Source organism: Salvelinus namaycush, chromosome 1, assembly GCF_016432855.1.
Source record: "Salvelinus namaycush isolate Seneca chromosome 1, SaNama_1.0, whole genome shotgun sequence".
NCBI classification, from domain to species: Eukaryota; Metazoa; Chordata; class Actinopteri; order Salmoniformes; family Salmonidae; genus Salvelinus; species Salvelinus namaycush.
Window position 1 is genome coordinate 15,209,484 of NC_052307.1, and position 54,717 is coordinate 15,264,200.

General features: G+C 41.3%; 4 protein-coding genes across 4 annotated transcripts; all 4 read right to left on the minus strand.

The window, feature by feature from the left end:
- Nucleotides 1–10,655: 10,655 nt before the first annotated feature.
- ccdc180 (coiled-coil domain containing 180) lies at nucleotides 10,656–20,695 on the minus strand. The gene is made up of 33 exons (XM_038997093.1): nucleotides 20,636–20,695; nucleotides 20,370–20,539; nucleotides 20,062–20,150; nucleotides 19,823–19,932; nucleotides 19,493–19,621; nucleotides 19,289–19,399; nucleotides 19,110–19,205; nucleotides 18,855–19,018; nucleotides 18,554–18,673; nucleotides 18,354–18,433; nucleotides 17,769–17,857; nucleotides 17,490–17,663; nucleotides 17,250–17,365; nucleotides 16,988–17,120; nucleotides 16,342–16,526; nucleotides 16,070–16,245; nucleotides 15,785–15,965; nucleotides 15,524–15,670; nucleotides 15,280–15,424; nucleotides 15,045–15,161; nucleotides 14,819–14,914; nucleotides 14,578–14,664; nucleotides 14,195–14,384; nucleotides 13,909–13,973; nucleotides 13,389–13,675; nucleotides 13,221–13,290; nucleotides 12,920–13,064; nucleotides 12,671–12,831; nucleotides 12,132–12,269; nucleotides 11,914–12,025; nucleotides 11,724–11,829; nucleotides 11,441–11,582; nucleotides 10,656–11,305 (listed from the first exon to the last, which is right to left on the minus strand). Exons 1-33 carry the CDS (start codon nucleotides 20,693–20,695, stop codon nucleotides 11,171–11,173), a joined length of 4,326 nt encoding a protein of 1,441 aa, XP_038853021.1. The 3' UTR covers nucleotides 10,656–11,170.
- Nucleotides 20,696–23,809: 3,114 nt separating this feature from the next.
- On the minus strand, nucleotides 23,810–29,616 carry card9 (caspase recruitment domain family, member 9). The gene is made up of 11 exons (XM_039001308.1): nucleotides 29,407–29,616; nucleotides 29,012–29,149; nucleotides 28,503–28,828; nucleotides 28,111–28,290; nucleotides 27,368–27,520; nucleotides 26,906–27,031; nucleotides 26,422–26,610; nucleotides 25,902–25,947; nucleotides 25,609–25,718; nucleotides 25,226–25,299; nucleotides 23,810–24,007 (listed from the first exon to the last, which is right to left on the minus strand). Exons 1-11 carry the CDS (start codon nucleotides 29,603–29,605, stop codon nucleotides 23,905–23,907), a joined length of 1,644 nt encoding a protein of 547 aa, XP_038857236.1. The 5' UTR covers nucleotides 29,606–29,616; the 3' UTR covers nucleotides 23,810–23,904.
- A 1,263-nt stretch (nucleotides 29,617–30,879) lies between these two features.
- LOC120050511 (snRNA-activating protein complex subunit 4-like) lies at nucleotides 30,880–32,717 on the minus strand. The gene is made up of 2 exons (XM_038997105.1): nucleotides 31,203–32,717; nucleotides 30,880–31,098 (listed from the first exon to the last, which is right to left on the minus strand). The coding sequence occupies exons 1-2, from the start codon at nucleotides 32,715–32,717 to the stop codon at nucleotides 31,003–31,005; spliced, it is 1,611 nt and encodes a 536-aa protein (XP_038853033.1). The 3' UTR covers nucleotides 30,880–31,002.
- Nucleotides 32,718–35,464: 2,747 nt separating this feature from the next.
- LOC120050522 (snRNA-activating protein complex subunit 4-like) lies at nucleotides 35,465–48,793 on the minus strand. Its single transcript, XM_038997114.1, has 17 exons — nucleotides 48,776–48,793; nucleotides 48,509–48,649; nucleotides 48,244–48,369; nucleotides 48,077–48,155; nucleotides 47,898–47,979; nucleotides 47,606–47,707; nucleotides 47,292–47,364; nucleotides 47,028–47,192; nucleotides 46,595–46,745; nucleotides 46,111–46,217; nucleotides 45,865–45,959; nucleotides 41,560–41,649; nucleotides 41,366–41,456; nucleotides 40,819–41,274; nucleotides 40,294–40,383; nucleotides 38,381–38,561; nucleotides 35,465–35,475 (listed from the first exon to the last, which is right to left on the minus strand). The coding sequence occupies exons 1-17, from the start codon at nucleotides 48,791–48,793 to the stop codon at nucleotides 35,465–35,467; spliced, it is 2,058 nt and encodes a 685-aa protein (XP_038853042.1).
- Between the last annotated feature and the right edge of the window lie 5,924 nt (nucleotides 48,794–54,717).

Sequence of the window (54,717 nt, forward strand, 5' to 3'; positions counted from 1 at the left end):
GAATACTTATGCTACCAATAACAAGTCAAGTAACTGTATTTTATTTAGAGACATTGAGAGGAAAATAAGTCAAATTATGTCAACATTTCTGTTGGCCAAAGTAATATGAGGTAGAGATTTTAATACAGTATTACATGATAATCTAGATCGATGGCCTCCTAAGGATAGCAACTAGGAATATATGTTTAAGGTTAGGTGTTTTAAATATTTGGAGACATAAGAACTTATATAAGAAGATGTTTACATGGAGTACCAAATATGTATCTATTCAATACCGTATTGATTTCTGGCTGATATCTGAAGATATGGCTGACAAGATTGATACAGTCGCAATTTAACCATCGATTTTAACAGACCACAAAGGGATTTCAATAAAGATAAATATGCATGGTTTGTCAACAAAAAAAAGTTAGTCAAGTTTACTGAAAATGTAATAAGACTTTACTAGAGAATGAAGGATTTAAGAAGGAAGTAGCAGGAATTATTGATAAATATTGGAACCGTGCTTGAGATATGAATACGTTTGGAAGTTACTGGGAACTAATGAAATTTGATATAAGGCTTTTGGCTATTTCAGTGGGGAAAGAAGTTGCTTGTGCCAAAAGAATATAACATCATAAATGGAATAATGGATTATACAAAAAAATCTGATCTAACTAATCAGGAATTACTGAAGGTATCATCCCTGCAAATGCAGTTAGACTGTATCTACGAGGAACAGGGCCGGGGAGCGTTTGTAAGATCAAGGCAAAAATGTATGGAAGAATGCGAGAAAAATACAAAATATTTATTTAATTAAGAAAAAAAGGCCCGCGAAAGGAATTCTGTATGTAAATTAATGATCAATAATACTTCCAATGAAAATCCTAAAGAAATCTCTCAGCATGTTGCCCAGTTTTATCAGAATCTGTATACATCAGCCCAGTCAACTTCCAATATGGATGCTTTCTTAGACAATGTAGAAAACATTGCTAAGAAGATAGATAATGATTTCAGGGATTTTTGTGATGATGAGTTATCTGAAATGGAAATAAAAGATCGTATTAAAAGCCTAAGGCACTGCATCGCAATGCTTGAGGTGTCACTAGAGACCTGGGTCGAACCCAAGCTGTGTCACAGCTTGCCGTGACCAGGAGACCCATGAGGCAGCGCACAATTGGCCCAGCGTCGTCCGGGTTAGGGGAGGGTTTGGCCGGCTGGGATTTCCTTGTCCCATCGCGCTCTAGCAACTCCTTATGGTGGGCTGGGCGCCTGCAAGCTGACTTCAGTCACCAGCTGGTCGGTGTTTCCTCCGACACATTGGTGCGGCTGGCTTCCGGGTTAAGCGAGTAGTGTGTCAAGAAGCAGTGCAGCTTGGCAGGGTCGTGTTTCGGAGGATGCATGGCTCTCGACCTTCGCATCTCCCGAGTCCGTAGGGGAGTTGCAGCGATGGGACAAGACTGTAACTACCAATTGGATATCACAAAATTGGGGAGAAAAAGGGGTAAAAAGTACCCACAAAAAATAAAGCCTTAAGGACAACAGATTCCCTGGAAATTATGGTTTAACAAGTGAGTTCTATAAAACATTCAATGATCGATTGATTCCTTTCATTCTTGCTATGTTCCAAGAATCAGTAGAAAAATGGGAGTTACCGCCTTCTTTAAATCAAGGTGCAATTACTTTGATTCCCAAACCTAATAAGGATAGTCTTTATATGGACAACTGGAGGCCCATTAGGCTGTTGAATAATGATGGAAAGTTATTTGCCATTGTATTTGCTAAAAGCTTGAAACAAGGCTTACATCATATAATTGATGAAGAACAATCTGGTTTTATGCATGGTCGACACATTAGTCATAACATCAGGTTGATCTTAGATATGATTGACTATAATGACCTCATCCATGATGATAGTTTTCTTATGTTTGTTGATATTTCTAAAGCTTTTGACACTGTAGAACATGAGTTTATGTTCAAAGCAATAACTTTTTGGGGTCTGGTGATTTAAAAAAAAAAAAGCAGTCACAACTTTATATAGTGGTTGTACTAGCTCTGTGAAATTAGCTCACGGGACAACCCAAAGATTTGATTTTGGCCATGGCATTATGCAGGGCTGCCCAATTAGTCAATTTTTATTGGCTACTCAAATTATGGCTCTTCATATCAAGAAAGGTAGTTGTCAAGATATTTCAGCACTTGGCAAGGAATTTAAATGATGTCATCTGGCTGATGATACCACCATATTTTTGAGAGACAGGAATAAGGTTTCTAAAGCAGTTTCCTGTATTGAAGACTTTTCCATAGCTTCAGGTTTGAAAATTAATAAATCAGTCTTATTTCCACTCAAGGACTGTGTTTTACAGGAAGTATATGGTATCCCAATTAAAGATAAGGTGACTTATCTTGAAATTGTTATATGTAAGGATGAAAAACAAAGGAGTAAATTAAACTTTAACCTCATTATTGAGAAAACAAAGAAGAAATTGAACCTCTGGTTACTGAGAGATATTTCATTATATGGTTGGGTTTCATGTCCAAAGTTGAGGGGTTATCCAGATCGTTTATGTCTCGTTATCACTTGATTTACCCCTTTAAATTGTAACAGACTCAGATAACATTCTTTATCATTTTATTGGCGGAACAAGCCTCACTATCTATGGAAAGATAGTCTCAGTAATACCCCAAAACATGGAGGTTTTGAGGTTTTAGATTTCAATACTCTAAATAAAACTTGTAAAATAAATTGGATTCTGAAGTATATTAATAAGAACCAGAACACTATTTGCAATGTCTTCCCTAAGTATTTATTTGACTTTGTTGGTGGTTCAGAATTTCTGCTAAAGTGTAATTTTAATGTTGATAAAATCCCAGTAAAATCTGCCAAATTCCATTAGCAGGCGCTTTTAGCTTGGAAGTTAGTTTATAAACATAATTTCCCCCCCCACAGATACTCAGTAAAATCTTTCAAATTGTTGCATATTGCGTTTTAATATTTTTGTTCAGTATATAATAACCTTGGACCAGAGTTTACCCATGATGTCGTGCAACGATTTACGTTACTAGATCGTAATATTTGTCAAAGTATGATATTTTGAAATCCTAACACGGAACCCAAACCGGCTGCGCGCGTGCGCTATCGTGTATTTTCCCTGTGAGTCTGTGAGTCTTTCTGGATAAGTCACTAAGAGCTTTGCACTCCAGGATTCTACAATACTTTCACATTATTATTATTTTATTCTTTAAGCTCTGTCAAGTTGGTTGTTGATCATTGCTAGACAGCCATTTTCAAGTCTTGCCATAGATTTTCAAGCCAATTTAAGTCGAAAGAGTAACTAGGCCACTCAGGGACATTCAATGTTGTCTTGGTAAGCAACTCCAGTGTATATTTGGCCTTATGTTTTAGGTTATTGTCCTGCTGAAAGGGGATTTTGGAAAGCTCTTGGAAAGCAGACTGAACCAGGTTTTCCTCTAGGATTTTGCCTGTGCTTAGCTCAATTCCGTTTATTTTATCCTAAAAGACTCCCTAGTCCTTGCCGATGACAAGCATACCAATGACATGATGCAGCCACCACCATGCTTGAAAATATGAAGAGTGGTACTCAGTGATGTGTTGTGTTGTGTTGGATTGGCCACAAACATTACATAACGCTATGCTTGTCATCGGCAAGGACTAGGGAGTCTTTTAGGATAAAATAAACGGAATTGAGCTAAGCAGTTAGTGGGAGTGATGGGCTCAACAGCAGTCTCACAACTCAATCGCTGGTTGAAACGGTTTTCTGCCCCTCCCAAAAGATAGCATTTGTAGATAATTGGCCCTCTTTCTGGGACTCACCCACAATCAGGACCAAGCCTGGCCTGTTGAGGAGTGACAGACTCCATCCTAGCTGGAGGGGTGTTCTCATCTTATCTACGAACATAGAAAGGGCTCTAACTCCCCTAGCTCCACACTGAGATCGGGTGCTGGCCAGGCAGCAGGCTGTTAGCCAGCCTGCCAGCTTAGTGGAGTCTGCCACTAGCACAGTCAGTGTAGTCAGCTCAGCTATCCCCATTGAGACCATGTCTGTGCCTCGACCTAGGTTGGGCAAAACTAAACATGGCGGTGTTCGCCTTAGCAATCTCACTGGAATAAAGAACTCCTCCATTCCTGCCATTATTGAAAGAGATTGTGATACCTCACATCTCAAAATAGGGCTACTTAATGTTAGATCCCACACTTCCAAGGCAGTTATAGTCAATTAACTAATCACTGATCATAATCTTGATGTGATTGGCCTGATGAATTTACTGTGTTAAATGAGGCCTCACCCCCTGGTTACACTAGTGACCATATCCCTTCGTATCCCACAAAGGCGGAGGTGTTGCTAACATTTATGATAGCAAATTTCAATTTACCAAAAAATATATATGTTTTCGTCTTTTGAGCTTCTCATGAAATCTATGCAGCCTACTCAATCATTTTATAGCTACTGTTTACAGGCCTCCTGGGCCATATACAGCGTTCCTCACTAAATTCCCTGAATTCCTATCGAACCTTGTTGTCATGGCAGATAATATTCACATTTTTGGTGACTTTATTATTCACATGGAAAAGTCCACAGACCCACTCCACAAAAGGCTTTCGGAGCCATCATCGACTCAGTGGGTTTTGTCCAACATGTCTCCGGACCTACTCACTGCCACAGTCATACTCTGGACCTAGTTTTGTCCCGTGGAATAAATGTTGTGGATCTTAATGTTTTTCCTCATAATCCTGGACTATCGGACCACCATTTTATTACGTTTGCAATCGCAACAAATAATCTGCTCAGACCCCAACCAAGGATCATCAAAAGTCGTGCTATAAATTTTCGGACAACCCAAAGCTTCCTAGATGCCCTTCCAGACTCCCTCCGCCTACCCAACGACGTCAGAGTACAAACATCAGTTAACCACCTAACTGAGGAACTCAATTTAACCTTGCGCAACACCCTAGATGCAGTCGCACCCCTAAAAACAAAAACATTTGTCATAAGAAACTAGCTCCCTGGTATACAGAAAATACCAGAGCTCTGAAGCAAGCTTCCAGAAAATTGGAAAAGTTGGAAAAATTGGAAATTTAGGAAAATAAGAACAATCCCAAATTTATTTTTGATACTGTCGCAAAGCTAACTAAAAAGCAGCATTCCCCAAGAGAGGGATGGCTTTCACTTCAGCAGTGATAAATTCATAAACTTCTTTGAGGAAAAGATCATGATCATTAGAAAGCAAATTACGGACTCCTCTTTAAATCTGCGTATTCCTCCAAAGCTCAGTTGTCCTGAGTCTGCACAACTCTGCCAGGACCTAGGATCAAGGGAGACACTCAAGTGTTTTAGTACTATATCTCTTGACACAATGATGAAAATAATCATGGCCTCTAAACCTTTAAGCTGCATAGTGGACCCTATTCCAACTAAGTGACTGAAAGTGCTGCTTCCTGTGCTTGGCCCTCCTATGTTGAACATAATAAACGTCTCTCTATCCACCAGATGTGTACCAAACTCACTAAAAGTGGCAGTAATAAAGCTTCTCTTGAAAAAGCCAAACCTTGAGCCAGAAAATATAAAAAACTATCGGCCTATATCGAATCTCCCATTCCTCTCAAAAAAAAAAAAAAAAGCTGTTGCGCAGCAACTCACTGCCTTCCTGAAGACAAACAATGTATACGAAACGCTTCAGTCTGGTTTTAGACCCCATCATAGCACTGAGACTGCACTTGTGAAGGTGGTAAATGACCTTTTAATGGCGTCAGACCGAGGCTCTGCATCTGTCCTCGTGCTCCTAGACCTTAGTGCTGCTTTTGATACCATCGATCACCACATTCTTTTGGAGAGGTTGGAAACCCAAATTGGTCTACACGAACAAGTTATGGCCTGGTTTAGATCTTATCTGTCAGAAAGATATTAGTTTGTGGATGGTTTGTCCTCTGACAAATCAACTGTAAATTTCAGTTTTCCTCAAGGTTCCGTTTTAGGACCACTATTGTTTTCACTATATATTTTACCTCTTGGTGATGTCATTCGGAAACATAATGTTAACTTTCACTGCTATGCGGATGACACACAGCTGTACATTTCGATGAAACATGGTGAAGCCCCAAAATTGCCCTCGCTGGAAGCCTGTGTTTCAGACATAAGGAAGTGGATGGCTGCAAATGTTCTACTTTTAAACTCGGACAAACAGAGATGCTTGTTCTAGGTCCCAAGAAACAAAGAGATCTTCTGTTGAATCTGACAATTCATGTTGATGGTTGTACAGTCGTCTCAAATAAAACTGTGAAGGACCTCGGCGTTACTCTGGACCCTGATCTCTCTTTTGACGAACATATCAAGACTGTTTCAAGGACAGCTTTTTTCCATCTACGTAACATTGCAAAAATCAGAAACTTTCTGTCCAAAAATGATGCAGAAAAATGTATCCTTGCTTTTGTCACTTCTAGGTTAGACTACTGCAATGCTCTACTTTCCAGCTACTCAGATAAAGCACTAAATAAACTTCAGTTAGTGCTAAACACGGCTGCTAGAATCTTGACTAGAACCAAAAAATTTGATCATATTACTCCAGTGCTAGCCTCTCTACACTGGCTTCCTGTTAAGGCAAGGGCTGATTTCAAGGTTTTACTGCTAACTTACAAAGCATTACATGGGCTTGCTCCTACCTATCTTTCCGATTTGGTCCTGCCGTACATACCTACACATACGCTACAAGACGCAGGCCTCCTAACTGTCCCTAGAATTTCTAAGCAAACAGCTGGAGGAAGGGCTTTCTCCTATAGAGCTCCATTTTTATGGAATGTCTGCCTACCCATGTGAGAGACGCAGACTCGGTCTCAACCTTTAAGTCTTTATTGAAGACTCATCTCTTCAGTAGGTCCTATGATTGAGTGTAGTCTGGCCCAGGAGTGTGAAGGTGAACGGAAAGGCACTGGAGCAACGAACCGCCCTTGCTGTCTCTGCCTGGCCAGTTCCCCTCTCTCCACTGGCATTCTCTGCCTCTAACCCTATTACAGGGGCTTAGTCACTGGCTTACTGGTGCTCTTCCATGCCGTCCCTAGGAGGGGTGCGTCACTTGAGTGGGTTGAGTCACTGATGTGATCTTCCTGTCTGGGTTGGCGCCCCCCCTTGGGTTGTGCCATGGCAGAGATCTTTGTGGGCTATACTCGGCCTTGTCTCAGGATGGTAAGTTGGTGGTTGAAGATATCCCTCTAGTGGTGTGGGGGCTGTGCTTTGGCAAAGTGGGTGGGGTTATATCATGCCTGTTTGGTCCTGTCCGGGGGTATCATCGGATGGTGCCACAGTGTCTCCCGACCCCTCCTGTCTCAGCCTCCAGTATTTATGCTGCAGTAGTTTATGTGTCGTGGGTCTAGGGTCAGTCTGTTATATCTGGAGTATTCTCCTGTCTTATCCGGTGTCCTGTGTGAATTTAAGTATGCTCTCTCTAATTCTCTCTTTCTTTCTCTCGGAGGACCTGAGCCCTAGGACCATGCCTCAGGACTACCTGGCCTGATGACTCCTTGCTGTCCACCTGGCCGTGTTACTGCTCCAGTTTCAACTGTTCTGCCTGCAGCTATGGAACCCTGACCTGTTCATTGGACGTGCTACCTGTCCCAGACCTGCTGTTTTCAACTCTCTAGAGACAGCAGGGGCGGTAGAGATACTCTGAATGATCGGCTATGAATAGCCAACTGACATTTACTCCTGAGGTGCTGACCTGTTGCACCCTCGACATCCACTGTGATTATTATTTGACTCTGCTGGTCATCTATGAACATTTGGGCCATGTTCTGTTATAATCTCCACCCGGCACAGACAGAAGAGGACTGGCCACCCCTCATAGCCTGGTTCCTCTCTAGGTTTCTTCCTAGGGAGTTTTTCCTAGCCACCGTGCTTCTTTGAGATATCAGCTGATGTAAGAAGGGCTTTATAAATAAATGTGATTTGATTTGACAGACAGTGACACATTCAATACCGCCTTGCACACTCTTGCGTGCATTTATCTGATCTAGGGTGTAATCATTAGTCCAAACAGTTGCAAAATGTAGTTTCTATTGGACAATTTCAGATTGGTCTATCCCGGTTTTGTTTGCTTCCGTTTAAGAAACGTTTTTCAACATGAATACACCCCTGATCAGGTCCTGACTGTTCTGCCGCCCTAGGCGAGACAAAACAATAGCTGACCCCCGCAAAACTAGAATAGTCCCAGCTAACTAACTGTACGCTTTAACTTCAATGAAAACGTTCTGTTACGCTCGTCGTTTTATTTAAATGAACACCGAAAAACAACAAAATACAAAACGACCGTAAAGTTCTGCAGGCTACACAGCAACTATACAAAATCAAGATCCCACAAACTAAGGTGGGAAAAAGGCTGCCTAAGTATGATCCCCAATCAGAGACAACGATAGACAGCTGCCTCTGATTGGGAACCATACCAGGCCAAACAAAGAAATAGGAAAACTAGATTGCCCATCCTAGTCACACCCTGACCTAACCAAAATAGAGAATTAAAAAGATCTCTAAGGTCAGGGCGTGACACTTTCTGACAAAATTAGACACGTATAATATTGATGGGGTCAAATTGGGGTCATGATAGGGGCTGCACCAAATGTTTGATGTATTATAATAAATGATCATGTTATGTTGTATTAATAGAAGGGGAGGGGTTATAAGACCCCTCCCCCACTACATTTATAGGGTCCTAGACTACAGATTAACAATACATATATATTCATTATAAGGTTTTAAAATTGTTCCAGTCTTTTCTAAGTCTCTGCCTCTTATAAAGAAATGATCTGAGAAGTGTGTGAATTATTGCATGGGTTCTGTGAGAAAGCACTTCAAAGATAAACATAGAGCCCTGCAGGGGAGTAAAAGAGATAAGAGGCTAGTCAGACATACCTCTATAAATCAACTTGGGGGAGTGGACATTTACTGCTAAGGCTTTAGAAAACACTCTAACTATTGTATCTCTCTTGCAAGTTTGTATAGCTGTGTATGCATGGGCTTGGTCGAATGAATAGCAGGTGATGACGTATGCAGTAACATCACTAGGGCTGGACTTCGGGCTTAATTAAATAACTTGGGACTTTTCCTATGGGGCAGAACTCATGAGAGACATCAGTTGTATATGTGATGTTTGATCTTTGACTTCTGTCTACAGCTGTATTTTGATTAAAATTGTTAGGATTTATAAGTGCACATTTTGCGTGTTCCTTATTTGTTAAGTAAATTAAACGGAGCACAGAAAAACGGAACCAACAATATCTGGCAATGATCTCACTGCTTCCACCGGGCATTCCACTGTTTTCAAAACTCTATCAACTTCTTCCGTGGCAACGACACCGTTTCTTCCCCACCATTGTCATCAGAAGACTCCACAATGTCTGGTTCAATTAAAATGGTTTTGCCTAAATCAGGAATTTCCTATTTGTCCGATTCATTTTCATTTTCAGAGTCTGACAATTATCCAGAAAGTAGTCCATCACAACTCTTTCCAACTGAGCTTTGTCGATAGCACTATATCACATCCGGCCGTGATTGGGAGTCCCATAGGGCGGCGCACAATTGGCCCAGCGTCGTCCGTGTTTGGCCGGCATTGTAAATAAGAATTTGTTCTTAACTGACTTGCCTAGTTAAATAAAGGTAAAATAAATCAATAAAAATTCTGGTGACATGATGCTTGACTGCCGTTTTACAAATTAAAATATTCTCGCTTTTACCCATAATAATCTCATAATGTACAGTAGCCTACCTGCACTGTATCTGTGAGCTGTTGGCTAGAGTGCACGTGCCAAGACCAGCGTAGGCACATTTGCTATTTAACACAACAGTTTTTGTGACAAAACTATCCGTAAAGTTGAAAATGCGATGGAAACACATTGAACTTTAGATTTTTATTCGGTATGTGAAAACTTAAGCGAAAAAGTAAATTTTTGTGTCCACTGTCATCATGCAATGACTTATCTGCAACAAGTCAGTTTGGTGGAAACATACCACTGGTAGGAATGCGTATATTTACTTTATGCAGATTCTTATTGTTCTCCTTTTTCATGATATCCAATTGGTAGCGTCCTCCGAAAACCTGCGATGGTGCACTGCTTCTTGACACACTGCTCGCTTAACATAGAAGCCAGCCGCACCAATGTGTTGGAAGAAACACTGTACAACTGGAGACTGTGTTTTAACCAGGACAACTCTGGGCCAATTGTGCGCCGCAGGTCTCTCGGTCGCGGCCAAGAATCGAACCCGGATCTGTAGTGACGTCTCAAGCACTGCGATGCAGTTCCTTAGACCGCTGATGTTTTGGCCTTCCATGGTGACATCACCATGCGGTAAATTAGATAATAGACCAGGGGTAGGTAACCATGGTATGGAGTGTGCAAGCACTTCATGTTTTTTATTTAACTGACCTGGAAGACCAGGTGTGTTGAATTTAGTCAATCACTGAACTGATCAATTAGCTCAGTTGGTCTGGTGTGGTGCCTAGTTAGATCAAAATCCTGTATGGCACATACCCCTGGAATAGACCAATAAGAAGAGTTCCAAACCTCTCTGCCAACAACATCTAATTTTCTATTTCTTTTTGACCATTTTAATTGAAAACAATCTCAGCAAGGTACTTTAAATTGTTACCCAGAAATTATTTGATGATGGCATAAGAAATGGCTACATTGGACGTTTTAACCATTTCTTCATGTAGAATCATGAAGACCACAACACTTGAAATAAAAAATAATGTATAACAACAACAAAGTTGCATTCATTGTAAAGAGTTAGTCCGGGATTCTATCCATAGCACAGCGCACTGGACAGTCGAAAATGCAGTTTTTAAGGTAATTTCAGATTGATCTGACATATACAGCATTTACCGAACATTGCCTTTAAAAGCCATAGACTACAATCTGCGATCTGATTAAATCCCGGCCAGAATTAACAAAAATCTACGCTCTGTGTATTGAATATTGTGTTTTATAGCCAATCATGATGAATATAACGTTTTATAAAATATTAGTCACACATACACAATTTTGCCGAAGCAGTTCAATCCCTTAGTGGCAGAAAGAGAAAGAAAAATGCAAACCATGAATTTATTTGTCACTGGAAATCTCATTTGAATCTAGTCTAGTCCTGCTGTAGAAAACGGTGAGCTCTGGTACGGGGTTGCTAGGTGCTCACTCAGCGTTGAGCTGGGTCAGAGTGTTCAGTAAGCCTCTCCAGTGTTCCTCCCAGCACTGCACCTCCGTCCTCTGGACCTGGCTCTCCTGCACGGCCCGGGCCAGCTCCTCCCTGTACCGCTGCTCATAGCACTGTGGGCCCCAAACCAAACACACACATTACAACATCCTATTTAATTGAACATTCTAATATGTCATATTATGTATTATAGCTAGCCTCTGTGTGTGTCTGCTTACATGTCTGAGGTTAATGCCTTGGCCTCCTACCTGGTACATAGATTCACGGGCCTCCACTGCTCTCAGGTGGCCTAAGGTGGTCTTTGCAGTGGTGATGGAGGCTGTTTTCTTGCATGGTTGCTCCACTGGATCATCAGTACTGTATCCAAAGTAAGAGATTCCTGGCCACGTTCTACCACATAAAATGTCATATATGGTTACGTTTCCAGGACTGTATTAATCATATTTATTTAAAGAGGTGCACAATATGAAAATATTACTACAGTCTTTACTGTACCATCATATTGTGCTTTTCACTGCCAGACTGGTTTACCTGCTGCCTCGCTGTATTAGATGTGCACTTTGCTTCTCCTCTAGCGGAATACCAGCTTGTTTTCGGCGAATTAGAGTGGTGACATTTTCACTCTTCATTTCAGCTTCTACAATTCCAGATCAGATCAAACATAAGGCTGTTATTTTGACTTTTAAATCAGCAAGGCTTGCGAGGATGGATGGAGACTTACGGCCAACTTGGACCTCATCTACGGTCAGGAGGTTGTCCATCTGGAACAGCAGGTTCTCTGTCAGAGAGGTGAGTGCTCTCACAAACTCCTCCCCATGTTTCCTCACACATGCCTGAAATCCACAAAATGATGTGCATCCATGAGACTCACAGCCACCAAATTGCCAACTCCCTACTGCTGATAAGGTGAAAACAGATGTGGATATGGTCAGTGCTTACTTGTAGCTCTTGCAGAGTGTTCGTGATGGCATTGGTCAGCTCTCTTTGTCTCTCCTCTTCAGCACGATTCAAGGCCTCCAGCTCTTTCTCACAAGCAGGATGGCTCAGACGCACACTCAGCTTGCCACTGTGCTTTTTCTGAAAGGACAAGTTACAGACATGAATGCTTTTCCACACCAGGAGATTCACTAGTACGTCTGATCCCCCCCCACCCCCGTTGGAATATATTTTATAATGCATCTTTCCTCCCTTGAGATAATTACAGATTTTTGAGTGAATAGATTTAAAGGTGGCTCTATTCAATCCGCGCTGAAGGTCCGCTTTATAGCGCGATTGATAGTTAAAGACAATGTTCCCGCGGTCACAGAGACTGTATTCACTGTAAATACTGCATATGTAGGCTCAATCGGAAATTGCCTTTAAATTTTAACGCGGACCTTTGGCGATACGGATTGAATCCAGCCCATGGCTTTCACCAATCTTCCTTTGTCAGATCAGAGATTTCCTCAAGGAAAGACATTTAAACAAGGCGACAGTACCTTTCTCCCCTCGCTCTCATGCAGAGTGATGCCTAGCTGTTGACGGATGTTGTCCGTGTCCTGGCTCAGGCTCCCCAGGTGTTGTTCTCCCAGGTTAGAGATGAGCACCCCTGGCACCTTGGAAAGACCCTCCTCAATGTCTTTCAGCTGCTGTCGGAATTCTGTCCAAAGTCAGGGAACACGTGACAGGATGGAGAGGAAGGGGGAGAAAATGTGCCTCAACTGTACCCAATTGATGGAAATGCTAACCTTGCAGACAATTGTTGTGGTAGTCCTGAGTTTGGCTCTGGTAGACGAGCAGCCTTTTGTTAATCTCCTCAGCACATTGTTCAAACGTCTCCTGGAGGTACTGAGGCCTTGTGACAGGCCGGCGTTCCTTCTTCTTATAGAACTCCTGATCGCCACACACAATTAAATTAGTGTTACTGGCAATTAACATTGGGAAGATTGTGATAATTGGGAATATTAGACTTTACTACAAATAACATAGGATCAAATGACACATGGCAATATTGGGTTTAACTGCAGATTATAACGAATGAGCTGTTACCTCAGCAACCAGGAGAAGAATATCATTGGTCTTCCAAAGAATGCTGGTTATCAAAGTTTTGAAGGCAGTTCTGAAAGAATGACAGGTGTGAGAGAATTTAAATCAGTTTTGATCTGCAAAGCATTGATCTCAGTAAGGCATGCTGCTGTGCTATTAAGGACTACTCACACGCCATGTGTCTCTGGTTTGAGACCAAACACCTGGAATCTCTTGTCAAAGCGAGTGGGTTTAGAAAACCTCTTCACACTATAAAATAAATAGATGAGAGTGCTTAGGTCTCCATGTAAACTGACCAGGAAAACTAAGCTATACAGTAACTCTACTGTTGCTACAAGTGATTTCTGCATGATTGTGCTCCAGTGATAACGACACAGAAAAGGTTCCCTCTGACCTTTGTGCACTGACAGATTCGGCAGAATCCCCTGACCTCTGCCCAATAGGAGACGACAACCTGACTACAAAGAGTACAGAGGGACAAAACATTACATCTTACTGGAATCAGCATGACTTTTGCATTTGTTCTTGGCTAGCCTTGGAGCCAGACAGACCACATAGTACGTTAGTATAGCTAAGTACAAACAGCAATATTGCTCAGAGTCTGGGCACCAGGCTAGTTCTTATTGGCTAGATTTAATTCCATCCTTCCTCTGAAGTGGGTGACATCATTGTAAGCCAACATGGCTGGTACCTGTGACTGCTGCTGAGACCCTCTCTGTCGACTCTGAATTGGCTTCCTGGGTGACTTTAGGCTTGCTTAGCCTGAGGAATCATCAGAGAATGTCAGTACTCCTTTTCACTGCATTTCTCATGTAAAAGATCAGTCATTAAATTGGCCTATTTGGACCTAATACATCTCGTCTTTGACCAGGGAGTTCTGACAGCCGCTTTCCTAACTGGATACTGTCTGTATGAACATGATTCTCTATGGCCTTATAAACAGAGTTACCGATTGTATTATTAGAGGCTGTGTGAGCTTCTCTCTGACCTCAGCAGTCCCCTGATGACCCCCACGGCCACATCATCCATGAAGGACACCCCCATGCGGCTGGGCTGGAGCAGACCGTCTATGGCAGGGCTTGCTGACTTGCGGGACTTGGGGCGTGCTGCTACACCGAAGGCCCCCTGGAGAGGGCATTCAGGCATCAGTACTGCCATGGAAGGGTTCTGCACACAAAACACACGGCATTAAACCCTAGCTGGACCTCAGTCATGGTCAATGCAACAATAAAAACTATGGATCAACAACAACATAGTAAAATCCGCTACAGTCTATTTCTCATATAACAATGTGTTTTTGGGTAAGCTGTCTTTATGTATGTTTATAGAGAAGTCTTTATACCCATTGCAACACACTTACCAAAAAGCATTCAAGATAATGGCATCGTGCCCTCAATTCCTCTATTATAGACCACGTAAAAGTGAAAACATCATCTGTCGTCACTGTCTACAAGAGGAAAAATGAATGAACATATATTAGGACAATTTGTACAAATATGCTGTTATTGATGCGAAAAAATAATGTGCTATGCTCTGTCTAGTAGTCTTTTACAAGAGAAAAATATAAATCAATCAGCACATATTTGGATTGAGTTTAGTACCTTTTCTGGACTGCTTCTGGCACAAGTATCTACCATAGTTTTTAACTCTGTCAGGAGGCTGTTGATTTTCTTATTTTGCATGTTGCTCTTTGTTGCCTGTAAAATAGAAGCAGACACATTTTGACCTGTGGGTGTATGTTAAGATGTGAGTAATGGCAAGAGAGGGATGCAAGACGGTAAACGAGAGATATCATGAGAGGCGGGAAGACCAGATATAATAATGTACCTCTGTTTTTATCTGAACCTGTGTATTTGTTAGCATTCCTTGTATTTTCTCCAGAAACTTCAAATCCACTGTCAAAAAGTGGAATTTCTCCTCAAATCTGTTTATCACATCCTTCGCCTAAGGGGTAAATGCAACATTGGTATGGCAAATCTCAGCACAAATATGTAACACTGAAATAATCTGGGTCAAAACAAATGTAATGTGACTTTTCTTTGGGCTTAGTTAAAGTTCATACCAGCTCCAGACACTTGGACTCTGTCCCCTCCATATCCAGCATTATGGCCTCATCGTTGGTGTCGATACGTTTAACCATTTTCTCAATCCGTTTGTGATGCGCCTCTATCTCTTTGGGTGTGAAGTTCCCTCCATCTGAGAACAGCCTGCAGGCATAAAGGCCATCCTTTACCAAATAATCCGTACTTTGACACCCTATTAAAAAAGTATAGAGGAACAACTCAGGATAGAGGAACAACTCCTACTTAAAGGATTTGATTAACTGGACGTTGGTCTCTCTTAGGCCATCCAGCTTGGACTCCAGAGTCTGTCTGAAGTTTCTCTGTGATGCCTGAATGATGTTCATGTGGCTCTCCAAATTGGATTGCAGCGTACCACATAGTCCAACCAGCCTGAGGACAGAGATGAGCAATTGACAAAGAGAAAAAGATCAACAAAAAAATCATCATTACTGCACGTAAATGGATGTTCTAAACGTTTTGTTAGATAACCACAAATGTCCTTACACGTCTGACTTGGTGGCATAGGTAAAGACATCCTCCATGCTGTAAATCTGGGATCTGAAGTCCTCAGTCAGTTTGTGCTGTCGAATCTGGAGTTCGTGGAAGTCCGTTCGGCAGTTGCCAAGGGCCTGCAAGATGCCTTTACAGTGCCTATCCACACGATCTCTGTGCAGTACCAGTTCCGCTAAAGAGGGAAGACAGACAAATGTACATTAATTTACAGTAAACTACTGGGAGGACTGTTTATTTAGAGTGGATTTGGAAGGTGAGATGGGTTAATCTTCTCACCAGCACGGACATTGTGGATGTCCACCTCGATTCTCTTAGCCCGTGGTTGGTGGAGGTGCAGTCGGAGGTCCTGCTCTGACTTCAGTGCTTCCTTCTTGGCTGCCACAATATTCATAGTGTTGGTCAGAGCAGTCTGATATCTCTCTTCGAGGTGATTGAAAAACAACAGACGTATACTACGAGGAAAGAGGGACATTGTTCAGAAAGAGGCTCTCCTTCAACAGTAAATAATGACTTGTACTACAGATAAATGGTTTTATCCAGGCCTGTACTCTTTTTGTAGATCCGCAAGAAGACTTCTGGGGAACACAACCAACTCCATCTCAGATGGAATGGAATCCTGCTCCGTGTCCCATTGAGAGACAAAGCTCTGACCGTTGTACACATTGCCTTTAGAGGTGCAGAATGTCTCACTGGACTGAGAGTCAAGAAACTCCCGATGGGAATCAATGACATCCTACAGCAAGGAGAAACAATTTATATTCCATGCCTACACTGCCATGGTAAAATAAAAGTAGCAGTTTGTGTTTTTGCATGGATTTGAACCTCAGTGTCAAATTCATCAAAGGATGAATGTGCTGGATTTGGACTTTTCTGGAATCCTCCCGGACAACGTTTCCTTCCCTGTACAGTGGTCTGTCTTGTCCTCTTCACACTGGCCCTCCCACTTAAATCTATTGATCCAACATCACACAAACGTTTGCTCATACATAGGATCCTGAAGTAATGTCACAGCAATGAAATTGACTGCTGCTAAAGGACAATATCCAACTCACCAAGATTTATGACAGGATAAAGGGAGCAAAGTTCCTCAGAGTCCTGTGGTTAAAAGATAGACCCTTAAAGTGATTAACAAATAGTCTGTACAAGGCTAATCTTTATAGTAATAGTGGCTTGCTTTACATCTTAAAACCGTACCTGACTACCGGTATATAGCTCCTTGACGTTGAAGAATCGACTGACAGCAAAGCTGTAAGAGTGCAGCTCCTCCAAGACCATGGCAGGATAACTCTCCACTGTATCCACCTCTTCTTTGTAGAAGTGCATGTATCTACGGAAATCATACAACAGCTGTAGGAAACGCCTAGTCTGCATGTGAAGTTGAGACCAGACTCGGAAAAAACTCCTTCTGTAGAGAAATACTATTATATTTCTGGAAAAACAGACAATAGTAGCCTACACAAGTTTTATTTCATCCAGGGAGTGTAGAGTCTTCTCCAGTGTGATTTTGAGTGCCTCTTCAGTGCTCTCCTGTCTCAGTCTGTCCAACATAACATCAAGATGAGCCTCCTTCTTCTGGAAAACAGACAGCAGTGGGAGTTATCAGGGGACCTTGTTCTGCTATCAGTATCCTTGGTCCTTGTGGTGGCAGGGCAGTGCTGGGGGGGGGCTGGTGGTTGGAACTGGGAATGAGGCTCACCTGGATTTCATGCTCCTGACTGTAGCGCACCTCGTCCAGCTGGTCTTGCAGCTGCTGCTCCCTCCTCTGCAGCCCGGCACTGTGCACCTCCCACAGGTGAGATGCCCCACGTGTGAATTTGAAAAGTGACTTACTTAGCACAGCAGCTCTCTTGGCCAAAGACTCAAACGCTCTCTGGGGTAAGAGACGGAAAGTCAGGGCATTACAGAACACCAACCTTTAACAGGATGAATAAAAAATACAGTGCTGTTGTTGTCTTTCTCTTTTCGCAGGACTTACATCCATGGTGGCAAGGTGCTCCTCGGTCTGGCTCTGGCATTTCCCAATCAGAGGCAGGAACTCAGAATGAACAGTATCCTGGATCTCTTCTGGAGAAACCCCATATGTAGTAATCTCTTTCTAAGTAAACCAATGGAAAGGAAAATGTGACTTTGGCATGGTTACAGGGTACATTTCCGGATTAGCAAATTAAATGAGAAATATTTATAATTCAAAGATAATATAATAATAATTGATTTTATAGGGGCAGATACAATTAAAACATTGACAAAATTAATTATCAAGAGTCAGGTGCATTGCACCATCATGCCTTAGCTCGTGCTAATTTCCAGAATCAGTCCCAAGATGGGCTTTAAATAAGATGATCTAAAAGGTGGAAAAGAAAAACATGACCGATATGTACCTTGACTTGTTCTACCTCAGCTAGGCATTCTTGCCAGGTATTTTCATAATAGGAATGTAGCTTCCTCATTGATTCAATGTGCATACAATCTGAGGAAACATAGAAATGTAAAACACAGAACATGCATATAAACTTGTATATAAACATAATATTAAGACAGTATAGAATAAGGATTTGCTCACCAATTTGCTCGTTGACAGATGACAAAGAGTTATACCACTCAGCGATTAGAGTCTTTGAACATCTTGGAGGTATCATGGCACTACAAATAAACCCAGACACAATGAATCAATCATTGTCGTCATATCTGTCTAATGTATCCCTAACTAAGTGTGACACACTGACTCGTCTCATAACAACGGGAAATTGCCTGCTCACTCACGTGAGTGACTGAAGAATGTTGATGCGTCTTTCTCTAAAAGATTGCTGTGCTGCACTCATGGTGTCCAGAATAGCTTGTACGTCCTTGGGACACTGGATTGGAGGGCTTCCCATGAAATCTCTAATGCCAAAAAGTTGATGGGATTTAGAAGTTAACCAAGAATTATGACACCACTAATTACCACAACTCAAATATAAGGAGGCAGACTGTTTTTGGTAGTCAAAGTTAAAGACAGAATAGCCTACTAGAAGTTCCATGGAAGAGATTAATTAATTTGTCGAACACTGAAGAAACAACCTACTTGAACCTGCTGACCACACCAAGGACCTTAAAGCTCTTCCAGTCTTGCAGTTTGTCCTCCCATCTGAGTCGTTGGAATACCTCCTTCTGTAGATCATTCTCCATCAGGTTCAGGTAGAGCTTGGCCACTGCTCGTCTATTTGCTAGAATAGCCTGGTTTATCATCTGCGGAGGGAGGCGACATGAGTGTCTCCGTGCACTGCAGTTAGTGTCATTTCTACACTACCTTGATGATAATGCACCAAGAACATCCTACCATGGCTTCTCTATTGATCAGTCGGTGGATATCCGAAGGCATTACGTAGCAGATTTTTTCCAGTTTCCCTGTGTATTTTCTCAGCAATGCTGCAATCTGGACATCAATAGAACAATGTCAAGAACAATATCAAGTAATTTACATAGTGATAATTTATAGTACTGTTGTATAAGACTCACCATGGCTGTTCTGTCAGACTCATACTTAGCCAGGGTATCATCCAGATCCTTTATCCACTTCCTCCTAATCACTGACTCTTGTTTCACTGTATCCCAGAACTCATGAAGTCCCTGTAAGAGAAGTTGTGACAATTCAAATTGTTGTTGTTGGTTATTTATTCTATTGATGTCATGAAAAGAGAAGCCATTTAAGGCTATTCTGACCTGTAAGGTGAACTTCTCCAAATCAGAAATATTTTCAATCCTCTGCATTTGTCTCTCCACATTGCCATCATACACTGAGAGTTGGTGCAGCACCTCTTGCCCAGTTTGCCTGAATAATGTCTCATACTCCTGCGAGCAATAAGGCATTGTGTCACTTCTAAACTACTAGAATTATAGTAATAATTATAATTACCAAGCCATTACATTGAATACCTCAAAATTGTATTGTACTAACTTACAGTAACTCACTTTTTTTTTATTATACTATGCATATGACTGCTTCAATATATAAACTCAAACTTGGTACCGTAGTGAATATGAGGTGCCTACCACACTGAGCACAGAAAGGTCCCTGTACAACTGTCCCACAGCCTCTAGGTGGTTCCTCTGCTTTTTCTCCATCAGGCGGTCAATGATGTCTGACCCTGGCTTTTCTGCCACTGCGGAGATAAGACGGAAGGGATCAATAACCTCAGGCAAAACAAGCACAAGTCTGCATTCGCCTACCATCACTAATCACCCACCCTCTTACAATGTTTAAGCCTGCAAAACTTTGGTATGCTACTTGCCAACATGATCAGGTAGTCCACGGATCTCCTCCTCAACAAGCTGCTCCTCACTCGTCTGGCAATGCTTGATGCCTGAGAACAGTTGGTCCCTGTGGTGTCAAACAGGGTCAGACAAGACTCACACACCCTTCAAAAGTACATTAATATTACAAATTGACAATACGCGATGAACCACTGGGCACACACTGGTTGAAACTATGTTGTTTCAATGTAATTTAAATTAGGCATAGAATTTACATCTGTGCCCAGTGGGGAATGTGTTCTGAGTATGTATGAGGGATGCAACTTGTATTCCATAGTGCCTGTACCTAACAGCCATTTCCTCTGAGCATTGGTGGGTTTCAGCCTGAAGAGTTCTAATCTGCTGCTGCAGACCAGTGTCTGTGTCCCTACTAAGAGGAGGGTTGTCCCTTGGTAAGAATCCTTCATTAGTCTCACGTTTCCTCCGAGTATCATGTAGAGACCTTGACAGCTGAACCTGAGGATAAAATTGATGCGTGGCATTAACGTGCAACAACATAGACACTACGAAACTTTTAAAGCATTTTATATCAATAAACAACCTATAGCCTACCTGGGCGTCAAACATCTGGCGGTAGACTTTCCCACTTGGAATGACACGAGTCTCAGCCATAATGTCGAGACAGGAGTTTTGCGTAGCTTACCTCTAAACATGCAATGTAATCAAGCAGCTACTGTAACGTTAGCTAACGTTATTTTCTACTTCAGTAACGTTACTTTGCAAAACAGCTCAAGCGCCAAGCCTAGCCATAGTTGAAAATATACATTGCATGACAATACATTGTGTTCTATTTTAGCTATATAATAGAGTTAATACTTATTTGGCTATCACGTTACTAGCTCAAGTTCGATTGAGTTTAGCTAGGATGCGAACTCACGATTCCATCTGAGCCAGGCAGAGCGTCCATTCGTCGCTATGACAACAGATCCTCGAAGCTTTCTCGGGTTCGTTTGTAACAAGTAAACACAGAGTTTATAAACCCAGAGACGCAACATCGAGAGACTTCCAGGAACGCTTAAGCAGACCAGACTGGGCTTTGGGGGTTGAGAAATCAATAAGAGATGTGAAAAATTCTTCCTTAGCTGTTCATTTTCTCAAAATCTGAAGGCACATCCTAGATTCGAGACAATGTCATAAGTAGTTGAACATGTTATTACTTCAACCTTGTGAAAGTTACAAACTGACCCGTTTTCATTTTCCTCAAAAATAATTTTATTATATTGAAGGCCTGCAACAAGCGAAGTTTGGTGAGAGAGACCCGATGACGTCATTCTACGCATGCGCTTAGCTAGCCAAAGTCGCCATGACGTCCCCTACAAAAGGGATCGGGGATTTCTATTGGAGAAGCAGTTTCTTCCTATCTTCATACTGTACTGTCTTTGATGTAACGTTTGTGAAAATGTTTAATTCCGTGACACAAAATTCAAACCAATGATGCAAACATTGCAACCGTTCGGGTCCATAAATACCAAACACTTTGCGCATTTAGTGCAAACGCCTCTTCACCAAATAATTCTATACAAATTGTAGTTTGACTTACATTTTATATTGACATTTTAGTCATTTAGCAACACCTCTCATCCAGAGCGATTTACAGGAGCAATTAGGGTTAAATGCTTTGCTCAAGAGCACATTGACAGATTTTTCACCTAGTTGGCTCGGGGATTCGAATTAGCTACCATTCGGTTACTGGCCCAACGCTCTTAAAAACGCTAGGCTATCTGCCGCCCCTCTTTACGGTCGTCACTAGTTACCACAGACACAAGTCTAAACCACTCCCATTTCAAAAATGTATCATCTTAAAATATGATTTTAGAACAAAAATGAATCCTAACCTTAACCACACTGCTAACCTTATGCCTAACCTTAAATGAAAAGTAAATGTAAGGTTTTCTTGAATTTTTACAAAATAGCTAATTTTGACTTTGTGGCTGTAGTAACTAGTGAAAACACCAACTTTCTTTGCCTTTCGTACTAGCTACATTATCCACTTTCCTCTGCTTTTGCATGACAAAAATGCACATTATTAAGAAGTACAAGCAAAGTTATTAGAGGAAGGCTTCTATACCGTCTCTGGTACAAGTAACTTGCATACATAAACACATTCATCATGCAGTCACAGTTCAAAATATTGCAATTTTATTAGAAATTGCAATACAAAGAGTAAATATATACAGTACCATTCAAAAGTTTGGACACACCTACTCATTCAAGGGTTTTTCTTTATTTTGACTATTTTCTACATTGTAGGAAAATAGTGAAGAATTCAAATCTATGAAATAACACCTACTGAATCATATAGTAACCAAAAAAGTGTTAAACAAAACATATTTTATATTTGAGATTCTTCAAAGTAGCCACCCTTTGCCTTGATGTCAGCTTTACACACTCTTAGCATTCTCTCAACCAGCTTCATGAGGTAGTCACCTGGAACGCATTTCAATTAACAGGTGTGCCTTGATAAAAGTTCATTTGTGGAATTTCTTTCCTTCTTAATGTGTTTGAGCCAATCAATTGTGTTGTGACAAGGTAGGGGTGGTATACAGAAGATAGCCCTATTTGGTAAAAGACCAAGTCCATATTATGGCAAGAACAGCTCAAATAAGCAAACAGTCCATTATTACTTTAAGACATGAAGGTCAGTCAATCTGGAAAACTTTGAAAGTTTCTTCAAGTGCAGTCGCAAAAACCATCAAGCGCTATGATGAAACTGGCCCTCATGAGGACTGCTACTGGAAAGGAGGCCCCAGAGTTACCTCTGCTGAAGAGGATAAGTTCATTAGAGTTACCAGCCTCATAAATTGCAGCTCAAATAAAAGCTTCACAGAGTTCAAGTAACAGACACATCTCAACATTAACTGTTCAGAGGAGAATGCGTGAATCAGGCCTTCATGGTCAAATTCCTGCAAAGAAACCACTATTAAAGGACACCAATAAGAAGAAGAGACTTGCTTGCCAAAAAACACGAGCAATGGACATTAGACTGGTGGAAATCTGTCCTTTGGTCTGATGAGTCCAAATTTGAGATTTTTGGTTCCAACTACTGTGTCTTTGTGAGATGCAGAGTAGGTGAACAGATGCTCTCCGCGTGTGTGGTTCCCACCGTGACGCATGGAGGAGGTGTGGTGGTGCTTTGCTGGTGACAATGTCAGTGATTTATTTAGAATTCAAGGCACACTTAACCAGCATGGCTACCGCAGCATTCTGCAGCGATACTCTATCTCATCTAGTTTGCGCTTAGTGGACAATGACCCAACACACCTCCAGGCTGTTTAAGGGCTATTTGACCAAGACGGAGAGTGATGGAGTGCTGCATCAGATGACCTGGCCTCCACAATCACCCAATTGAGATGGTTTGGGATGAGTTGGACCGCAGGGTGAAGGAAAAGCAGCCAACAAGTGCTCAGCATATGTGGGAACTCCTTCAAGACTGTTGGAAAAGCATTCCAGGTGAAGCTGGTTGAGAGAATGCCAAGTGTGTACAAAGCTGTCATCAAGGCAAAGGGTGGCTGCTTTGAAGAATATATTTTGATTTGTTTAACACTTTTTTGCTTACTACATGATTCCATATGTGTTATTTCATAGTTTTGATGTTTTCACTATTATTCTACAATGTAGAAAATAGTAAATATAAAGAAAAACCCTTGAATGAATAGGTGTCCAATCTTTTGACTGGTGCTCTACATCATTTCAACAAAATTATTATTTCAATTGATTTAATAATTCTAATATTTTTGTTAAGGAAAGTAGACTAGTCTATGTTTCTGAAGGACCTTGCCATGTCCCCCAGCCACTCCTCTGCCCTGCCCCCCCCCACTCAGTCACATCCCATCCGTGTCAGTGTTGTCACTTCCACTGCTGTTGTCCAGGACACAAGGTTTGCATTCCTTGCATGTGGCCTTTGACCTCCTAAGGGCACGTTTCCTGTTGTTAAGGAATGAAATCATTATATATATATACTACCGTTCAAAAGTTTGGGGTCACTTAGAAATATCCTTGTTTTTTAAAGAAAAGCACATTTTTTTGTCCATTAAAATAACATCAAATATGATCAGAAATACAGTGGAGACATTGTTAACATTGTAAATGACTATTGTAGCTGGAAACGGCAGATTTTTAAAGGAATACCTACATAGGTGTACAGAGGCCCATTATCAGCAACCATCACTCCTGTGTTCCAATGGCACATTGTGTTAGCTAATCCAAGTTGATCATTTTAAAAGGCTAATTTATCATTAGAAAACCCTTTTGCAATTATGTTAGCACAACTGAAAACTGTTGTTCTGATTAAAGAAGCAATAAAACTGTCCTTATTTAGAATAGTTGAGTATCTGGATTAAAGAAGCAATAAAACTGTCATTCTTTAGAATAGTTGAGTATCTGGAGCAACAGTATTTGTGGGTTCGATTACAGGCTCAAAATGGCCAGAAATAAATAACTTCCTTCTGACATTCGTCAGTCTATTCTTGTTCTGAGAAATGAAGGCTATTTCATGTGAGAAATTGCCAAGAAACTAAAGATCTCGTACAACGCTGTGTACTACTCCCTTCACAGAACCGCACAAACTGGTTCTAACCAGGATAGAAAGAGGAGTGGGAGGCCCCGGTGCACAACTGAGCAAGAGGACAAGTACATTAGAGTGTCTAGTTTGAGAAACAGACGTCTCACAAGTCCTAAACTGGCAGCTTCATTAAATAGTACTCGCAAAACACCAGTCTCAACGTCAACAGTGAAGAGGTGACTCTGGGATGCTGGCCTTCTAGGCAGAGTTCCTCTGTCCAGTGTCTGTGTTATTTTGCCCATCTTAATCTTCTCTTTTTATTAGCCAGTCTGAGATATGGATTTTTCTTTGCAACTCTGACAATTTTTTTTGCTTTTCTTTCAAAAACAAGGACATTTCTAAGTGACCCCAAACTTTTGAACGGTAGCGTGTGTACAGTATATATATATATATTTTTTTTTTATACACAGAACAGGATAACCCAAGCAGCACAAAAGTCACTTTACATCACTCCCATACATAACCCATTGCAGGGCATAGCAGTTTTACCCCTATAGAGACAATTTATGACAAAATACAGATACTGCATTTTCAGTAAATGTCCTTATGTGGTGTTCTCTAAAATATATAAACTTGCCAACCTTCTGTAGTAGAAGTTACACCTCTCTCTGGGCTTGCGGCAGTCTGAGGGCTCATCCTCTGATAAAGCCCTTTCCTGTCACGTGGAGCAAAGCAAAATACATATACAATACACAGTAACCATAAACTTCATATTATTTTCCTTTTTAAACTGAAATATGTTTTTCTAGGGGCTAAAATGTGAAGTGTGTTCAATGCAGATAATTGAGGTTCAGTTGATGTTACTACTATAACAAGTGGCTTATTATGTGAAGTGTGTTCAATGCAGATAATTGAGGTTCAAGTTGATGTTACTACTATAACAAGTGGCTTATAATAAGAAAACCTCACAACCCCAGGCCAGACACATGTGAACTAGTCAAGAGAAACAATTGAAGGTACTTACTCCTGAGATATTATCCTCCGGGGACCCTTCTGCACACAACGGGTGGACTTGCAAAGCAATGCACACATCATACTCCCCTGATGTCTGACATTGCAGGTCCCCACTACTAGCTGTGATAAAGATTTTTTTAAATGTAGTTAACAACATAGAATGCTGGGAGTTCAAAAAGCATGGTGAAATCAAATATCAAGCTAAGCTTATGATTACCATGAACACAAAAAGTATAACTTTTCTGATCATTGTTGAATATTTTTTTTTTTGCGATTATTTGTCACTTGTCATAGACTTCTTGCCTTCGGTTAATGTATCTCTGCAGTCTTCCTCACTGGTCTGGCTTTTCTGTTGCAGAGAACATACAGAAAGAGAACACTCAATAAAGTGGGTTGCAGAGACAAGAAAACACGAGCTGCCAAAGTGGATGGATCATTGCAGGTCATTTTGTAATAGAGGAAACACAGAGAGGTCAAAAGTAGAAGTAGAATTATTCAGATCCCTGAACATTGCAAACACAATAATACTGCATGGACAACATTTGTTGTAAATCAGGAAGCAAATTACATTTACAATATCAGCAAGGAACCATTCTCAAAGTCTGACATCTGAGAGGGAAACCATAAATCAATATAAATACATTTCCAAAATCAATAGGATATCCTACGCTATCCTTTATAAACATAAAAAAACAGAAACAAAGGCAAATTAAGATAGAATCTGAAAAGCTAGCAATGCCAGTTCAGTGATTCTGATGACATATTTTATGTTTGAGTTAAAAGACAGATCTAAATGGAAGTGGTTGGTGGAATCCATTCTCACATCATGTGGGGAGCAGGTGTTAATGTGAAGCCTGGTCTGTAGAGCCATAACCTCTGCCTCAGTCCGGAACAACTGGACCTGCAGCTCATCACAGCGCTCACCCAGCTCCCGAATCTTCTTCCGGTACTGGTCCTTCTCCTGGAGGCACCGTGAATTCTCCTGGTGGTACTCCTCTCGAGAGGCGATGGCCTACCGCAAAACAAAAGCTTTGGTTTGCTTTGCTGTAATGGTTTATATGAAACAAATGGCAATGGTGCGGATGAGCTTCTGATCACAACCACACAGATAGTCAACTCTTTAATTTTTAGCAAATAGAAGTCCCCTCTTCTGGATGAAAGAAATAAGCAGTATGGGGTGAATCCTAACCTTCACTGATGTTGAATTTTCACTTTGATGTCATTTGGAGACTAAGTAAAGGGGAAGTTAGGATTTCCCAAGACAGTGAGGTCCAAGAATCACAGTCCTAAAATCACACCATGTTCACCTTGTCTCTCTCCCTGATAACCTCGTCCATCTGTTTCAGGATGTCCTCCATTCGGTCACGATACATTTTTGCATCTTTCTTTAATGTTGTGCACTTCAACTCAAGAACCTCCTTCGCCTCCAAGTACTGCAAGAAAAAATCAAACCTATATATTACAATTGGAACACCATAACTTGTGACATTGGAAGACACCACTTGAACAATTTAACTTTGCACAGTCAGCTATTCCAATGAATGAGGAACAAGCTTGGGCAGATTACAAAAATAAGGAAATATATTCATCCTGATGCTCAAGATTATCATTTTTGAGGAAATAATATAATTTGTGTTTGGAATGTTTTGTTCCTCTTGCACTTGTGTTGAAAGAGCAGTTGAATAGCTTATATTTTCGAAATTCTATGTAATTAGTAGTCTTGTCCTACAGCTATTCCTAAGCAGTGCTCAGTGCATCAGGCCGTGTACCCGATTCCGTAGTGCCTCAGCATCGTGCAGATCTCTGCGTAGGTTGTAGATGTTGTTGACCAGCTCCTGGTGCTGAGCCTGAGAGTGCTGCTTGTAGTCCTCCAGACTCTCAGTGCTCAGCTTCTCTTGATCCAAGGGGGCTGGAGCTGTCCCCTGCTGGAACATATAGATTAATCCTGTTACACTACTCACTCAATCCAATACATTTTTCACACTACCGTACCGACATGAACAGTAACTGTGCTGGCTCATATTTTTTTTTCATGTTGTCCTTTTGAGCACAGTTCCAACAAACTATAGTGGATGCCTAACCAAGCCAGCACAAATTGGCTCGGCTTGGCTCAGTAATGTAAAAATGGTACAATTCTGCATCACAAATAATCACTTTATTTGTGAGGACATTTTTCTTGTGGTGCACAAAATGCCACTCCTAGCTATTATTTCAAAATGTGTCCAGTGCAGTGCAGTGTCCTTTTTATTTCACTGCATATCTAAACATGTACTGAGAAATGATCACAAACAAAATCCCACTCCTAGCTGTTATTCCATTTTTTTTAAATTTTATTGTTGTCGACTGACTTTGTGCTGTTCTATAATGAATGTCTCAACATGTCTGGCTACAGAGATCTTTCTATACTTAAAATGTAAACCAATAGTTAGTGGTTTGGTCATAAGTTGATGTGTTTGGGTTTGCCAGAGCTGCAACCCCCCCCCCGAAACTGATTGAGAAGAGATCAACGTACCTGAGCTGAGCTCTCCAGCTCCTGGATGCGCACTGTGAGCAGATCATTGTGTCTCTGGAGCTGCCAAATCATGTCCTGACTGGGTCTCTCCTCAATGGCATTCTTCAGGTTCACAGTTTGCTTGCGTTGGATTTTCGAGTCACTCTCTGCATTCATCAGGCTGTGCTTCAGCTTTTCTATCTAGTGATCAATGAAAACCCCATCAAAACTGTTTTCGTTGTTGCCGATTGACTTTGTGCTGTTCTATAACAAATGTCTCCACAGGTCGGACTACAGAGGTTTTTCTATACTGAATGTAAACCAATAGTTATTGCTTTTGTCATAAGTTGTTGTGTTTGGGTTTGCCAGAACTGCAACCCCCCCCCCCCCCCCCCCCCCCTCCCATATCTCACCTCCAACTGCAGATCCCGGTTGGACATGAGTGCACTATTCTTCTCTTCGCTCAGCTTGGTTACGTTGTGCATCAGGCTGTAGTTCTCGTCCTTCAGGTGGCATACCACCTCCCATTGCCGGTCCCTCTCCTCCCTCATACACTGCACGCGCTCCTGCTGCTTCCGCAGCTCCCTCTCCTTAACCTGCTGCTGCCGTAAGGTGTCCTCCTGCGTGGCTGCAGCCCAAGTGGCCTCTTGTCTGCGCCGGCGTTCTTCCTGCAGGCCCTTCTGCAGACGTGTGACCTCACTCATCAAGAACTGAGTCAGTCCTGACTCACCCACCGTGTCTATGATGTCAGAGGACAGGATGTTTTATTTTTAGGATCAATTCCATTGTCATAGACACCAGCACTTTGAAAGATCATGCCAAAAAATTCAACCTACAGTATATCTTACACAAATATCTACAAGCTTGCATGATAGACACACAACATGTCTATAGAAACACGTCATGTTGTAAAGCTACTCACCAACTAGTACAGAAAAGACCCGGGCAGGTTCTTTGCCAGTAATTTTGCGATACAATCGAGGATAGTCCAGCTCCAAGCTCTCGAGGAATGTCACATAGCCTTTGAGTCCAGTTCTTTGAAGAATATCCAATAGTACACCTGTGAACATGGATCTGAGGTTTATAAATAAGGTACTGACATGAATTTCAGGAGATTGTGGGCACATTCCAGGTCATATTTATTTAGCAGATTATCACATCTCTTAATGCCTGAATTGATATATAGCAATCTTCTGAGAAGCAGTGTGCCTGCAATACAAACCTGGAATTCAACCAAATTATTGTAGTTCAAAGTAGAAAGTGTAACACTTGACCCTTTGTTTGCTCAATAACCTGAAATAGAGGACAGTGCCTTACCTACTTTGCGTTGGCGGATGACCAGACTGGGGTCATTGAATATCTGCTCCTCATCCTCACTGCTTAGCACCTTACAATGACGCAGGTAAGGAGTGATTCGCGACGGCTCAATGATCTTTGTCAGCAGCATTCTGTAATCCTCCAGCTGGACCCAGCACTGCTCATCCTCCATATCTGACACACTCTGACTGTCAGTCATGATTGTCTCAGTGTCCCTGTACGTTCAACAACTCCTTCACTAAGGGTTTATCAACTGGGAGCAAAATCTTGATGGTTAAGTGGTTCCAATCCAAATGTGGAACTGTTATGTGGAAATACTATTTTATGACGCAAGAGTCAAGTTCCTTTTTGTAGAAGTCATTTCAGTTTTTTCATTTCCCCCATTTTGTGCCACAGTGTGCCGAGACAAACTCTTCAAGAAAATAATGTGCAATTGTCAGTGTGACAACAGTAGTGCCTTCTTGAGTGGTTGTGAATAATCTACCTACCAACATGTTCTTTTATTCTCAATTAACCAACACCAAATAATGGAGTGACTAGAGTGATAAGAGTATTGGCAGTAGTACACACCTCTTGTTTAAGGACTGTGAGACAATGACTCAATGACCTCAATCACTTCCTTCCCTCATTTGTTAAAAAAACTGTTCTGCTGATGAAACAGTATTACACTGACTTGATTACTGTAGTTTCTAAAGTTAAGGTACAATATATTTATTGTAAATAATATAGAAAACAGGTTACTCGCCCATCAGGGAGAATATTGTTTATAAATATTTGTTTGAGTATTGACTGGTTTATATACACAATGTAATATTAATCCATTTAACCAGGGTTGCAAAATTCCAGTAACTTTCCCAAAAGTCCCAGCTTTTCCAGAAATCGTGGTTTGAGAATTCACAACTTCCTGTTTATTCCGTCTTGATTCTGAAAATCTTTCAACCAGGACTTCTGGAAAACCTGAGGATTTTGGGAAAGTTACCAGAATTTTGCATCACTCATGGAAACTGCATAATCCTTTGGGCTAATAAATATTTGCATCCTTAGTTTGAGGCTAATAAACTTTTGCATCCTGGCTAATAAACATTTATTCACAGGCAAGGTTCACCCCTTTGAGGACATTTCTGGCCAAAAATAAAGTACATTGACAGAATATAATGAGTTTTATAGCTAGTATTTTCTGCACAGATTTGAACTATTATGCACCATGAAAATGTCACCCTCGGTGACCACTATGTGGTCTGCAAAAAAAATAATGGTTGTTGAGGGTCGATCTGACCAATGTGCTCTGCAGATCCAATGTATACACATTTATTAACAAGTAGAATGATTTATTACAAAATATGTACAGGTCAACATAATTATTCTTATACATACTGTAAATAGTGCAATTATGAACAAAAACCAGTACAAATATGAACCATTCATTAAGTACAATTTCAACAGCAACTATACTGTATTGAGTGACATCATAGAATACAGCTACCTTCTATTTCCAGTAACACCTATGACAGTGACATCACAACAAAATTGCCAAGAACTTTTAAACACAAAAACCTGGTTTAACCCATAAGATGACACATTCCAAAACTATTCCAATTACTCCATGTCTTGGTCACAGCTTGTATTTCTTGTGGTGATTCCGGAGAAGAAGGTGGCAGGAGATCCTGTTCCATCAGTGCTTAGCAGAGGGGCCTGAGAAAAGAACATAAGATCCGCTCGACGGTTCAGTGAGAGAAGAGGACAGAAAGGCAGTGTATCGAACATATGAAGGAGGATTGGTTTGAGACTGAACTCACCTGGAGTGTTGTTGGCTGTTCATACAAAGTACAGTTCTGCATCCCTGGACGGTTCCTGAAAGGTTCCTCCTCCACATCACTGTGGTCCGGGGTGGGAGACATGGATAATTTGACTGGATTGATAGTAGCCAGAAGAGCAGGCATGGTGAAACAAGACAAGAAGCGAGCCTTCAGGAGGAGGTAGCCCGGGTTATGGATGAAACGCTCTGCCACGAGGCTCCGCATTGCCGCTACCTGCTGCTCCTCTTCCTGGTTCTCTTTCTCCTCTGGGCGCAGGACAGGCATGGCACTAATTGCCAATGTCGTTTTACATTTCAGGAGACTCGACAGAGTATTCAGGCTGCTGACAAAGGGGGGAAGGTAGGGTAGAGTGACATCCAACTCCGGAAGCGCAATTCCATTCTTGCCATTCAACCACTCGCTCACTTTGGCCGGGTCCTCCATGAACATCAGCTTGGGATCAAACTGTATTACTTCTGGCTTGCGGGGTGGAGGGACACGTTTAGGGGGGTAAAGCTGCATGATTCGGAAGGCTCCCTGAGGGAATGAGGCCGGAAGAGAGCCTGGAGGGACGTTGAGGACGAAAGCCTGTGGCGGGCCAGTCTGTGGTCTAATGGGAGCCGAGACGACCTTGTTCATGGGAACAGAGAGAACAGGTGACACTGCATTGAGCTGGGGACCAGTGGTTGCCACAGTCTGCAGGGCTGGGTTAGTCATTCTCATGCTGTTCACTGGGTTGGTCATCCTTGGAGCAGTGTTGCTTATGAAGGTAGTGGAGGTGGAGGGAGAGGAGAAAACAGATGGGGAGGCAGTTCCCTGTGCTATGGATGACGCAGAGGGAGATGGGCAGACATGGGTCACATTGGAGGAGCCCTGTGCTGCAACAGCATTTAGTGTTAGAGGGACTTGCTGGTTGATAATAACAGGTGATGGACAAGCAGGTGCAAAAGTATTTGCTGGTAGATTCTGAGGTGTCATCTGAATGCCAATGCCACTGATTGGCACAAGTCCATTGAGCGTCAGGACCCAGGCAGTTTGTGGAGGGGACAGAATTATGTTAGAAAGTTGGCCAACCAGGTTTCCTTTGGGAGGACTTTGCGTACGGGCTTTCTTGCGTTTAGGCGACTGTTCCACTGACTTTTTAGCAATTGCAGCATCCTTAACCTCTTTGGGGGCCTGTGATTTCTCAGTAGGTTTGAGATTGCGTTTCTTTGCTGAAAGATTCTCATTTACCTGAACATTCACCCTGTCTATTATGGTTGAGGATTGGACAGGAGCAGGGATTATAGGTTGGCTGGGGGTGGAAGGTATGGGTCGGCTGGGGGTAGAGGGTCCGGGTTGGGTAAGTGTAGAAGGCATGAGTTGTTGTCTGGAAGTTGGAGTGAATGGGACCGTAGGATGTGGGGTGGACTGTACTACAGGCTGTCCAATGACAAAGGTATGAGGGATCATCTTCACAAGTTGACTGTTCTGTTGCTGGCTGTTCTGCTGCTCGTTTCCCTTCCGGTTCAGCATACTGGCTACCGTTCTGGGACCATGCGGTTGCTTTGTTTTTTTCAATAAAGCTAGAATAAAGTAAAGAGTCATTTATGTTAAACATAATTCACATATGGGTGTAATTACAACAATTATAAAAATAAATTATACATTTAATATCAACGAATAGATTTGTTGTTTTTAAATACTTTGCAGTTGACCATCGCTGATCGGGGTGCTGAAGCTCTTAGCTAATTAATAAGTGATTTTTGGTGGCGAGAGCATGCAGAAAAAGGAAGTGACTGCCCCTCAGCCTTGTTTCTCAACTTTTGTAGTACATTTTTTTTTGTCTTCAACGCGTAGGAACGTAGTGCACTGGTCTTCAAGCGCAAAAACATCATAAAAAAGGTATCTGATAGAGGTCAATTCATCCACAAACACAAATATAATTTTATATACATTTTAAAATGGCTGCATTTTCATAAATTAAAAAAAATAACAACCACGAAGCCCATTCAAAACAGCATGGGAAACAATACGGAAGTAAAGATCACTTTCACAGGGTATGACATATTCAATGCGATATACAAACATAATATGTTACCCGGTTTCGCTTCCCAAGATCTGTGTCCCATGAGTACCGCCTGAAACAGATAAATTGACATCACAATTGCTCTGTTCAAATTGCTTATACAGTGCATTTGGAAAGTATTAAGACCACTTTACTTTGTTACCTTACAGCCTTATTCTAAAATTGATTAAATTGTCCGTCCCCCCCCCCCCCTCATCAATCTATACACAATACCCCATAATGAAAAAGCAAAAACAGGTTGACATTTTTGCAAATTTATAAAAAATAAAAATAAGGAAATATTACATTTACATAAGTATTCAGACCCTTTACTCAGTACTTTGTTGAAGCATATTTGGAAGCGATTACAGCCTCAAGTCTTCTTAGGTATGACGCTACAAGCTTGGCACACCTGTATTTGGGGAGTTTCTCCCATTCTTCTCTGCAGATCTTCTCAAACTCTGTCAGATTGAATGGGGAGCGTCGCTGCATAGCTACTATCAAGTCTCTCCAGAGATGTTCGATCGGGTTCAAATCCGGGCTCTGGCTGGGCCACTCAAGGACATTCAGAGACTTGTCTCAAAGCCACTCCTGCATTGTCTTGGCTGTGTGCTTAGGGTCGTTGTCCAGTTTGAAGGTGAACCTTTTCCCCAGTCGGAGGTCCTGAGTGCTCTGGAGCAGGTTTTCAAAGATCTCTCTGTACTTTCCCTCGATCCTGACTAGTATCCCAGTCCCTGCCGCTGAACAAAATCCCCACAGCATGATGCTGCCACCACCATGCTTCACCGTAGGGATGATGCCATGTTTCCTCCAGACGTGACGCTTGGCATTCAGGCCAAAGAGTTCAATCTTGGTTTCATCAGACCAGAGAATCTTGATTCTCATGGTCAGAGTCCTTTAGGTTGTTTTTTAGCAAACTCCAAGAGGGCGGTCATGTGCATTTTACTGAGTGGATTCCATCTGGCCACTCTACCATAAAGGCTTGATTGGTGGAGTGCTGCTGAGATGGGAGAACCTTCCAGAAGGACAACTATCTCCACAGAGGAAATCTGGAGCTCTGTCAGAGTAACCATCGGGTTTGTTAGTCACTTCCCTGACCCAAGACCCTCCTCCCCGACTGCTCAGTTTGGCCAGGCGGCCAGCTCTAGGAAGAGTCTTGGTGGGTCCAAACTTCTCCCTTTTAAGAATGATTTAGGCCACTTTTTTCTTTGGGACCTTCAACCCTGCATACATGTTCTTGTACCCTTCCCCAGATCTGTGCCTCGACACAATCTTGTCTCGGAGCTCTACGAAAAATTCCTTCAATCTCATGGTTTGGTTTTTGCTCTGACATGCACTGTCAACTGTGGGACCTTATATAGACAGGTGTGTGCCTTTCCAAATCATGTCCAATCAATTGAATTTACGACAGGTGGACTCCAATCAAGTTGTAGAAACATCTCAAGGATGATCAGTGGAAACAGGATGGACCTGAGTTCAATTTCGCATCTCACGCAAGGGTCTGATTACTTATGTAAATATGGTTATTTTTATAAATGTGCAAAAATGTCTAAAAAAAACTTTGCGCTTTGTCATTATGGGGTATTGTGTGTAGATTGATGAGGGAAAACATGATTTAATCAATTTTAGAATAAGTCTGTAACGTAACAATATGTGGAAAAAGTCAAGGGGTCTGAATACTTTCCGAATGCACAGTAAGTAGCAATTATTATAGATGCAAAAACCTAAAACTGTAAAGGTTTTAAAGTATGAGGACTTTTTGTTAATGGTGTAGTAAATTATACTCACTTGTTTGTTACGCATTTTAATTATCTGCTTACAGCCCTCAGCATCCACACGGAGGACCTGTTTCAGATCGCATTAGAAAATGCATAATGTAAAATGTTCATATGATCAGGATCGGCTGACAATGGATTCAAAATATGGAATTATCGGTTAACCCTTTCTTGATATTCTGGACTGAGGTTATGATGCATTAATTGTGTACCATAATAGCTAGTCATGCGCTCTTGATATGCCAATAAAGAACATATGTTGTAAAATGTGTTCCATTTTTCCTGTATGTAGCTTGAAGTCATTCGTGTTTGTCTATCAGCATTAGAATACTTGCCAGAATTTCTGCATAGGACTACGCGCTCGCATCCATAAGAAAAACCCAACTAACATAATGGCATTATTGTGCTCATTCATATAAAAATGTTGCCCCCCCCTTGGTTCATTCCCTACCTGCAGAAAGAACAAGAACACTGGGGTCTTGGAGAGTCCAATGCTCTCTGATCTCTCTCGCACCATGTCAGCTACAAACACAAGAGAAAGTAGGATCAATTTAGAGTCATATACACTGACTATATTACTACTATTTCCATGACCAGGTGAAAGTTATGATCCCCTATTGATGTCACTTATTAAATCCACTTAAAATCAGTGCAGATGGAGGGTAGAGGAGATGAGTTAAAGGATTTTTATGCCTTGAGACAGTTTAGACATGGATTGTGTATGTTTGCCATTCAGAAGGTGAATGGGCAAGACAAAATACTTAAGTGCCTTTGAACGGGGTATGGTAGTAAGTGCCGCCAGGCGCACCGTTTTGTGTCAAGAACTGCAACGCTTCTAGGTTTTTCACGCTCAACAATTTCCCGTGTGTCAAGAATGGTCCACCACCCAAAGGACATCCAGCCAACTTGACAACTGTGGGAAGCATTGAAGTCAACATGGGCCAGTATATGGAATGCTTTCGACACATTGTACACTACCGGTCAAAAGTTTTAAAACACCTACTCATTCAACGGTTTTTCTTTATTTGTACTATTTTCTACATTGTAGAATAATAGTGAAGACAAACTATGAAATAACACATATGGAATCATGTAGTAACCAAAAAAGTGTTAAACAAATCAAAATATATTTGAGATTCTTAAAATAGCCACCCTTTGCCTTGATGACAGCTTTGCACATTCTTGGCATTCTCTAAACCAGCTTCATGAGGCAGTCACCTGGAATGCATTTCAATTAACAGGTGTGCCTTCTTAAAAGTTAATTTATTTCCTTCTTAAAAGCATTTCAGAAGGAAACGTTGATTTGTGACAGGGAGGGGTATACGGAAAATAGCCCTATTTGGTAAAATACCAAGTCCATATTATGGCAAGAACAGCTCAAATAAGTAAAGAGAAACGGCAGTCCATCATTACCTTAAGACATGAAGGTCAGTCAATATGGAACATTTCTAAAACTTTGAACGTTTCTTCAAGTGCAGTCACAAAAACCATCAAGCGCTATGATGAAACTGGCTCTAATGAGGACCGCCACAGGAATGGAAGACCCAGAGTTACCTCTGCTGCAGAGGATAAGCTCATTAGAGTTACCAGTATCAGAATTTGCAGCCCAAATAAATGCTTCAGAGTTCAAGTAACAGACACATCTCAACATCAACTGTTCAGAGGAGGCTGTGTGAATCAGGCCTTCATGGTCGAATTGCTGCAAAGAAACCACTACTAAAAGACACCAATAAGAAGAAGAGACTTGCTTGGGCCAAGAAACACGAGCAATGGACGTTAGACCGGTGGAAATTTGTCCTTTGGTCTGGAGTCTAAATTGGAGATTTTTGGTTCCAACCGCCATGTCTTTGTGAGACACGGTGTGCGTGTATGGATTATCTCCGCATGTGTATTTAACACCGTAAAGCATGGAGGAGGAGGTGTTATGGTGTGGGGGAATTTTGCTGGTGACATTGTTTGAGATTAATTTAGAATTCAAGGCAGACTTAACCAGCATGGCTACCACAGCCTTCTGCAGCGATACGCCATCCCATCTGGTTTGGGCTTAGTGGGACTATCATTTGTTTTTCAACTGGTCAATGACCCAACACACCTCCAGGCTGTGTAAGGGCTATTTTACCAAGGAGAGTAATTGAGTGCTGCATCAGATGACCTGACCTCCACAATCCCCCAACCTCAACCAAATTGAGATGGTTTGTGATGAGTTGGACAGCAGAGTGAAGGAAAAGCAGCCAACAAGTGCTCAGCATATGTGGGAACTCCTTCAAGACTGTTGGAAAAACATTCCAGGTGAAGCTTGTTGAGAGAATGCCAAGAGTGTGCAAAGCTGTCATCAAGGGAAAGGGTGGCTATTTTAAGAATCTCAAATATAAAATATATTTTGATTTGTTTAACACTTTTTTGGTTACTACATGATTCCATATGTGTTATTTCATAGTTTTGATGTCTTCACTATTATTCTACAATGTAGAAAATAGTAAAAATCAAGAAAAACCTTTGAATGAGTAGGTGTTCTAAACATTTTGACCGGTAGTGTAGAGTCCATGCCCTGATGAATTAAGGCTGATCTGAGGGCAAAAAGGGGGGGGGGGGGGGGGGGGTGCAACTCAATATTAGGAAGGTGCTCCTAATGTTTGGTATACTCAGTGTATATATGGAGTTTAGCCAATGCGGTATATGTCTGAATGTTCCAAGAGCGGCACTTTTCTCCTCCATAGCTGGTGATAATTGAAGCTTCCGCATTGTGCTGTTTATTTGCAATTTGTTGACATCACAACACAGTACAGACTTGGATACACATTATCCTGAATGCTAATCAATAAAAACATATGTTAAATTCGCAGCTCTGTTTTGCTTGTTTACAGTGGCTAATTTCAGAGGGAACCGTCAGAGGCACTCTCGTATTGTTACATCACCAACATGTATGGAATAAAGGCGGTAACATAGCAGCCATTTTAAAACCTGGCCAAACTACCACCATACCACTTTCAAAGGCAATTCAATCTTTTGTCTTGCATACTCACCCTCTGAATGGAACACATACACAATCCATGTCTCAATTGTCTTGAGGCTTCAAAATCCTTCTTTAACCTGTCTCCTCCCCTTCATCTACACGGACTGAAGTGGATTTAAGAAGTGATATCACTTAGGGATCATAGCTTTAACCTGGTCATTCTACGGCATGGAAAGAGCAGGTGTTCGTAATGTTTTGTACACTTACTGTATATAACTCAGGATCAAGTCAAGTCCTTGGTTCAGTCTTCCAAAACCCATTATTTAACAACAAGAAAGCTCATTTTACTTACCTACAATTGAGAGAAGTTTGGATGTATTGCCTGTGACAACTCATAAAGTACCTTCACTGAGCTTGTTTGAAGAGATTGGTGGGGGCATAAGCACATTGCCCACCCAGGGAGTGACTGCCAACTGAAGGGAATAGTTGAGAGTGGTGTAGGTTTCACTGTTGGCAGAGGAGTCCTTTTGCCTTGAGCAATTGTGAGGCGTCCCCTGGTCACTGCTTGTAGACCCACTGTTTTTCTGCAGACATGTACAGTAACAGTCAAAAGTTTGGACACACCTACTCAGTCAAGGGTTTTTATTTATTTATTTTTTTACATTGTAGAATAATAGTGAAGACATCAAAACTATGAAATAACACAAATCAAAATATTTTTTATATTTGATATTCTTCAAAGTAGCCACCCTTTGCCTTGATGACAGCTTTGCACTCTCTTGGCATTCCCTCAACCAGCTTCATGAGGAATGCTTTTCCAACTGTCTTGAAGGAGTTCCCACATAGACCTTTTTGGCTGCTTTTCCTTCACTCTGTGTGACAACTCATCCCAAACCATCTCAATTGGGTTGAGGTCGGGTGATTGTGGAGGTCAGGTCATCTGATCCAGCACCATCACTCTCCTTGGTCAAATAGACCTTACACAGCCTGGAGGTGTGTTTTGGGTCATTGTCCTGTTGAAAAACAAATGAAAGTCCCACTAAGCGCAAACCAGATGGGATGGCATAATGCTGTGATAGCCATGCTGGTTAAGTATGCCTTGAATTTTGAATAAATCACAGAGAACGTCAACAGCAAAGCACCCCCACTCCTCCTCCTCCATGCTTCACGGTTGGAACCACACATGCGGAGTTCATCCGTTCACCTACTCTGCGTCTTACAAAGCCACGGCGGTTGGAACCAAAAATCTCAAATTTGGAATCAGACCAAAGGACAGATTTCCACCAGTCTAATGGCCATTGCTTGTTTTTCTTGGCCCAAGCAAGTCTCTTCTTATTGGTGTCCTTTAGTAGTGGTTTCTTTGCAGCAATTCGACCATGAAGGTCTGATTCTGAACAGTTAATGTTAAGATATGTCTGTTACTTGCACTCTGTGAAGAATTTATTTGGGATGCAATCTGAGGTCCAGTTAACTCTAATGACCTTATCCAGGTCTTCCTTTCCTGTGGCGGTCCCCATGAGAGCCAGTTTCATCATAGCGCTTGATGGTTTTTGCGACTGCACTTGAAGAAACGTTCAAAGTTCTTGAAATTTTCTGCATTGACTGACCTTCATGTCCTAAAAGTAATGATGGACTGTCGTTTCTCTTTGCTTATTTGAGCTGTTCTTGCCATAATATGGACTTGTTCTTTTACCAAATAGGGCTATCTTCTGTATACCACCCCTACCTTGTCACAACACAACTGATTGGCTCAAACACATTAAGGAAAGAAATAACAAATTAACTTTTAACAAGGCACACCTGTTAATTGAAATGCATTCCAGGTGACTACCTCATGAAGATGGTTGAGAGAATGCTATGAGTGTGCAAAGCTGTCATCAAGGCAAAGGGTGGCTACTTTAAAGAATCTCAAATATATTTTGGGTTACTACATGATTCGGTATGTGTTATTTCATAGTTAAGATGTCTTCACTATTATTCTACAATGTAGAAAATAGTAAAAATAAAGAAAAACCCTTGAATGAGTAGGTGTGTCCAAACTTTTGACTGGTACTGTACATAGAAAACAGAAGACACACATCACAGGCTTTATGAGGAGAAGACCTCTGTATTAACAAAGCTCAATCTCCATCATCGATTGAGCTAGATAGGCTATGTAACGAAACCTTAGAGCACACAACTATTTTAACACACTGTTCTTACATAGATTCAAGCTTTTACTATATTTATTTGTATGAAACATTCTCTGTTTCACCACATAAAGAGAGGCTAAATGAAAATATTGTTGTAATTTTTGAGTGTCACCTGGCGACTTACATGTTTTGTGGCATTTGTTTTCTTCCAAGTGATCAGGTTCCTCACCTCTCCATAGCATACCTGGAGCATGGCCAGGTCACTGTTGCAATCCTTTAGAAGGAACACATACAGAGAATGTCACATGCTGCTTTACTTAAGTCAAAGCAGGAATCAATCGGTTAGCCAGCTAACTTTACTACATATTCTAAAATAAGAATCATATTTCTGAGTTCATAAACAAAGAGACTCACTTTAAAATGAGCTACACAGCTGATGAATGATTGAATGTTTATTAAATGTTAACTGCCTAGTGATCCCATTTTGTGATACATTCAGATTAAGTTAATATGTAGCTATGGTTACTGATGCAGATCTAGTCTCTGCTTTATGATGGTGGTATTTGGGAACAAAATGACAATGGTTGCATTCATTTTAAGTTGACAACTTCATAAAGGCCCGTCTAGGGACGGGTGTTCAAAATCTGCATACGCTATACACATAATGGTGCAACGAATCACATGACTGTTAATAAATAAATGCTGGTACCTTCTTTGCCAGGATTGGGGGGTTTTGTCCAATGACAGTGGCAGCAGGCTTGCCAAAGCGGTCCAGGACGGTGGAGCGTACCACCATGAACTTGCGTGCTGCGGCCTGGCTGTCCGTCGCTGCCTGCTCTTGCGTTGTGTACTTGCTGGGCCGTTCAACCATCACACTCCTCACCATCCCTTCAAACTGCTTCTCTCGCATGGGGATCCATTGCTCCATGTCTGGTTGGGTGTAGTCTTCAAAAATGTCACTTTCCTGATCAGATTCGTACAGTTCAAAGAACTTCTGTTTCTTCTCGTCGTCACTGTCCATAAATTCCATCTTGACGCTCTCCTCTTCATCGGCGCTTGAGTGCACATCATCGTCTAGCCTCTTCAGCCTACTCTTGATGCTCCTCACAGCCACTGCCTTTCTCCTCTGCAATCCTCTTCTACTTCTGTCCCTCCGAGGTCTGGGCTGTTTACAAAAATAAGAGAGTAATTAACTGTATGTCCAGTGTCACAGACTGAGTTGAGAAGGACAATAAGGCTACATAGTCAACACTCACCTTGTACCCTGTCATTCTCCTCCACTGTTGAAGGACCTGGCAGTCAATTCTGTTAGGCATTTCAGCAGCTATCTTAGCCCATTTACCTATAGAAAAGGACAAAATAAACTGTTAGACCTGATTATCAAGAAAGGTAACCTGATTCTTTTGATATATTTTCTATGCGAGTCAGCTTTCTATAGCAGTTCCTACGTCCATATTTCTCCACCAATTGTCGAAGTTGCGCCTTTTCCTCCTCGTCAAATGGCCCCTTCTTCACGTTCCCAATCAGGACGTCCACATACCTACAGAATGAAACAGAGGTTTGTCAGTGACCGTATGTTCTAATTAAGCAAGGCCCGAGGGGTGTAGTATATGGCCAATATACCACGGATAAGGGCTTTTCTTACACACAATGCAACGCGGAGTGCCTGGATACAGCGCTTAGCCATGGTATATTGGCCATATAATACAAACCCCTGAGGTGCCTTATTGCTATTATAAACTGGTTACCAACGTAGAGTAGTAAAAATATTTTTGTCATACCGTGATATACGATCTGATATACGATGGCTGCAGGGTCTAAAATTAACACCCCGCCACCTGCGGGTAGATTTTGGCATTGGCGTTTGAGATGTCTATTTCACCAGCCATGTTGGCGGATGGTCAGGGCTCCCCAGTGTGAGCATTTCACTCGCATTTGTGAATAAAAATAGTCAAGTATGATCACATTTATAGTCAAATAAACGATGCAGTAGCTGTTTTCAAAGTATTTCTGCCGTTTAGTTTCATAGCTGGTAAATTAGTCGCACATAGTCAAACTACGAATCCTATACAGCCTATTGCACTTCGAGCTGCAACACTGCCTGGCTGGGGACTGTGCGCATGTAAAGAGCTGAGTGACAGATTCATTTTTAGAAGCACTGCGCACAGGCATAACAGTTGGTCTAATTTACTTGAAACCAAAATCTACTGAAGTGAGATTTTATCCTTGTGTTTCTTGGCTATTTACATTGTTTTTCTATGTTTGAGTTTCAACTGCTAGGGAAGAGAAGACAACGCTTCTACTAGTCAGACTCTCACAGGCACAAACATAACTGGAGTCGCACTACCATGGTAACCTCATTTTTTGTCTCATCTGTGATATTTTGGTTAAAAAGACTCCGGTCACAAAAAAATGAAATTAAACAATATACCACATTACGTCTTACTAGTAATACATTTGTTTTAGAAACATTACAAAGCATGCTCATCCATTTTTTTGGTGTTGTGTAATTTTAGCAGAATTAAAAAAATATTTTGTCTGAAGGGGAAAAAAAGGCAACACTTAACTTGACGCCCAGCGTCATAACACATTGTGACAGTCATCATAACCATGTCATAACAGCTACATAACTTGTCATAATATGGTCATAACACTTATGATATTTAGACCTGTTGTGACTATATTGCATTATTTTATGGAAGGTTATGCCACATACATAAGAGTGTGAAAACCCACAAATACCAAACATGGCAAAACATTCCATTTCACCATAGCCTACTTGTCAGTAATATGTTTGCTATAAAAGATTTTCTGAAATTGACCATTTTAAATTATCATTGTAATTGCAGACAAACTGATGTCAGACATGCACCTAGCCCAGTGCTCTGTTACTGATGACTGGGATGAATGCAGGAGCAGGACTAGACACCCTCTTTTTGAATGATGACTGACATAAGGGCATGTATGTGATAGGCCTATCTGGCTTATACAGTGGGGCAAAAAAGTATTTAGTCAGCCACCAATTGTGCAAGTTCTCCCACTTAAAAAGATGAGAGAGGCCTGTAATTTTCATCATACACTTCAACTATGACAGACAAAATGAGAAAAAAAATCCAGAAAATCACATTGTAGGATTTTTAATGAATTTATTTGCAAATTATGGTGGAAAATAAGTACACTGCTCAAAAAAATAAAGGGAACACTTAAACAACACAATGTAACTCCAAGTCAATCACACTTCTGTGAAATCAAACTGTCCACTTAGGAAGCAACACTGATTGACAATACATTTCACATGCTGTTGTGCAAATGGAATAGACAAAAGGTGGAAATTATAGGCAATTAGCAAGACACCCCCAATAAAGGAGTGATTCTGCAGGTGGTGACCACAGACCACTTCTCAGTTCCTATGCTTCCTGGCTGATGTTTTGGTCCCTTTTGAATGCTGGCGGTGCTCTCACTCTAGTGGTAGCATGAGACGGAGTCTACAACCCACACAAGTGGCTCAGGTAGTGCAGCTCATCCAGGATGGCACATCAATGCGAGGTTTGCTGTGTCTGTCAGTGTAGTGTCCAGAGCATGGAGGCGCTACCAGGAGACAGGCCAGTACATCAGGAGACGTGGAGGAGGCCGTAGGAGGGCAACAACCCAGCAGCAGGACCGGTACCTCCGCCTTTGAGCAGGAGGAGCACTGCCAGAGCCCTGCAAAATGACCTCCAGCAGGCCACAAATGTGCACTACGCTGACAGACACAGCAAACCTTCTTGCCACAGCTCGCATTGATGTGCCATCCTGGATGAGCTGCACTACCTGAGCCACTTGTGTGGGTTGTAGACTCCGTCTCATGCTACCACAACAGCATGTGAAATTTATTGTCAATCAGTGTTGCTTCCTAAGTGGACAGTTTGACTTCACAGAAGTGTGATTGACTTGGAGTTACATTGTGTTGTTAAAGTGTTCCCTTTATTTTTTTGAGCAGTGTATTTGGTCACCTACAAACAAGCAAGATTTCTGGCTCTCACAGACCTGTAACTTCTTCTTTAAGAGGCTCCTCTGTCCTCCACTCGTTACCTGTATTAATGGCACCTGTTTGAACTTGTTATCAGTATAAAAGACACCTGTCCACAACCTCAAACAGTCACACTCCAAACTCCACTATGGCCAAGACCAAAGAGCTGTCAAAGGACACCAGAAACAAAATTGTAGACCTGCACCAGGCTGGGAAGACTGAATCTGCAATAGGTAAGCAGCTTGGTTTGAAGAAATCAACTGTGGGAGCAATTATTAGGAAATGGAAGACATAAGACATTTACATTTAAGTCATTTAGCAGACGCTCTTATCCAGAGCGACTTACAAATTAGAAAGTTCATACATATTCATCCTGGTCCCCCCGTGGGAATTGAACCCTGGTCCCCCCGTGGGAATTGAACCCACAACCCTGGCGTTGCAAGCGCCATGCTCTACCAACTGAGCCACACGGGACCACAAGACCACTGATAATCTCCCTCGATCTGGGGCTCCACGCAAGATCTCACCCCGTGGGGTCAAAATGATCACAAGAACGGTGAGCAAAAATCCCAGAACCACACAGGGGGACCTAGTGAATGACCTGCAGAGAGCTGGGACCAAAGTAACAAAGCCTACCATCAGTAACACACTACGCCGCCAGGGACTCAAATCCTGCAGTGCCAGACGTGTCCCCCTGCTTAAGCCAGTACATGTCCAGGCCCGTCTGAAGTTTGCTAGAGAGCATTTGGATGATCCAGAAGAAGATTGGGAGAATGTCATATGGTCAGATGAAACCAAAATATAACTATTTGGTAAAAACTCAACTCGTCGTGTTTGGAGGACAAAGAATGCTGAGTTGCATCCAAAGAACACCATACCTACTGTGAAGCATGGGGGTGGAAACATCATGCTTTGGGGCTGTTTTTCTGCAAAGGGACCAGGACGACTGATCCGTGTAAAGGAAAGAATGAATGGGGCCATGTATCGTGAGATTTTGAGTGAAAACCTCCTTCCATCAGCAAGGGCATTGAAGATGAAACGTGGCTGGGTCTTTCAGCATGACAATGATCCCAAACACACCGCCCGGGCAACGAAGGAGTGGCTTTGTAAGAAGCATTTCAAGGTCCTGGAGTGGCCTAGCCAGTCTCCAGATCTTAACCCCATAGAAAATCTTTGGAGGGAGTTGAAAGTCCGTGTTGCCCAGCAACAGCCCCAAAACATCACTGCTCTAGAGGAGATCTGCATGGAGGAATGGGCCAAAATACCAGCAACAGTGTGTGAAAACCTTGTGAAGACTTACAGAAAACGTTTGACCTCTGTCATTGCCAACAAAGGGTATATAACAAAGTATTGAGATAAGTATTTGGTCAATAACAAAAGTTTATTTTCCACCATAATTTGCAAATAAATTCATTAAAAATCCTACAATGTGATTTTCTGGATTTTTTTCCCTCATTTTGTCTGTCATAGTTGAAGTGTACCTATGATAAATTACAGGCCTCTCATCTTTTTAAGTGGGAGAACTTGCACAATTGGTGGCTGACTAAATACTTTTTTGCCCCACTGTATATGATTATGATGGTCATAATGCTTCTTGACAGTGTCAAAGTGTATTTTCTTAGTCCAAGTAAAGAGACACAGGATGGTCATTATACTTCATCATGAAGTGCATTCACTGCCAGTGAATGTTGTGAGAGTTCGGTCAATGCGTTGGCTCTATCGAGCAGAGTCAATATTAGTCCTCACCTGTCCCTACACTGGCTATCATTTCTGCCAGGCACATCCTCACGCATCTTCCACCAGTTCCCCGCCCCGTGTTTAGCCACTGCTCTCAGTAGCATCTGCAACAACATACAAAAATTAGAGCACAACTTATATTATCAAATATTTATACTGTACATATGGGGACATCACAAAATGTCCTTGGAACAGATTATATGAAGCTAAAGATACTATTCCCAACAAAAAAGCCAAAAATCCTCCTGCCCATACCTCATCTTCTTCTTTAGACCAATAGCCTTTCGTGAGGGTGGGGTCCAGAACCTGAGTCCACCGATACATCAGCTGGCATGAATCCCGGCCCTCCATGAAATAGGAGACTGGAGTACAACAGAAATCATGGAGAAAGCAAGCTGAATTCCCAGAACCCAACACATGATGCACTACCATGACAAGCTACAGTATCTTGTATTGAACAAGCACATTTTCAAAAGAGAAAAATCAGTAGAGTAGAGCAGTGGACAGTATCCTGAGAGCTTTGCATTTCTATTTTTGTCATTTAGCAGACCCTCTTATCCAGAGTGATTTACAGTAGTGAGTGCATACAATTTCATCAGTTATCAATTCACGCTCCTACTGGAGCCTTACAAAGAAGGGGACATAGCTGGGGACAACAATAACAACTCATCGATGTGCACCAACAATAACATAGATGATGAGTAAAAGCCAAGGTGTACATTAGGTGGTGGGGACTTACTCTGGGTGTAAGGGATGTAGTTCCCTATCCGCATCTTCTCCACCAGCTCTCTAAGGATGTCATCCTCCACTCTGCCCCACATCCTCCTCTTGAAGTCGGTGCAGATGTAGCGTTGGTATGTCTGGAGACACATGAAGGCTGTCCTGTTGGTCTGTGTGTGACAGACAGGGGAGAGGACACGAGTTCAGAATGGATAAACCTGAATAGTTTACACATTCAAAGAAATTGGTCATGTTAGGACGTTCAGGGAATTTCACTTGACCTACCTACTACCGGGAAACTTAACGGTTCAGTATCAGGTACTTCGCTCTAAACAAAGTCCAATCAATCAATCAAACTGTACAAATCAGGACTAGAAATATCACCTCTGGATCCCACTGATAGGAGAGCGTAACAATCATGAGGCTTTTTGACCAATATTGTCCGCTCTTACCCCAAGTTCATCAGCAATCTGATCCCAGTTGTGGTGCCCATATTTCACAGCAACTTTCTTGAGCATCTCAATTTCGTCTTCCTTCCAACTGGCTTTGTTAATGGAGGGATGCAGGTAGTTCTGCCAAAAGCTTTTTATGTCCTCTGCTTCACGGATGCCTTCAAACTGGATAGGAATAAGATGTTAGCATCAAGATTTAAGCCTTTTTAACAATAGCAAAACAAACACATGAATGGAGGAGAAGACAGCAGATACTCAACCCACATCAATATTGGAAATCTTTTGCCAGTCATGGTCATCATAGCGGCCACCCATCAGCTCATCCTCCTTCAGTGCACTGCAAGGGAAAGCAGATCCGGCAACAGTTATATAGCAATGGTTTGACTCAGGAACCACAAAAGGAGTTGGAGTCTATGAACATTACAATACATATGGATTAAACAATTCAATCCATTTAATCTCTTCATGTAAAGTGAGAACAAACACAAAACAGACATGTCTGACAAGATAGCCGGTGTCATCTTGGAATTAATAGGCTAGATTGTTATTTCCCGTAAAATAGTTATGATGGTAATCACCCGATGGCCTCAATGTCCTTTTCAATTTCAGTGATTTGTTTCCGCAGGATTAGCTTTTCCACGTTTTCAGCTTTGGCCATTTTCTGCGTAAGGTATTCAACCCTTTGAGACAAAATCATGTCATTCATGTAGGCCAATTTGTTAACACCAATCCTAAAAATGTTTACCTACATTTCATAAACCCTATGTAAAAATCTGAAGTTTTGCTCCTGTGATTTTCAAAATGTAGCAAATAAGACATTCCCATTATCAAAAGATACCATTCAGGGGAAAACAATCACCCTTTACTTACTTGGACAGCTTGGGCTGTATCATGCGTTTCATGCTGTCTTTGACCACAGCATTTATCAGCAGAGTCTTCTGCCACCCCTCCCCTGAAAAATATTTAAAGTCACTCTCCGATAATGGTGATGTCACTTAACAAGGATGCAAGGAGCACTAAGGTCAAACAATTATTATTTTTAGGCTCACATCTTTTCATCTTGACGTCATCAGTAGGTCTGATTCTTTTACTCATCTTCTCCCTGGTTTCTGGATTAGCGGGTGGGCCCTGTGGGAATTAGAGAGGCAATGTAAAATCATGTAGGTATAACCCCTTGACCATGCTCATATTGTACTGAATCAGAACTCATCCCTACCAGAAATGTGACTTTATCTCTGAAATAGGGCTTCAGAAAGCTCCCCAAGAAAAGCTTCAGTGTGGGTTCTCCAGATGTGGTAGCCTGGGGAGTTCCTGTGCCAGATAGCTGAGACATAATCTCTTTCTGTAGGGAAAAACGACAAAAATTATTACATCTCATGGACATTGCACAGCTCAGAGCAAAAACTTGAAAAGATTAATTGAACAGATTTCAGACTGCACCTTTAAGAGAAGCTGTGGGCTATTAGTTATTGGTCTCTTACTTGTTGCTGTTGATTGTCTGTTAACAGTCGCTCCAGGTCCTCTAATTTCTCTTTCAACACTTCCTGATAAACCAGGTTAATTTGCAGACATGTATCTGTGTTCTGGGGTAGGTCCAGCTCCTCAGCACTGTCCTCTTCGCTCTACCAGACATGGGAGAAAGGATAGCGCAAGGTCATGTTACAGTAACCTTACATCATGTGACAAACTGAAAACTGGAGTGCTGGAATTGTGAAAATGCTAATCAATACTAACCAATTCTGTTGCACTTCCTTGGCCATCCACATCTGTTTCAACACATTATAAAAGGGGTCACACTCACTCCCGGTATAAATGTATACTAGCAGGAAAACTTAAATCCATGAAACAATGAATAACCTGTCGAAACAACACAAGACAAGGGCCTTGGCTCCCTGACAGAATCGCAGCATTAAATGCACCTGGACCAAGAGTGCACTCCAACTCTTCAATCTCTCTCTGTATTCGCTCCCGCTCTGCCTCCAGGTTCCCCAGAGGACCCTAGAAGAGCAGGTTGACATTATTTCTCAAATCACCTGAAATAAATCATGGTCACAAGGTAATATTGGTGATGTCAATAAGTCTTACCAAATCTTCTGGTTGAGAAGCATTGTCATCTGATCCATCACCTGACAGCAGTGAAAAAAAATTACAGATTTAAGAAGCATGCCAAGGAGTTTTGAAGGCTAAATTGTATTCTATGATTAGTGCAGGAGTCAGGGTGTCCTCTCTATACAAGCCCACTGCAACAATGTTTTAACATGCTTTAGATACCAACCAGATGCACAACTATCTGAAGATAGTAGTTCAATGCCGGAATTGCTTTCGGGTCCAAGGTTTTGCTCCAGCGCCAAAATCTGGCGTTCGATTCTCTCCCTCTGTGCAAGAAGGTCATCCGAGGACATAATGAATGAGGCACCTTTTAAAAACAATGGGTAATGAATGATAACAAAACCAGGGATCAGCTAACAGCACAAATTACACTGAAAATACAGTAGCTAGCTAGTTAAGTTAACCTAAACATTACACTAGTAACAACATAGCTACAGATTGTTACACCAGATAATGTGATTTAAACAAAGATGTTTGGTTTCCATTACTGGGAGTTACAGAATAGGTACTGTTTGTAACCCATTCATAGACGCTAACATAAGTGCATTCAGAAATGATTCAGCAAAATTTCCCGCATTTTGTTACGTTACAGCATTGTCCTAAAATGGATTAACAAAAAAAAAAAAAAATCCTCATCAATCTACAGACAATACCCCATAAAGACAAAGAATAAACAGATTTTTAGAAATGTTTGCAAATGTACTAAAATCTTAATTATTTACATATTATTATTTTTACACTTATTTACATAAGTATTCAGACCCTTTGCTATGAGACACGAAATTGAGCTCAGGTGCATCCTGTTTCCATTGATCATCCTTGAGATGTTTCTACAACTTGATTGTGGAGTCCACCGGTGGTAAATTCAAATGATTCCACATAAGGTTCCACATTTGACAGTGTATGTCACAGCAAAAACCAAGCCATGAGGTCGAAGGAATTGTCAGTAAGAGCTCCGAGACAGGATTATGTCGAGGCACAGATCTGGGGAAGGGTACCAAAAAATGTCTGTAGCATTGAAGGTCTCCAAGAACACAGTGGCCTCCATCATTCTTAAATGGAAGAAGTTTGAACCACCAAGACTCTTCCTAGAGTGGGCCGCCTGGCCAAACTGAGCCATCAGGGAAGGGCCTAGGTCAGGGAGGTGACCAAGAACCCGATGGTCACTCTGACAGAGCTCCAGAGTTCCTCTGTGGAGATGGGAGAACGTTCCAGAAGGACAACCATCTCTGCAGCACTCCACCAATCAGGTCTTTATGGTAGAGTGGCCAGACGGAAGCCACTCCTCAATAAAAAACACATGACAGCCCGCTTGGAGTTTGCCAAAAGGCAGCTGTCTGGTCTGATGAAACCAAGATTGAACTCTTTGGCCTGAATGCCAAGCGTCACATGTGGACTTGAACCCAATCGAATATCTCTGGCGAGACCTGAAAATAGCTGTGATGCTCCCCATCCAACCTGACAGAGCTTGAGAGGATCTGCAAAGAAGAATTGGAGAAACTCGAGGTTTTAATCGCTGCCAAATGTGCTTCAACAAAGTACTGAGTAAAGTTTGCTAAAAATAAAAACATGTCTTTGCATTATTTTTTATGGGGTATTGTAATTACATTTATTAAGTAAAAACAATTTAATCAATTTTAGAGTAAGACTACAACGTAACAAAATGTGTAAAAAGTCAAGGGGTCTGATTACTTTCCGAATGCACTGTACCTTTAGTGCCTATTGATGATAGTATCTTCTGGCTGGGACTTTTGTTAAGAGTCCAAACGCTTGTTCTGAACGTTAAAACCAGTTCAGGGAACAGAAGAGAAAACTGGACAATAAAAAAAATTCTTGGGACAAAATCAGAACAAAAGTAATTTATACTGTTCTGGAAAATAACCGTTATTTTAAAAGCATGGGAACTGGTTAATAACTTTGTTTTACGTTCCAGGCATTTTTTCCCAGTCCTACAATAAAATGCAATAAAGCACCTATGCAAAGCCCTCATTCCAGTGTATGCCTTCCTGACAGCTGAAAATCTTTGCCAGTGTGTGTGTGTGTGTGTGTGTGTGTGTAGGCTACCAGCCCCTCCCCCTCCAAAGCATAGCCTGCTGACGTTACAAGTGTGATTCAGAAATTAGGGAGAGAAATACTTAGAGAAGAATGGATTCACTTTTTCAATGCTAGTTTATTTTTTGTTTTTTTTACCTTAATTTAGCTAGCTAGGCAAGTCAGTTAAGAACAAATTCTTATTTACAATGACGGCCTACAGGGGAACAGTGGGTTTACTCTTGGCGCACAGATCCCTTTAGCGGGATCATTTGTGTCAACATCCGCTGAATTGCAGAGCGCCAAATTCAAATTAAATTACTACAAATATTTAATTTCATGAAATCACAAGTGCAATATACCAAAACACAGCTTAGCTTGTTGTTAATCCACCTGTCGTGTCAGATTTTGAAAATATGCTTTACAGCGAAAGCAATCCAAGCGTTTGTGTGAGGACATCGATCAGTAGACAAAACATTACAAACAGCTAGCAGCAAAGTAGCTTGGTCACAAAAGTCAGAAAGGCAATAAAATGAATTGCTTACCTTTGATGATCTTCGGATGTTTGCACTCACGAGACTCCCAGTTACACAATAAATGTTAGTTTTGTTCGATAAAGATTCTTTTTATATCCAAAAACCTCCATTTGGTTGGCGCGTTTTGTTGAGTAATCCACAGGCTCGTGCAGAAATTCCAAATAGTATCAAGTTCGTAGAAACATGTCAAACGTTTTATATAATCAATCCTCAGGTTGTTTTTAACATAAATAATCGATCATATTTCAACCGGACGGTAAACTATTCAATACAAGAGAGAAAGAAAATGTCGAGCTCACACTATCGTGCACATTAACTAATCGAAGGACATCTGGCAGTCCACTGACGCGATGTGATAAATCTCGTTCATTTTTCAGAATAAAAGCTTGAAACTATGTCTAAAGACTGTTCACACCCTGTGGAAGCCATAGGAAAAGGAATCCGGTTGATATCCCTTTAAATGGAGGAAAGGCAGGCAATGGAACAGGGATTTTTCAAAATAAGAGGCACTTCCTGGTTGGATTTCCTCAGGTTTTCGCATGCAAAATCAGTTCTGTTATACTCACAGACAATACTTCGACAGTTTTGGAAACTTTAGAGTGTTTTCTATCCTAATCTGCCAATTATATGCATATTCTAGCATCTGGGCCTGAGAAATAGGCCGTTTACTTTGGGAACGTTATTTTTCCAAACATAAAAATACTGCCCCCTAGTTCAAGAGGTTTAACTGCCTTGTTCAGGGGCAGAACGACACATTTTTACCTTGTCAGCTCAGGGATTCGATCCAGCAACCTTTCAGTTACTGGCCCAACGTTATAACCACTAAGCTACCTGCCACCCCAAGAATACTATAAATTACGTTTCATATTTTATTTATTAACTACTTTTATTATTTAAAAACTATAATAATCTGGTGCCACTCTGCACACACATAAGCTTGTTAACTAACTAGTTACATGCTGTCTGTTTACTATGACATGTAGCCTATTTTAAATGATGTTCGCTTCTTACATTTCACCTTTTTATGTAAATTCAAATACTTTACATTCAAATCCATATGGTTAGGTTTCAATACTTAAAAACCAAATTGGTAGGTCCACCATCGAGAGCATCCTGACTGGTTACATCACCGCTTGGTATGGCAACTGCTCGGCCTCCGACCGCAAGGTACTACACAGAGGGTAGTGTGTACAGCCCAGTACATTTGTGGGTCCAAGCTTCCTGCCATCAAGGACCTCTATACCAGGCAGTGTCAGAGGAGGGCCCAAAAAATTGCCAAAGACTCCAGCCACCCTAGTCATAGACTGTTCTCTCTGCTGCCGATAGGCAAGCGGTACCGGCGCTCCAAGTCTAGGTCCGAAAGGCTTCATAACAGCTTCTACACCCAAGCCATAAGACTCCTGCAAAGCTAATCAAAAGGCTACCTGGGCTATTTGCATTGTCCCCACAACACACAAGTCCCCCCCCCCCCCCATTTTTATACTGCTGCTACTCTCTGTTTATTATCCATGCATAGTTACTTTCCCTCAACATATTATCTCAATTACCTTGCCTAACCAGTGTCACCGCACATTGACTCTGTACCAGTACCCCCTGTATATAGCCTCACTACTGTTATTTTATTGTTGCTCCTTAATTATTTGTTTACTTCAGGTCATTTTAGTAAATACTTTTAAAACTTTTGTTTCTTAAAACTGCACTGTTGGTTAAAACTTCTTATGGCTGCAATCCCGGTAACGGGATCGATATGACAACAGCCAGTGAAAGTGCAGGGCGCCAAATTCAAAAAACAGAAATCTCATAATTAAAATTCCTCAGACATATATGTGTCTTATACCATTTTAAAGGTAATCTTATTGTTAATCCCACCAAAGTGTCCGATTTCAAATATGCTTTTCAGCGAAAGCACTACAAACGATTATGTTAGGTCACACCAAACCACAATAAGCAAGATAAACAAGATAGCAGTCACAAAAAGCAGAAATATAGCTAAAATTAAATCACTAACCTTTGATGATCTTCATCAGATGACACTCATAGGACTTCATGTTACACAATACATGCATGTTGTTTGATAAAGTTCATATTTATATAAAAAAAATCTGAGTTTACATTGGCGCTTTACATTCACTAGTTCCAAAAACATCCAGTGATAGTGGATAGCCACATCGTTTCAACAGAAATACTCATCATAACTGTAGATGATTGTTAGGAATTTTGTTAATAAATAGTTAAAACAAATTCTAGCTTTAGATAAAACTATAACTAATTGAACTCTGCATGCCTGGTGAAAAGAGATTTGTGTTGTGGGTCATAAAATAAGCAGAAAGGGTCGTTAAACTATGGTTGAACTGACCCAACTTAGCCCTGAGGTGTTTAGATAAACTTTTTAGATCTTCCATTATCTTGAGTTGTCTGCTAAAGTGGTAATAAATTATAGTGAGCCTTCAGGATAAATGATTATATATGTGTCATGTGAGTGCCCTGTGAAGTTGGAATGAACTTTTGAACCTGTTTTCTATTTGTCAGGACAATGAGACTTAATTCTGTAACCTATGACGTCATATCTTGTATATAAACCTGTGTTTATGATCAAATGGGAGCTTGCTCCGAGAATAAACTCTATTATCTAATTTTAATAAGACTGTATCCTGTCTATTTTATGTTAATAAGTATCTTACAAATTCTTATAAATAGACAGATTGAATTTAATTAATGAGTACATTAGAGGAATGATTTAATTCCACTAACAATGATAATACAAGTTATACACATGGAATTATAGATATACCTCTCCTTAATGCAACCGCTGTGTCAGATTTAAAAAAAACTTTACTGAAAAAGCAAACCATGCAATAATCTGAGACGGAGCTCAGAACAAGAGTCAAATTAGCCGCCATGTTGGAGTCAACAGAAACCAGAAATTACATGATAAATATTCCCTTACCTTTGATGATCTTCATCACAATGCACTCCCAGGAATCCCAGGTCCACAATAAATGCTTGATTTGTTC

Coding starts and splice junctions, on each gene's coding strand:
- LOC120050522 (XM_038997114.1), bottom strand. Junction 48,156..48,243: donor GAGATAAAGTCACATTTCTG/GTAGGGATGAGT, acceptor TAATTCCCACAG/GGCCCACCCGCTAATCCAGA. Junction 47,365..47,605: donor AAGGACATTGAGGCCATCGG/GTGATTACCATC, acceptor TTTCCCTTGCAG/TGCACTGAAGGAGGATGAGC.
- ccdc180 (XM_038997093.1), bottom strand. CDS start 20,695: ATGGCTGAGACTCGTGTCATTCCAAGTGGGAAAGTCTACCGCCAGATG. Junction 18,674..18,854: donor GGTGTGGTCAGCAGGTTCAA/GTAGGTTGTTTC, acceptor TTTTGGCATTAG/AGATTTCATGGGAAGCCCTC. Junction 11,306..11,440: donor CCCGTGAATCTATGTACCAG/GTAGGAGGCCAA, acceptor TGGGGCCCACAG/TGCTATGAGCAGCGGTACAG.
- LOC120050511 (XM_038997105.1), bottom strand. CDS start 32,717: ATGCTGAACCGGAAGGGAAACGAGCAGCAGAACAGCCAGCAACAGAAC. Junction 31,099..31,202: donor AACAGCCAACAACACTCCAG/GTGAGTTCAGTC, acceptor TTCTTTTCTCAG/GCCCCTCTGCTAAGCACTGA.
- card9 (XM_039001308.1), bottom strand. CDS start 29,605: ATGACTGACAGTCAGAGTGTGTCAGATATGGAGGATGAGCAGTGCTGG. Junction 27,521..28,110: donor AGCTGGAGAGCTCAGCTCAG/GTACGTTGATCT, acceptor ATGTTCCAGCAG/GGGACAGCTCCAGCCCCCTT. Junction 25,300..25,608: donor CGGAGGATAATATCTCAGGA/GTAAGTACCTTC, acceptor TCCACGTGACAG/GAAAGGGCTTTATCAGAGGA.